At 36.0% G+C, this 69,213-nt stretch overlaps 4 protein-coding genes across 9 annotated transcripts in view; 1 reads left to right on the top strand and 3 right to left on the bottom strand.

Annotated features, from left to right (window-relative positions):
• The window catches only part of LOC107491678 (uncharacterized), a 3,062-nt gene extending 1,154 nt beyond the window's left edge, over nucleotides 1-1,908 (bottom strand). Inside the window, exons 1-2 of one of the 3 annotated variants that reach the window (XM_016112568.3) lie at nucleotides 1,168-1,908; nucleotides 1-382 (exon numbers count right to left, since the gene is read on the bottom strand). The exon at nucleotides 1-382 is cut by the window's left edge and continues 32 nt beyond it. In XM_016112568.3, coding sequence (XP_015968054.1) covers nucleotides 1-310 — 310 coding nt within the window. In that variant the 5' untranslated portion in view covers nucleotides 311-382; nucleotides 1,168-1,908. The remainder of the gene's footprint in view (nucleotides 383-1,167) is intronic. The other 2 variants (XM_016112565.3, XM_016112566.3) reach the window with 2 other exon arrangements.
• Nucleotides 1,909-10,092: 8,184 nt separating this feature from the next.
• Nucleotides 10,093-13,144, bottom strand: LOC107491677 (uncharacterized). Its single transcript, XM_016112564.3, has 2 exons — nucleotides 12,262-13,144; nucleotides 10,093-10,520 (listed from the first exon to the last, which is right to left on the bottom strand). Exons 1-2 carry the CDS (start codon nucleotides 12,927-12,929, stop codon nucleotides 10,514-10,516), a joined length of 675 nt encoding a protein of 224 aa, XP_015968050.1. The 5' UTR covers nucleotides 12,930-13,144; the 3' UTR covers nucleotides 10,093-10,513.
• Nucleotides 13,145-20,102: 6,958 nt separating this feature from the next.
• On the bottom strand, nucleotides 20,103-23,738 carry LOC107491676 (soluble inorganic pyrophosphatase 4). 3 transcript variants are annotated; one of them, XM_016112559.3, is made up of 12 exons: nucleotides 23,635-23,706; nucleotides 23,514-23,527; nucleotides 23,330-23,398; nucleotides 22,779-22,833; nucleotides 22,265-22,415; nucleotides 22,098-22,126; nucleotides 21,715-21,780; nucleotides 21,521-21,628; nucleotides 20,992-21,057; nucleotides 20,783-20,903; nucleotides 20,612-20,693; nucleotides 20,103-20,441 (listed from the first exon to the last, which is right to left on the bottom strand). In XM_016112559.3, exons 4-12 carry the CDS (start codon nucleotides 22,806-22,808, stop codon nucleotides 20,399-20,401), a joined length of 696 nt encoding a protein of 231 aa, XP_015968045.1. In that variant the 5' UTR covers nucleotides 22,809-22,833; nucleotides 23,330-23,398; nucleotides 23,514-23,527; nucleotides 23,635-23,706; the 3' UTR covers nucleotides 20,103-20,398. The 3 variants fall into 3 exon arrangements, with proteins under 3 accessions (XP_015968045.1, XP_015968044.1, XP_015968043.2); XM_016112558.3 differs by lacking the exon at nucleotides 23,514-23,527 and having other exon boundaries at nucleotides 23,635-23,728; XM_016112557.3 differs by lacking the exons at nucleotides 23,330-23,398; nucleotides 23,514-23,527 and having other exon boundaries at nucleotides 23,635-23,738.
• A 27,773-nt stretch (nucleotides 23,739-51,511) lies between these two features.
• Nucleotides 51,512-58,013, top strand: LOC107491675 (phosphatidylinositol N-acetylglucosaminyltransferase subunit A-like). Of its 2 annotated transcripts, XM_016112556.3 has the most exons (9): nucleotides 51,512-51,951; nucleotides 54,950-55,130; nucleotides 55,261-55,833; nucleotides 56,171-56,325; nucleotides 56,525-56,615; nucleotides 56,781-56,897; nucleotides 56,984-57,087; nucleotides 57,471-57,561; nucleotides 57,652-58,013. In XM_016112556.3, exons 2-9 carry the CDS (start codon nucleotides 55,014-55,016, stop codon nucleotides 57,730-57,732), a joined length of 1,329 nt encoding a protein of 442 aa, XP_015968042.1. In that variant the 5' UTR covers nucleotides 51,512-51,951; nucleotides 54,950-55,013; the 3' UTR covers nucleotides 57,733-58,013. The 2 variants fall into 2 exon arrangements, with proteins under 2 accessions (XP_015968042.1, XP_052118652.1); XM_052262692.1 differs by lacking the exon at nucleotides 51,512-51,951 and having other exon boundaries at nucleotides 54,793-55,130.
• The last annotated feature ends 11,200 nt before the right edge of the window (nucleotides 58,014-69,213 follow it).

The raw sequence follows: 69,213 nt of genomic DNA, 5'->3' as shown, positions 1-69,213 counted from the left end.
GCAGAGGAGACTGATCATGTGATGATTCTGGAGATGATACATCAACATCCTCGTCAGAAGAACTTGAAGGCACCAATATCTTAGAAACTGGAAAAGTTGGACTTTTTTTCAAGCACTTGACATCTAGTTTTGTTTCTTTCTGGTTAACACCTTCACATCTGTTTTCCTTTGCCTTATTACAGATATCATTCCCCTCGGATGCATGTTCAGATTTCTGATTGCCTTGAATATGTAATACTTCACTAAACCTACTTTCAAGTTCACTTATGGCGGTGTTGTGCACAGCATTGACAGGAGTGTGTGTGTCCATTGATTATATCTGATGCTACAAAGCAGCTTAAAGAAACAAATACCAGATGAATGATAAATGCCCAATTATCACCTATAAAACACATTGTTAGTGTTGTGTACATATGTGAGTAAGCGGTAGATCTTGTAAGACACATTGATAAAAGCCAATGTTACATGCTAAACTTAAAATTACATTTGTCGACGAAATCTACAGAGGAAACTTTGAATTCGTTTCAGTTTTTTTGGCCAATCATTCAAGATGACAGTGTTTGTGTCAATTCTTCATCGATTGTAATTAATTTGAACAAGACATGCATAAAAAGTGAAATGCTATTATGATTTATCATTAGAGAAAAAAATGGGAAGAATTATTAAAAAAAAGAGATGCTTCCATGCGCTTCTTTTTAGAAGGTGCAATCTCCTGGTAACCCATTTGCAGTGGATCAAATAATACTCCCTCCGATCCAATATATTTGGCACTTTGGAATTTTGATGCACTGAAAGCTCAATGAATTCAGACTGAATTTGTGTCTACATTAAATGAGTGTTCAATGTAACAAAATTCCAAAGTAACAGAGGCAGTATCATATTCCATTTGAAAAAAACTGTATCAATCTAACATTTCTGAAAGTAGATAGCAGCAATCCAATATCGTTCAACACATTTAATGATCATGTACCTTCTAAGCTAATTGATCACAGCAAGAATCAGATCTGATCTCTAAGATACATTTGAATATACACAAAATAAGTCAACCATAGTTACTTACAAGGAAAATAGCAATTGCTTTGTAAATTTTAGATGCTGGAAAACATAGAATTTATATACATAGCACCATCCCAACGCATAAATTTGAACCAGATTATACGAAGATACCTTTAAAAGGTGTGGAATTTAAAGCTGCAAAACTCTCAAATCAGGAGCAATCACAGAAACAGCTAGATCAATCCCTAGATCCCCAAAATTCGTCGACGAAGTAACCCGCAACTCGAACCGAGAAGAAACCAACACCACAACAAACAAAAAGCCACGCGAACGAGAAGAAAGAACGGTAGCAAGAGAGAAAGGGGAGTCAATCAAGAAAAAGAGGGGATAAAAAAGAAGAAAGAAAAACCAAAAAAGCGAATGTTAACTAAGATTACCACGCCGATCACTTTTTTCAAGATGTTTCAGACGATGGGAGGAGGATCCACCATGAAAAATGGTTATGGAAGGAACCAAATGGCGTAGTAGGAGTTCAATAACGGGCACCGAAGGCATTATTCTATGCTCTTCGAAACCCCCTAAATCTTACACACCTAACAAAACCTAGAAATTAAAACACAAGAATTCGTTCAAGATCACAACAGAGCCTTACAGAACGATTAATCGGAAAGAGGATTTTAGAAAAGAAGAAAAAACCTAGACAAAAATTATGTGATAAAAGGATTTAACCCATAACACACAGTAAACTTTTCCGTTTCTGGAAACAATGAATAAGCTGACGGAGATGAAGAATGAAAAAGGGAACCGAGGGAGAAAAAACGCGTCGGGAAGAAGAGGATTAGGTTGTTGAAAGAGCTGAAGGTGTGAAAGAGAAAAATGGGATTTTATATAGTGAGAGAAAAAACCACGGGGAGGTCAAGGATCATGTTGTCCGAGATTGCTGTCCTTTTAACCCAGAATAAATCCGAACGTACACGTTTTACTCATCAAAACCCTCCGTAAGATATTTTTGACCCTGTCTTGTTAAATGCCCATTTCCTTCGTCTTAGGCCCAATAATTTCTGCGAATGCCTGGGTGGGGTCTACAATTACAAATGCTCTCTCGTCTCGTGACAAAGAAAGGAAGAGTGAGACACTTTGATTTCTTTTCTCAAGCAACATGACCTAGGCGAAACTATCACTTATAAAATCAATTAGCAAAGTTTTTGGTCCACCAAACGTAGATGATAATCTTTCAAAATGGATCCTCTCCATTTTGTTGTTATTAGAGAGAATAAAGTATAATCTCCCACTTTTAATTCTATAAATAGGACTAAAAATAAATAAGAGAAAGAATGCAATGAAGGGTGAGATTTTTCACTGGATACTATCTAATTTTTTTCCACTAGAGGAGATTCACTCCTTAATCTTTTTTCAGAAAATGTTTGGTCTCTTAAGTCTAACTAATAGGGCTTTATATTTATTCGTTTTCGAAAAAAACATGAATAACCAATTGAAATTACAAGCAAATTATTACTAAAAGTATAATTTAGCCATATAAAATTGGTGTTTTTGATAAATTAGCACTTAAATCTTAGTATTAGGACACTACCAACAAAAAAATTCATAGACCAACTTTCACAGTTTCACTCCATTTGTGATTGATGAATAAAATTTTGTGTGCAGTTTTTATTTTTTAAATCTTGCTATTGCTAAGGGCACTTATGAAAGCTATTTATAGTAAATTTTAAAATTTTTACTTAATAATGTATTACAAAACATTAAAAGCTTTTAGATTTTTCACTTTTCAATAAAACTTTTTAACTCATGAGCTAATCACCAAAGTGTAGCTTTTTTCCTGAAAAATTACCATATAACATGTTCCACATTAGATTGCTTGATTCTTGTAAAACAAGAAAACAATACCACTACAACTTCCCATTCTTCATTTCTTTTTCCCCCACCATCTTTTAATATATGCATTAAAAATAGTGGCTTTTATTCTTATATTTGAGTATTTGGTATACATTAAAAGTAATATTTCCGTTAATGTCTAAAAAGTAAATTTCAAATTTTTGTTAACACAACATGTATAGAAAATATATATTTTTAAAAAAATAAATTATAATAATATTCTAATATTTTAATATTTTTAAATTTATCTCAAGAATATATACCAAAAATAAAAATGAGCACATCATAGGTAATAATTTGTTTAGGCATATCTAAATATATTTAGAAAATTAATTTTATTTTTATTAAAACAATTTTTTTTTTGGTTGACAGACAGGACCAAGGCCCAAAAGTTACATAGACGAGATTACACGGGGTATGAGTACCCCTATAGCATCATCACCAACAATTTTACATAGTTTCTAGTCAGGTTTATCAACAAAATGAAATCTCTCACTTAAGTTAAGACTCTTCCTAGTGAGAAGGTCCGTTGCTCGATTTCCTTTCCTATAGTTATGCACAAAGCTCAACCTCCAATCTCACTGCTTGAACTGGATGATTCTCCTCACCAGTGTATTTGGGTGCACAGAACTGTTTTGTTTATTCAAAACTGAGAAAATAGCCTTCGAGTCAACTTCCAGCTCAATTCTTCTTAGGCCTAAATCCCAGGCCATTTCCAGGCCCTTTAAACCCCCTCCCCCCACAACTCTGCTCGGAATACTGTACAGTCCCCAATATTTTACATGTAACCTGCTATCCAACATCGTTGTTCATTTCTTAATAGTCCATCATACCCTACATTGCCCGAATTTCCCACGGCAGCTCCATCAGAATTGATTTTTATCCACCCCGAGGGAGGAGGTCTCCATTATATGTGGCATTCATATCTTTTCTGATGACTCTGTAGCAACTTGTCCTTTTTGAATGCTTATTAAATATTTTGTACAAAAAGGATTATGTTATCCTTGGCATGGACTGGCCTCTTGTATGGAAGAGAAAATATTTCTTTATTCCTCCAATTCCACAACTTCCAGCAAGCAACCATGAAAAAAGATATTCATGTTTTATCTTTTGGGTTGCCAATTTTCAATGTAAGATTCCATCTAATCCATAGATCAAAGGGAGCTCTAAAGAAAAAATATAGATATTGGGGATTCACCATACCTACCCACATACTGGATGCAGCACGACAATTCGTTAAAACATGGATGAGAGTTTTTAGTTGTCCATTGCAGTTTGCAGATGTGGCAGCTTGGGCAGCTACCAAAAAGCTTAGCTCTCCAACTAGCAGTTAATAGTCTCTTGTGTAGGACCATCCACATAAAGTATTTAATACGCTGTGGACATTTCCAATTCTATGTAATTTTTCAGGCCATATTCTCCCCTCTCTGATCATTATCAAGCATAACAGTAAAGTTTTCATCACATGTTCCTCTCCAAAAAATTGTCTTCATCCATATCATCATTAGGAGGCAATAATGCCCTTATTTTGTTAATAGAGTCACTGGGGAGAAATTGCCTCAGGATATTTGTGTTCCACTCTCCATTTGGAAGGATGAAATAACGGATTTTGGCTTCCATTATATCATCTGTGAGCTCAGTAGTTATCTTCAGTTTGAGTATGTCTTCACCCTTTACTCAAATATCATTCCAAAATCTCGCTTTTCGTCTGTTACCCATAGCCTATATTAGTTTTCATACTCTCCCATAATTCAGCTAATTGTTTTTAGAAAGGAGAGTCCGAAAGGTGAGCTATGATGTTTTTGAAAAGGTTCTGACCCCTGCCATATTTAGCATAAATCACATTGACCCACAACAATTCTTTCTCTGTCAAGATTCTTCACAAAATTTTTCATGAGGAATGCTCTATTCATCAAACTGAGCTTTTGAATTCCCAATCCTCCTTGAACTTTGGGCTTGCACATTTTCTCCCAGCTAATAACATGCAGTTTTTTATTATTATTCTCTTCTCCCCAAATAAAGCTTCTTTGGAGTTTTTCTATTTCCTTGCAAACCCCAATCAGAATCTTGCTGTGTGCGATATCAAAGTTAAGACAAGGGCTGATGACTGATTGAACTAATGTGATTCTTCCCGCTATAGACAAGTATATTGTTTTCCATCCCTTAAGCTTCCTTTTAACTCTCTCTATGGTTGTCTTGAAGCTGTCTTTTCTTTTTCTTGAGTTTGTGAGCATGGCTCCCAGATAGCGGCCCAGACAAGGAACTTCATTAAAGTTACATACACTGGTAGTGGCATTTTTCTCTTCTGTTGTAACAGTTTTGGAGAAGAGGATAGACGTTTTGGCCATATTTATCCTTAACCACGAGGCTTCACCGAATTCACTAAGAGTGCTTAATAGCATTTCCATTTGCTCCCTTGAGGCTTCGGCAAATAGTAGTAAGTCATCGGCAAAAAGCAAATGGGATATCATAGGTCCGTCTTTTCCAACTCCCATTGGTTTCCAGCAACCTTCAATCGTTCTATCTTCAATCATGTGAGAAAGCTTTTCTATAGCAATGACAAAAAGATACGGAGATAATGGGTCTCCTTGCCTAATGCCACAAGTAGGAGAAAAGGCGTCTATTTTGCACCCGTTCCATAGGACTTTGTAAGAGACCGATGTTTTACAGCTCGTTATAATCTCCACCATCTTTTTGTTTACCCCATTTCTTCTAAGGCCATTTTAATGAAGCTCCAATTTATTCTATCATATGCTTTTTTTCGAAATCAATTTTGATGGGCATGAACTTTTTTCTTCCTTTCATCCTTTTCATATCATGTATCATTTCCTTAGCAATGATTATGTTATCATGGATAATATGACCTGGGACAAAACTGGACTGATAGGGAGAGATTCTGTCGTTCAATAGGGGTTTTAGCTTTTCCACCAGTATTTTTGTGAGCGTTTTGTACACCACATTGCACAGGGATATTGGACAAAACTGATTTATAAATTTTGGTTGGTTGTTTTTGGGAATCAGTGCCAGAAGAGACTGATTTACACTTGCAATTTCACTTGGATTATTTCATAGAAAAGTGATAAACTACACAAAAGATTCACCAAGGGTTTGCCAATTTTATTTGAAAAAAAAGAGCTGGGAATTCGTCCTCACCTAGGGCTTTCAATGAGCCTATGTTGAACAGAAAAGCTTTGATGACTTCATATCCAGGAGCCCTGTTGTCATTATCTTCTTTATACAGCTCTTTGTAAAAGTTCAAAGTTAACTCCATCAATTTTTTACTGTTCTCATACCAGCTGTCGTCTTGTCTTCTCAACTGAATAATACGATTTTTCCTTCTCTTATTGAGTGTTTTTGTATGGTAGTATTTTGTATTTCTATCTCCTTCTACAATCTATTGTTGTCAAGATTTTTGCAACCAAAGAATTTCTTCACGGTTCAAAATGGTCTCCAATTCTTGTTTCAGCTCTTTCTCTAATCCTTGGAGAAACGGATTGTTGCCATAGGATGCTGCTTTTCGAATTCCTTGGAGCCGATTGAGAATTCTTCTTTTCTTCTTTGTTACATGTCCAAACACCTCCACATTCCAAGTTTTTAGGTTGCTTTTAAGTGATTCCAATGCTTTCGGAATAGATAAGTCCTTTCTCCAAGAGTGTTATATGAAGTCTGTAAACTCTGGATGGGTTAGCCACATTTGGTTCAAAACGAAATGGCTTCTCCCCCTTATCAAATCTTCTTGGATCTAAATCTGCTAGCAAAGAGTGGGGGTCAGAGTTCACCCTTGGGAGCACATTAATTGTTGCATCTGGGAAGGCCATTCTCCATTCTGAGTTAGCTAAGGCACGATCGAGCCTTTTGAAGACCCTTTCTCTATCTTCTCTAATTCCACCAATCCAAGTAAACTTAGAACCAATAAAATCCAAATCAATCAAGCAACACTCTTCTACCCAGCCTCTAAAATGATTACAAGCTGTAACATCAATGGGAGCTCCTCCCTTTTTTTCTGTATCTCCCATGATGACATTGAAATCTCTAATCAACATTCACTCATTTCTCATATCTCTGGCTATTTCATTTAGGGCCTCCCACAAGATCCTCCTCTGACGGGGTGAGAATTTGCATATACTGCCGTCAAAAACCACTCTCTGTTCTTCAAATCTTTCACCTCCAAGTGAATAAATTGCTGTTGGAAAATATTAACTCTCAGCCCAATATCATCGTTGTTCCATAAAATCCATATTCTGCCTACAAAACCTATTGCCTCTTTCAAAATGCTCTAAAGCCCATCTCTTTGATTACTCTGCTTGCAGTATCTTAACTACACTTTGTTTCAACCAAAATATAATATCTGGCCTATGTTGGTTAACAATCTCTTCGAGTGTACGAATTGTAGACTTATTCGCACACTTTCTAATATTCTATGACAAAATCTTCATATCATTAGCAAGAGAAAGACGAAACAGAAAAATCCAAGATAAAGCAACCACGTCTCAGAGTACCTGGTTTTATATGGGGCAGAACCCCTTTATTGGCACTACATCTCATCCCCTAAATCAGTGGGGCTGTCCTTGTTCAAGGCTCCATTGTTGCCGTTTTCCTACTCAAAATTTTCCATGACTTCCATAAGAACCTCTGAATCCATTGATTCAAATCCTTAGGACGTTAGATTAGGGGATTTATCCAAATTCATTCCGTCCAGGATTGATTCCACCACCTCTGACGATTGTGGTGAGGTATCACTCTCCATTTTAGTCCAATTTTCTTTGAAGTGGTGAGATTGGGATTCAAGTTGCAAGTTTTGGTTTTGGGTGTTACTATCGATGGGGTGGGTGTGGTGTACAAGAGTTATGGGCTGGTTATTATTGAAGTTTTGGGTCGGGTTCTGGGCAGGCTGTTGTTGTTGGCTGGTTATCATATTTTTGTTTTCTTCTTGGACTTTTTTGGTGACGGACCTAGAAAGGTTAGGTCTTGGTTTGTTTGGCAAGTTGTTTTTATTAGTGGGCTGATTCCGGGTTCTGTGTTTTATAGGTTGAGTTTTGTGTTTGTTTTTCTTTTTGAGTCATTATTCTTTTCTTCCCTTTTTGCTTCACTTTTTTCCCCTTGTAGCCTGGTAGTTTCTGTTTGTCCTTCATTAATTTTGTCCTTTTCCTTAATATGTATGAAACCTTCATTGCCTTCATCCATTTGCAGCGCAACAAACCTGGAGGGAGGTGCTATTGTCTCCACGATCCTCTGCTCTTTGCCTTTTGCAGGAACCCCACTACTTGTACCTTCTCATGCGTTGTTGTTCTTTTTGCCACGTGTTGTACGTTGCACAAGCATCCAGGGGGCCATAGGGATCTTGTGTTTCCACTATTACCCCTTTACCTCTTTCCTTCTCCGATATGCTATTGTCATCGTTGATGACGTTTTCCTCCCTTGTGATCTCTTCTGCTCTCACCTTCTCCACTATGCTTCCTTGGTTTGTCATAGTTTTCTTCACTTTCGGGCGGTCCTTTTTTTCATGTCCACTCTACCACAAACAAAGCACACTTGGTGCAGCCTTTCAAATTCTACAATGTGAGACACCCCATTGATAAGGTATTTGGATACAAGCGGTTTCTGCAGATCGACTTCAGTGCAAATCCTTGCGAATTTACCTCTGAAAATTTGAGATGTGTTGGTGTCAACCTTAAGGGTTCTCCCAACAATATTACCAATTTTCTCCAGTATCATGTGGTTGTAATATTCGATTGCAAGGCCTGGTAGGCGAATCCAGGCTGCAATGGTCTCTGTTTGAGTATTATAAGGATTGAAATCAGGTTTCCATAGCTGAATAACTTGATAATGGTCCAACACCTTCCAGGGTCCTTCCATTAATGCAAAATCAAGATCCTTAGAATTTTAAAAACGAACCAAGAAGAAATCATTACCTATATCTATCACATCAATGCTTCCCACTTTAGCCCACATCACCTCCAATCTCCTTTTTAGCGCAAGCAGAGAGATCTTCTTGCCTAACAACTTGACTATCAAAGAGTTCCATCAGTCTTTCCTTAGCTCGGCTTTGACCTCATTTGTTGAAAAGCCCTTCAGCAGTTTTCTCCACGAAGACTTCCTGCACCTCTTCTTCCTGGTCCTTGTCGCTCCTCTTTTCCTTTTCCATAGTGATCTTCACAGGTCGATTTACATTCTCCTTAGATTTTCCTGCCTTTACTGCTTGGGCAAACAACCATTCCTTGAGGGTCCTCCCTGTTTCGGGTGCTCTTCTACTTCTATTGGCCTTTTCGATAACTACTTCCGTAGTATTTTCATGTGCAGTTTCACCTTCTTCCATCCATTCCTCCATCCTTGGGACTAGAGCTTCCTCTCTTGTAAATTTCTATTCTCCAGAAGACTTTCTGACTTTTTTGCTATTTGGGTGCCCCTTCCACCATTCGTCTTTCCTTCCTGGGTCCATGTGGCTGGCCGCTCCGCCCCTCACAAAGCCACCTCTCATGGCAGCCAACGTTGAAGAAAAGATATGCGATCACTCAAAAGGCGTGAAACGTATTACAAGAAAGAGATGTTATAATTAACACCTTTGATAATACACGTCTGGTCTAAAGGTCTAATGCTTAGTGGAGAAGGGGAAGGGTTCAGCCGATTTTTTACTGGCCACAAGGGTGTTAGCCAATCATAGAGAAGCATACTTGGTTTTGGTTTTGGGTTCAGATATCTTGTCTGGTAATTAAAAACAATTGAATACAAATGACAGGTGTATTGGATGAGTATCAAATGATTATTATATCCAAAATATATTTGACCCGTGAATACGATGACTTAACAAAATATTGTGTACTCAACAAAGTGGCGATGTGTCACTCCATAGGTTAAAATCAAGAGTGAATACCCCCATCATAACAATTACCTCGAAAGGACTACGAGGTCCAAAAAAAAAATACCCAACTCAGCCATTGATCTTTTTTTTTGGACTGATTAGCCTTGTGCAAAAAAAAAACAACATTGATTGTTTTTGGTACAGGGGCTAATTAGTCCCATAAAAATATAGCTTAGGGACCGGATTGGGTTTTTTTTTTGTTAAGAATCTCATTGTCTTTCGAGATAATTGTCAGGCCGTTCAGAGTTTTTTTCCTAAAATAAATACCACGACCCCAAAAAAAAAAATCAATACATAAGGCCCTGTGAACATGTTCAAGGAAATATAACTGGAAGCATAGCATGTTGCTTGAATATAATGCTTGTATCACAAACAACGCATTTGGTATATTTTATTTTCAAACATTTCTGCATTTAAAACTCACTGTCCCAAAATCTGAATGCGAAGAAACAACCATCCAGGAATCTACCGTGAAAACAGCTTAGCTTTAATGAACATATGGAAGTTGACAAAAATTGCTAAAATTAATTAGCTGAGCAAAGATAATAGTATATCGTAAAATACTACGTCTCACATCCTTCACTTCCAATAAATTCCAGTAATAATTTGAAGCTCAAAGAGACACCCAGACGCAGGCTTAATTCTGAGACGTGTGCTGTGTAAAACAGGAAATCAATATTTGAACAAAGGGAATATTGATTCTGGTGCTGGTGTTTGCTTGCAATACATTGAACTTGAACTGTTGTTGAAAGAACAAATCCATATCTAGTACCTGAAATTTCAGCATAGGTGAACATGAGAGCAGTCAAGCATATGAACCACATACAATGTTCAAATCAGTAGCAAAACTTCACTTACCACAAAGAAGACAATAGAAAAACTCTAGCTGCCACCAGAGAACTAAAAAAAAGTAGTGGACATAAAAAATGGGAAAATTTAGCACAAGTTGAGGACACTCCACATACATGGACATCATCATATGGAAGAGTGTGAAAAGGCTACTCCAACGTGGAATTGAGCGAAACAGGTTATCACTACAGTCCACAAATACTGAAAATAATATAGTTACCTGTTTCTTAATTAATGCTGGGACAAACATAACTGAAAGAACTGACACTCAAACCTCTTGATATGCATGTGAATCTAATTAAAGTACCTTAAGTCCTTAACTTCGGGTAAGTAATGATTAGTGATTCCTTAGGCCTAAATTTTGACACTACCACTGATCTTAGAATTCCAAAGAGATATAATATTCAAAGACAACAACAAGAAATTAAAATAATGCAGAAAATGGAATATTCCAATATTTTTTTTAGTTCATTTGAATTCAACATTTGATGCATTAAATATTCATTTTTGAGTAAAAGGAAAAGCCAGAAGACAATAGAACCTAAAAATAAAATGAAAGGAAAGGAAACTATGACAGGCTGTAGGCATGGGTAAATTCAGAACATTGGTCACATTAGAGTAGCACTAAGTTCACAGCAAATCTATAATAAGGCCACAGCAAGTTGGTTACAAATGAGAACATCTCTGTTACTTCCAAATCTTCAAATGAAAGCAAATCAGCCAGACATAGACAACATAAAAGGGGGATGTGTCGACAAGTTTGAATGCAAAGTCAGAGACAGTTAGACACTCTAATCAACAACTGACTTATTAATCACATGAATTTGAAAATTATGGGAATGACACAATGAAAGCCGAAGGAGGAGGATCAAGACCATATTTTGGTGACAAGAGAAGCCTAAGTCAAAAACTGTACTTGCAACTATTTGCAATACCATCTCCTGCATTTATGAACAATATTTTCATATAGCAGACAGAACCTAAAGATCAACGTTTGCAATGTGCATAATCAAGTCAGAGAAAACCTCAATCAGCACTACAATCCAAATTGAGACTCTATCTACTATAAATATGGACAATGGTTATGACATCCTTCTTTTTCAAGAAGACCCTTGCTACGGCCTATGGAACTCGCCATGTATCCCACCCATTCCTGCAATCTCTACTTCGTGATGCCTTCTTGAGAACTACTTAATTAGCTATCTTGCAAGCAAATCAGATGACAGACAGGCTTCTCTTCAAAATAAGTTATAAGTGACTCGGCATAACATAAGGTCATAAGGATACGTTCTGTAACATGGTCTAAACGATCTGCACACAGAGTCCAGGACCAGAATAAAACAATTTTCAATTCTAAAAAGCAAATTAGATACTAGCCCTATAGCATAGTTACATGATGGAATGCAATCTGGTAATTGGTCAATTCATGTAACTATGCCTATAAGACAGTGTCTTATATCTCTTCATCAACATATGAAGATCATTTCCTCAAAACTATTCTAGGGAAAAAAATAAAATAAAAGAATCGGTCTAACTACACAAGCACATTCAGCAGCAACAATATTGATCACAGTTCACAAATATCAATCAATTAAAGAATAGTTTATATAAAACTAGGGAAAAAATGTAACTAATAAGAGAGAGAAACTCTATTGAAAGGAAACCTTGGAGACCCAGCGTTGATGTTCCGATGAAGAATGCGACTGCCACTTGAATCCTTGGAATCATTTGAATCATTAGAATCAATCAATTCCCTGAGCCCTAAATTCCCGGATTTCTCCTCCTCCTTCTCCTCCTTCTCCTCCTCCTCCTCCTCCTCATCCCCCTCCTTCACCGGCGCAACAACACCAGCACCACCAGGACGATTGGTTCTGGGAACCAACCTCTCGAAGTAGTTACCGTAGATGTACTCTGGCGAGTACCCATGCTCCTCATCAAACATCATAATGTGACCGTGCCACTCCCAAACCCTATAATCGGATCCCTTCTCTTCATGAAATCCGACGCAGATGTGGTGGTCGCGAACCGTAACCGCCTGGCCCGAATTCGGCTTAAGGGAATCGGTGGTGCCGCTGAGGATGACCTTGATGATCTCCCTCTCGAGCTTGGACTCCTCTTTCGCGAGCTGAGACCTTGCGTCGTCGTTTTGGCGGCCGAAGATATCGTTTTCGTTTTCTTCTTCGTCGTCATCGTCGTCGTCGAAGAGGAAGTCCTCGAGGGACTGAGAGATTAAGGGGTTGTTGACTGGGGCGCGGAGGTGGAGCCTGTCCATGAGAGTTTGGAGGAGGAGGTTGTCCAAGTTGGGGTTGTTGCTGTTGTTGAAGGAGCTCATGGTGTTTGATGAGAGTTCTCAGCGAAAAATAAAGGGAGGGTAGAAGAAGGGTTTTATTTTTGAAGTGTGAGATTGACCTGAGGGAGAAAAGAAACGGAACGGGAGAAGGGTTTACGAGTTTATCGGTTTGTATTGTATGCGTGCGCCTTTCGGCCCTCACAGTCCCACGAACCACCGCCAGATATTTTTTGCATTTTGATTGGTTATTGGTTGCGTTGCGTGTGAGTGAGTGAGTCAATGTGGAGTGTAGCTATCGGAATTTGTTTTTGGGCTCGCCTATCCTTTGAGCAACTCTGGTTACTACTTGGACCAAGCGAAAAAGATAATATTTGGGGATTTCTTCTAATATAAAATAAAAAAAATTATTTTCACAAAAAAATTATTTAGATTTTGATTATTAGAATATATTTTTTTGAGTTTATGTCGAGTCCGTCGTAGTTCTGGCGAACTTCATTATTTTTATAGAAATTACTGTATTTTCAATGAATTTCAAATTTTATATGAAATTTGTCATATTCCTAGTGAATTTTGAGCAGATTCCTCCATAAATATTTAGACATAGTAAAAACAAAACTCAATATTAGTAGCTATTTCTTCTCTTTGATATCAATCTTTTAATTTATTTTATATAATGTTTAGAATTTCATTACTATCTATTCATTATGATAATGAAATAGTATATGATAAAGATAGTTCTATCATATTTAGGTTTACTCAACCAGTAATTACATACATGACACCTGAAGTCAACAGTCTAATAGCGTTAAAGAATTTAATATTGTATTTCATTGGCCAACAACACACGAAGAGAGTGAAAAAAATTTACTACAAATATCTATCCGAAATAGATAACTCTTTGTTTTACAAAAAGTATATCATAAATTATAGTTGTGATGGTTATTTTTGTATTATTTTTATTAGAGTTTAGGTTTTGAGAATATTTTATGTTTTTTAAATTAGGTATCAGTTATGTGATAACAAAGACATATGTCTTTTAAGGTGTGGCACAACTGTTGGACAAATATTCATCTGTTTGAATTATTTATTTTTCTTGTCGAATTTGGGAGATGAGGATCATCTGTAGATACTGTTGATGATTTTTCTTTAAGTGGAACCGTTAGAAGAAATATTAGAAGGACAATGTTTGACCTAATCTGCTCATGCAGACGTTCCAATAAATTTTTTCTAGTACGCAAGATCAAAAACGCTTGCCAAACAAAATAAATCAATAAAAAAAAGAGTTACACAAATTCAAATTTCAAACATATAAAAAATATGAGCTATAAAGTGTACTACTCGGAGGAGTTTGCGTGCTATGTTGTCAATCTGATTCAGCTTATAAGGATATCTCCATACTTTAACAAGTCTTGCTCCATGAAATTTCATTCTAATAGCATAAATTACAATAAAATAATTTTAAATTAATTAAATTTTTATTAGACATATTCAAACTAAGTCTAAATAATATAATCTATTGGACTTAAACAGTAATCTAAATAAAATAACTTAATTTAAAATTAACTAAATTATTACCAACCACATTTGCCAATAATAAAATAAAAAGAAAAACAGAAGAATAGAATTACCAAAATTAATTATAATTAGTTCAAACGAAACAATAATCAAAAAGATTTTTTTTTCTTAACCAACATTTATTCATTCATAATCACATGATTATTTCACATATTCTAAACTAAAATCACACATGGTCATGTAAACTAAACTAAATATATCATCTAATTATCAAACTAATTAATATTTAATTAATAACTTAATCTAACTAACTAAAGAAACATATTGTATTAACATAATAGACAAAAGTAAATCAAACAGAAAAGAAAAAATAGAAGAACATAATTGCCTGAAACTAACAAACCGAGGAGATAAAAAACTTTAACAATGTCCAAAGAAATATACTTCACAAGAGAATAGAAGATGAGAATGAAGAGAATGAAAGTGAAAATGAGAGTGAGAGTGAAAGTGAAAGTGAAAGTGAAAGTGAAAGTGAGTTGTAAAAGTGAAAAATGAAATGGTCTCCCCTTTGCGTTTTATAGTTGGGTGAATTTGAGGTGAAATTCGTCGGAGATACGACAAACTTTATAAAAATAATAAGATTAGCTAGAGGTGCGACAAACTTGCCGTAAACTCCAGAAAAAAAATTATATTCTAAAAATTAAAGTCCGAATAATTTTTTTCAGGAAATAAATTTGGTGCACTAAAAACAGATATATCCCAGGATATGAAAAAAGAAAAAATCTCTGGTATGAATTGGAGGAACATTCATATATATGAATTCTGAGGTGTCTCTTCTATGCAATGACACATGGCTTTATTCTTCTGTGCTACATAGGAACCTGTGAACCTAAAAGCCTGCAAGCACAGGTTGATGCAGATAGACTTATCATAGTTAGTCGGTTGCTGATCATAGTTTTTTTTTTGGTAAACCAACGGGGCCTAAGCCCAAGAAAAGAAAAATAACTACTTGGAGGGGTTAATGCCCCTATTTACATCATTTATAAGGATATCTTTCATCTCTTCAGGTGGGCTATCAAGAAAATAAAATTCAAATTGTTTTCTTATACTAGCTTTGGCCAAGTGGTCAGCAGAGGTGTTGCCACTTCTATGTGTGTGCATGACTTTGATCTCCCAAGGCTTATCCTTCAGTTTTTGAATTTCTCTAACCAAGGAGTTGTAATTTTGGATTTTCCTTTCTTTACTTATTTCTTTGTAAACTTCCATCGAATCAGTCTCGATAATTATTCTCCTCATCCCCAAGTCCCATGCCATGCTGAGGCCATGAAAGACACCCCATAGTTCTGCTTGGAAGGCATGACAATTTCCCAAATTTGCCATGAATCCTCCTACCCAATCACCTTCATGAGTCTGAATCAATCTACCACAACCCGCCGTCTTCACATTTTCTATTACTGATCCATCTGTATTCAGTTTCACCCATCCAATAAGGGGAGGTTTCCATTCAGTTCTTGTCTCTGCTATCACTTGTCCTCCTTTTTTTATGTTCAATTTCTTGAAAGCTTCCTTTGACTGGTTTATGGCATTTCTAATTATCAACACAGCATTTTGAGGTCTATCAAAAGGTGCGGAGTGAACCTCTTGATTTCTCCATTTCCACAAATACTAACATGTAATAAAAAATTCGTCTTTCCAAGAAAAAAGAGAAGATTTACCAATATTATTCTCCAGGTTTAGCATGATCCAGTTATGGAGATTCGTGCCATAGAAAGTGGCTGCCACTGTCGGATTGATAATCTGTTTCCATATGATTGCTGCCTTAGGACAGTCTCTCATCACATGAATAATGGTTTTTTGCTGGCTCCTGCAGTGATGACAATTGGGATTTGTTCCCATGAATTTTGCTTTTCTACTTGCTGTAAGTAATCGACCATGAGCAAGCTGCCATATGAAAATCTTCACTCGTTCTTGTCCCTTCCGCTTTCATATGTTGCTCCATCTTATGTCATTATGAGTGTTATTGACTGGGAACAAGTTCTTATAGGCCGAGGCAATTGAACATATACCATTAGGTATGATTCCAGCATATCAAATTCGTGTGACCTTCATTGGGAGGAGGGATGGATTTAATTTTATCAATAATTGATGATGGGAGCAAATGACTAAGTTCCTCGAAATTCCAGTTACCATTCTGATTTACATATTTTGAGACAGTTTAATTCTCTTTTTTTCTTGGAATTGGATTGATGGCATCTCTGATTAAGGAATTTTCTTCCTTTACCCACTTGTCATACCAGAACAAGGTGCTTTTGCCGTCTCCAATAATCTTGTGACAACTGTCTTGTAATTTACCCCATAATTTTGTCATCTCTTTCTACAGAGGAGAGTCATTTGTTCTGTAGGATCTTCCAACCTCATCTTTCTTTCCTTTTATATATTTATTGTACATTATCTGTGCCTAGAGAGAGTTCGGTTTAGTCCATAAATTCCAAATCATCTTCATAATGAAAGCATCATTAACAATGTCTAATTTTCTCATTCCAATACCCCTCATCTGTTTTGGCAGACACAAAGTATTCCAGCTCACATGGTACATTTTTTTCTGGCCTTGTACTTCTCCCCAAATGAAACTTCTTTGCATCTTCTCTAATTGTTGACAGACCCCTTTAGGTATTTTTGAATGCTGCATGTCAAAGTTTTGAAGTGGACATAGGACAGTCTTTACAATACTAATTTTTCCCTCTAAGGATAAACATTGAACCTTCCACCCTTTTACGTTGCTCTGCATTCTATCAATCACATTCTTGAACTTTTCTTTGCCTTTTCCTATGGTTTGTTAGCATAGCACCCAAGTACCTTCTCAGACTTTGTTGTTCTTGATAATGGCACAAATCAACGATAGCCTTCCGATTTGCTCTTCCTACATTGTTAGAGAATAAGATATTTGTTTTTGAGACACTTATTTTCATACCAGACATTCGACAAAATTCTGCCATACATTCTAAGATATTTTCCCCCTGTTCCTTGCTAGCTTCCCCAAAAACTAAAAGATCGTCAGCAAATAGGAGGTGTGAAATATGTAGTCCTTCTATGTTTATTCTCATCGGTCTCCATTGTTCCATCTCTATCTTCTCCTCTATCATAGTTAAACTATAATCACATGTTAATACAGTAAGATTTTTGTTTATTTTTTTCAAAAGAGCTTACTAGGCCAGTTGCTAATATTGTAACTTTTTGGTGAGACAGGTGGATATTTGTGTTTTTATGTTATAACGGGTTGGTAGATGTTGAACAAAGTAAAATTGTCATTCGAAGGCAATAGGTGAAAAATAATAAATGCACTAAAAGGTTGAATGGATTTTTGGGAAAAAAAAAAGATTGGGTAAATTCTAAACACCCTTAACAACAATAACAACAACAACAACATAATAATAATAATAATAATAATAATAATAATAATAATAATAATAATAATTACACAAAACATTATAAAGTTTAACACATTCACATAAACTAAAAAAATGTAAAAAATTATATAGGTCTAAACAAAAACATAAATAACTTTTCAGGTTAAAAAAATTAGAATGCATCAACAATTAATAACGTACACTTTAGTTTAAGACAAATCACCAAAATAAAATATTTGGACTTTAAATTTATCGAAATACAACTTTTGTAAATTGCATATGAAAATGCAATTTTTTACAAAACTATATAAACGGTGAGAGGGGTCCCACGGATTCCAAATCAACGTAAACCACTACACCTCTTCAACGATTTATGTTGGGATACGTAATGGCCAAAAATCGCGCTCACAGTTTTTGTTTAAATGCGAAATACGCATAAATCGCGACAGGGGTATATATATATATATATATATATTGCAAGATCTTAATCCACAAATTAAATATTTAACTTACTAATTAAAATATGGTGCTCGCAACTACAAACCTGCATTGGTATAGTCTGGAAACTCTAGTGCATTCATGGCATCGAGTTCCAAAGCGTACATAAAAGAGGCTCTCCGAATAGATGCTCACTTGCTAGTGCATTAGCCATGTCCTCTACATCTGACTCGATGGTGCAGTCCGCTTGATCTCATTTGTGTTGGGATCAATGACTTCATAATTTCCTTCATCATTTTCCTCTTTGCTTTTACTGATATAACCTTCCCAATCAAAATCTAGCTCAAGTTCTTCAACAATATTAGATAATTATTCGAACTCCATATATAGCTCAACGACAGACACTTGTGATTGAGCTTGACAATAGATTGAGAAACATCTCTTGCAAACATACATCATCGGTGATGTACATCATTTGAAATTGGATAAACACACCGAATACTAATATAGGTCGCTTATATGAAATACTCATCACCCTCTTTGGTGTATGAGGATCTATATTTTAGCAAATATAACTCTTAAACTCCTCGAACAATTCTGTAAATGAAATAACAAATATGCATGGATTATTACACATAAATATCACACCTTCAAGTATTTTTGGTAAAATTTAACTATAGTAAACTTATATTAAAATGCTCCAAAAAAATAGCATATAAGTCTAAAGAAGAAAAATAATAATAGAATCAAGAGGGGAGAAGCAAGACGAAAAAGAAAAACAAGAGGGAATAAACAGAGTCGCGAATACTCTTTATACAGAAAAAAAATACACAAATCATTACTAACATTTACCTATTAAAAAAAATTAGTGAAAAGATTTTGTCCTTTCTTAAGAAACAAAAGGAAATAAACAGAGTCAAGAATCCTCTTTACACAAAAAAAAATTACACAAATCGTTACTAACATTCACATATTAAATAAATTAGTGAAAAAATTGTCCTTTCTTAAATTGTTATTCAGGTTTTCAAAAAATTTGTCACTTCTTGAATTTGATAGTGCAATTTGTTGTGACAGTAATCAATCTCATAACGAATTACACTAAATTTACATAATATAGGCATAATACACTCTTAATGTCACAATATCCAAAACATTTTGCCTCCGTATTAAGTACAAAAGTCACAATAAATAAAAGAATAATTTTTCAAAGATGTTAGGAACACCGTAATGAGGCCAACTAAAGATGTGACGAAGTGACCATAGCCCATAGACGATCCATATTTGGAAAATTTTTTTATATAAATAAATTAAATATTTTATTTATCAATAAATATAATTTAGGAGGTACAGAACATTATTTATTTCGTTTATACATAATTATGAGCATATCTCGTCTATTATAACCTTTTGAGTATAAAATTAAATTGTATTAAATATATAATGTAATCATTTTAAGATATTAGTATTAACAACCATGTTAAGATATTAGTAATTATTAAAAAATTAAATTAATTTAAAATAAAAATTAAATTAATATCATTTAAATCATATTTTTTTTATAATGATACATATATCTCGTTTAGTCATGAACCTATCTCGTTTACATTGCAAACGAAATATGTATATTTTTTAAAACTTCACATTTCTCAGTTTGCAAATGAGATAAAGCCAAACAAAAACATCATTTATCTCGTTTACACAATAAATATAAACAAAATAAGTTTATAATTGTTACACTGTAAGCGAAATAAATAATACATAAATTAGTAAATGCCTCCTAAATTACATATATTGGTAAATAAAATATTTAATTTATTTATATAAAAATTTCCATCTATATTTTGACAAATGAGAATCCGCACTTAACATGGGTGGTTTTTCCATTTCAGTAGATTCATTTGAGAGGTAAAGGCCAGACAAACTGACCGAATTTGATATTAAGCAGTACAGACGTCAAAATGTGCTTGAAACTAAACAACTGTCTCTGGAAATAAACTAAGCATGTGATGAGAGACACATCACACATGCAACTAGATTACAAAGGTTTACTTCTTTTCGCCATAATCATCATATTACTATTTAATTATATTCAAAAGTTTTCCGACGGACAGGAGGAGATCGACCAAACAAATCCGGAGCCAGCTTCAACGATTACCGCCTTAAGCTCTCCACTATATAGTCAGCATATAGAGTCCTTCAGAATTGACCAAAAGAACAAAGTTATATCAGCCATCACACACGACTTATTTATTAACGAGAAAGGAGAAATAGTAACCGCAAAACTTTTGAACCAATACAGGTTCCCAATTAGCCAGGACAAAGTAAACAAATCTCAAGTGTCGAAGTGAGATGGAAGTTGCTTACATGGAGTGCTTGATCGCTTCGAATGCAGTTGAAGCAGGCAGAAAGTCATTTACAGCAACTTCCTTGTTCTCATTCTTCTTATCTAATTCATTTGTGAAGGAAAAACTAAAATATATTTCAATGTGCGGCCCTTAATGGACCAGCGTGTTCAATTGTCTTTTGGAAGGATACAGTCTTCGAAGAAACGACGGATCTCAGCCAAACGATGTGGAGGAAGCTCCTTGATGTCATTGTAGTGTCTATACTCCGGATCATCAGCACAGACAGCGATTATTTTGTCATCTTTCTCACCCTGTATTTCGTTGGAATAAACGGCTCTCGATATTCAATGATCAAAGGAGAAGTTCTTCATACCCGGGAAAAGGGGAATGTAAATATACCTGGTCAATCATAGGCATGAGACCAATAGCTTTGGCACGAAGAAAGCACCCTGGAAGAACTGGCTCCTGTCCGAGTATCAGCAAGGCTTAGCCACAGAATAAGTATATACCACAATGACTAAGATACATCTTATTATAAATGAAAATATTTTATTAGTTGTATGACTCAGATGGAAGACTTTAGGGGGGTATTTGGGAGAGGCGATGAGACATGCATGAGAGACAACCACCAAGCCATGGACTCAAATGTGCAAAAGAATTTATTCATCATTAGCTGAATTTGTCAAATAATAGTACATCTGCCGATGTCTTGACATGATTAAACTTTGGATCAGCAGAATATAGTTTAGTAAGAAATCTATGTTAACGATTTTAAAAGTTGGTGGTTAATGTTACTTTGATACTTCATAAGACACATAATATGCAGACAATTGCAGGAGCTTTATACATAATGAAGTTGCAATACTTCCATATGAAGATAAGCATGATGCTTACAGGAAAACGTTGAAATATTGAACAAACAAAGTACCTGCATAATAACCAAGACATCCATGGGATCACCGTCCTCACAGATAGTTCGTGGGATAAAGCCATAGTTGTGGGGATACACAACTGATGAGTAAAGCACACGATCCACCTGTACAAGATCCACTCATATTCAGCAAGAGATCTCACAATCAAGTATATAAGTGAAATAACTGAGCAATCATTATTATAACCTACCTTAATAAGTCCTGACTTCTTGTCAAGTTCATATTTGACTTTGTTTCCTTTCCCAATCTCAACCACCTAGAACACTCAGCCACATTGCATTACAAAATTGATCAAATCTAATCTCAGCAGGGATTAAAATATTATGTTACGTCCATTGAAAAAGTAAAAAAAAATATTCAATTCAGTGAACAACTTCAAAATAAATAAATAATAAAAAGTTAAAAAAATCTGTACTACTATACTGATTATCATCAAATGCCAAATAGAAGAAATGTTCTGCATCTATCTATCTAAGTGCCAATTCTAATATTATATATAGCATATAGCATTTAATGGAAAATGGAGAAACAAAAAAGGAAAGAAAGAATAAAAGATAGTCATGATATGCTTACACAGTTGAAGATCTGTGGAGCTCCTGGTCCTACATTGAGGAGAAATTACTATTAGCTAGGCAAACCAATTAAAAATAATAATACTAACAAAAAAGAAGCAGAGAACATAGTGATTGAATTAATAACATGTCATAATTTTTTCACCATATTGCTGAATGCATGCTTACCAATCTCAAGGTCATGCCAAGGGTGTGCAGCAACAGATCTCCTGGTCATGGATGAAATAATCCTCTCATTAAGAGGTGGATGGGAGGAATAAAGAGGCATGGGAACTTTTTCTGGAATCTCAATTGGGGGAACTGGAACCGTTTCTTCAGCCTGAAATATAAATCATTAATTAACATAGTACTAGCAACTACTTTATTTCTATACAATAAGGGAGCATAATCTCACTTATTATATATATTTTAAAATTATAAAAAAAATCTTTCGAATAATTCCTTTCTACTGTCTAGGATCATCGAAAGCAAACTTATAAGATAAAGTAATATTATATCAATGACATCATAAAAGTCAATCATCACAAGTAACACGATTTGCCGTGTGAATACCGACACTAATTATCCTAATTAAAAATAGATACGATTTGTTTCTTTCCCAATCTAAGATTCCCAATAAAAAGCAGAGTCACAAGCACTGTGTATGGTTATAGTTACGAACTAATTATCACTTATAACTTACATTCGCAGTTTCCGTCACGATTTCAGTCATGGCGTCTTGCAACTTCGGATTCCCACTGACAGTCAAGAAACAAAATAAATCAACTTCAAAGAACAAAAGCGATGATTTACATAACACGAACACATGCAAGGATCCTGCAAAAGTTTCTGCATAGGCAACGTTTTCCATTTCCAAGTCGAAAACGTTTTCTATCGAATAAGGAAATAGAAAGAAAATGGAAAATATCGAAAGAGACTGTAGAAAATATCAAGACCAAAACGAAAACAGATCTGTGAAAATCGAATCAGAAACAATAACCTTCTACTCGACTAACAACCACAAAACCTCAAGAAAATATAACAGAGAGATACTTTGCGGAAAACAAACGCGATTCAAAATGAATCAGGTAAAGATTCAAAAATTAGAAGAAGCAAAACTGATAACAATACATTGAAAGCGATCGGAGTTCGTGAACTAACACAAAACAAAACAAAAAAATCAGCCAAATGAAGAAAGAAGAGTAACACAGGGAAAGCAGCTTAACAGAGCGGGAAAAAGAAAACAAAGCTAACCGGTACAAGATTGAAGTCTCTATTTCAGAAGAAGTGAAGCCAAACAAGCGCAGATCTCAACAAAAGATACTGAGAAAAGAAGAGTGAATAGTTGTGAGTTGTGACTACAAGAAGAAAATATAGAAGACTCTCTTTATAAACGGAGAAGGGGTAAATTAAAAGAAAGAAGGAGAGGTTCACGCACTCTGTTTGCTATTTCTTTGCCATATCGGGAAGCAACATTAACGAAAATGAAAATAAATGATTAATTAATTAACGAACATTAAATAATAAATAAAAAAAATCGGTGTAAGAAAACTCTTTACCTTGGGGAAATGAAAGGAAATGGAGGATGAGGAGAGGAACGTGGAGGTGGAAAGGAAAAGAAAAGAAAGGAATGCGTATATTCTGCAGAGGCGAATAAGTCGTGTCTCCAGCTAAGTTGATGAGTGACCTGTCGTATTCTCATTGGGTGTGTTTGATTTTAGGGATGGACCCTACCGTTGACGGTGACGGCCGTTCCTAACTAACGGTCGTTTGCTTCTACTCCGTTTTTCGGTTAGATTTTGGGCGGTGCCACTGGCCCACACTGCCAAATGCGAAAAAGGAAAGTTGTGGTGGGATCAGGTGTGGCCGCGCACTCAATTGTCCGGCACTGTGTTTCTCTCAAATGGAAAGGCAACCTTCAAATCGAGCCGCCACTTTATCCCAAAATAATAATAATAATAATAATAATAATAATAATAATAAATATTTTAATTATGAAAATAGATAATTTAGAGATTTTTTATCGAAATAAGGCACAAACTCATGTCTACGTATCATGTTTGTACACGTATTATATGAGAAAAAGCAGAATTCACGTATCTCGTTTAAATTGTATACTACAAGAAACAATGTAATTATCGACGTAAAAAATCGACGACCAGATTTCTGTCGATATTTTTCGACGGCTTGTCATCGAAAAATGAAAAAGAAATGATTAGAAATAAAATATTAAAATCGACGATCATGTAGTCTATTATTTTGATAATCTTCTAACGCCCTCCTTTTATCGTCACATTGTCGACAGAATAGTGGGTTGAAAATTTTTTTTAATATCGACAGTTTTCGTCGTCGATAATGTTAAACGATGGAGATCTTTTTTTGAAATTAAATGGATGATATAGGTTTATTATATAAAATAGACGGCTAGATTGTTGATTTTTATTTTAACTAAAATCAACGCATTTACTGTCGATTTTTATCAACAAAAAATTTCCCCGCCTTTACTTCCCGCGTCCCTTGTTTCACTCAATTCCCCGCTTACATTTTACCTCAAAAATTAACTACCCCAATTTGTGCCTTCTCTGTTTCACCTCCACCATTTCACCAACCTTCCCTCTCCGCTGTCGCCGCGCCATCTTCTCTCCGCTGCCACTGCGCCGTCGTGGCTCCACTACCTCTGCGGCGTCGATCGCTCTGTCACACTCGTGCCGTTGTTGTTCCGTCATCGACGGCAAGGCGGTGGCGCAAACTATCAGATCTAAGATCGCAGAGGAAGTGCGCTTCCTCTCAAAAGTACGACAAGGTACTCAATCCCAATCCCAATCCCAATCTAAGCTAATCAAAATTGGGAATTAGAATAATGTAATATGACGGTGTTGTTGCAGGTTCCGAGGCTGGCAGTGGTGATAGTAGGGAACAGGAAGGACTCATAGAGTTGTGTGGGAATGAAGAGAAAGGCATGTGCTGAATTAGGGATTAAATCCTTTGACATTGACCTTCCTGAATAAGTTTTCGAATCCGATTTGATTAAGCAAGTTCACCAACTCAATGTCAAACTCTGATGTTCACGGTATTAGATTTATGTTACTTGTTACCATTCCAAGCTTTTAGTTTTAGCTCATGTTTGAGGCAAAAAATGTATACAATCAAGTATATTAGTTCAGCTTTCATTGCCAAGGCATATAAATGAAGAGAAAGTTCTCAGTGAAATCAGTCTTGATGAAGTTCGTGGACAACCTGCACTTTTCTATCTTGTGCATGTACCTAAGGTAACTTAGTAGTAGTAGGAGTAGTAGTAATTACTATTAAGATTAGATTAGATTAGATTAGATTAGATTAAATTAAATTGGGTGTGTGATTCTTAAATATGCAAATATCTTAATTGACATATTTGACTGGAAATCTGGCCTTGTAGCTGATTACCTGTGCATGCCTTTGACATCCCTATTTATTAAGTTCTCACAGCAAACTATTAAGTTAGTGTAACTTGTTATTTTCATTTTCCTATTAACAAAGTCATGTAGGATATATCACCATACAAATACAACATCTAAGTGCAAAGAACAATGGAATTCAATAAAATATTTTTATAAGAACTAGAGTGACTAGTTACTAAATTAAAGTCTAACACAAAATCTATTTCTTTTCAACAAAGCACATAGGAAAACACACCAAACATCCTTGAGTAATTTATTTCATGATTTTCTTGCTGAAAGCATCTCCAAGAAAATGACCAAAACATTTAAGAAGGCACCATACAACAAAATAAAACCATAGGATTCTCCAATAAGAATTGATCCAAAGAATTGTCACCAACACTAAGAGCACAGTGACATAGGATGCAGAGAAAGTCCAATAAAAGGAAGCTAAATCAAAGAAAGAACCATCGTTCTTCTTTCCATTGTCCAATGGGACTGGAGATGGTAGAAATCGTTTGTTGCTGTTGGTCCAATGGAGAAATGGATTTCCTGAATTATTGATATGGTTAAAGCTAGAATTATTGATCCACTGAAGGTTATTAAAACCGCCTTGGTTGACGGCTTGACGCAGCCACGTGAGAGATGCTGAGAAATCCAACCTGGATATAAATCTGTTTTTGTTTATGATTATTATATAGTTTTGGTTATAAAAACTTGTGTGCAGTGTATCATCTTTGATGACAACAATTGAGGTGGTTGTTTATGAACTCCCAAAGGATGATGAGGCTCCTTTAATGGCTGGTGGCATGGATTATTAGTTTGAGTTTAAATAACTTCAAATGCATGCTTTAAAGTCATTGTGAATGAAATAAATATTTTTCTCTTATTGAAAAGGCTCTGAATATGAAGATGATTATATGATTTAATAGATGATTGTAAAATAGCATTCAAATGATTTTGGTTAGGTAGGGTTCCTAATTTTTGTTGGTCACTTTGCAGGTGAAATCATCTCTGTTTTCGACTGACCAGACTCCCGTCACCGTCGCAAATTTTGGAGTTCAGGCTTTCATCAATTTCGGTATTAACATTATTCCATTTTCATATCTACATTTACATATAGGGTTTAGGGTCTAGGATTTTCTAGGGTTTTCTAGGGTTATCTAGGGTTATATGGGATTTTCTAGCGTTTTCTAGGATTTTTAGGGTTTTAAATGTTTTCTAGGGTTATCTAGGATTTTCTTGGATTTTCTAGGATTTTCTTGGGCTATCTAAGGTTTCTAGGGTTATCTAAGATTTTCTAGAGGTTTTTAGGGTTTTCTAGGATTTTCTAGGATATTCTAGGGTTTTCTTAGGTTTTCTAGTATTTGGTAGGGTTTTGTAGGTTTTTCTAGGATTATCTATAGATTCCTAGGGTCTTCTAGGGTTCTTTAGGGTCTCCTAGAAATTTCTAGGGTTATCTAGGATTTTCTAAGGTTTTTAGGGTTATCTAGGGTTATCTAGGTTTATCTAAGGTTATCTAGGATTTTTAGCATTTTCTAGGATTTTATAGGGCTATCTAGGGTTTTCTAGAGTTATCAAGGGCTATCTAGGGTTTTCTAGGGTTATCTAGGATTTTCTAGGGTTATCTAGGTTTTTCTAAGATTATCTAAGGTTTTCTAAGGTTATCCTGGATTTTCTAGGATTATCTAGTGTTATCTAGAGTTTTCTAGGGTTTTCTAGGGTTTTCTAGGGTTTTTAAAATTTTTTAGGATTTTGTAGGGTTTTCTGGGTTTTTCTAGTATTCTCTAGGGTTTTTTGGGTTTTCTAGTATTTTCTAGGGTTTTTTTGAATTTTTTAGGGTTTTCTAGGATTTTCTAGGGTTCTCTAGGGTTTTTAGGGTTTTCTATGGGTTTAGGGTTTAGGGTTTAGGGTTTGGGGTTTAGGGTTTGGGGTTTAGGGTTTGGGATTTCGGGTTTCGGGTTTGGGGTTTCGGGTTTCGAGTTTCGGGTTTCAGGTTTAGTGTTTAGGGTTTGGGGTTTGGGGTTTAAGGTTTAGGGTTTGGGGTTTAAGGTTTGGGATTTAGGATTTAGGGTTGAGGGTTTTGGGTTTGCGGTTTAGGATTTGGAGTTTAGGGTTTGGGGGGTTAGGGTTTTTGGGTTTAGGGGTTTAGGGTTTAGGGGTTTAGGGCTTAGGGCTTAGGGCTTAGGGTTTAGAACTTAGGGTTTAGGGCTTAGGGTTTATGGCTTAGGGCTTAGGGTTTGGGGTTTGGGATTTGTGGGTTTATGGTTTAGGGTTTAGGGCTTGGGGTTTAGGGTTTAGGGTTGGGGGTTGGAGTTTAGGGCTTAGGCAGGGTTCGTGGTTCAGGGCTTAGGCAGGGTTCGTGGTTTAGTGTTCGGGGTTCAGGGTTTAGGGTTCATGGTTTAGGGTTCGGGGTTCAGGGTTTAGGTTTTAGGATTTAGGGTTAAGGGTTTTAGGGTTTAGGGTTTAGGGTTTGGGGTTAGGGGTTTAGGGTTTTAGAGTTTATGGTTTGGGGTTTAGGAGTTTATGGGTTTATGGGTTTAGGGGTTAGGGGTTAGGGTTTAGGGGTTAGGGTTTAGTGGTTAGTGTTTAGGGGTTAGGGTTTAAGGGTTAGGGGGTCTAGAGTCTAGGGGTCTAGGGGTCTAAGGGTTTGGAGTTTGGGGTTTATGGTTTAGTGTTTATGGTTTACTAGGTTTTTCTTAAGGTTTTCTAAGGTTTTAGGGTTTTCTAAGATTTTCTAGGATTTTCTTAGGGTTTTCTAAGATTTTTAGGGTTTTCTAGGGCTTTTCTACGGTATTTAAGGTTTTTTAGGATTTTCGAGGATTATTCTAGGGTTTTCTAAGATTTTATAGGTTGTTCTAGGATTTTCTAAGATTTTCTTAGGGGTTTCTAGGCTTCTCTAGGGTTTTCTAGGGTTTTGTAAGGTTTTCTTAGGATTTTCTATGATTTTTTTGAGTTTTCTAGGTTTTCTTGGATTTTCGAGGGTTTTCTTAGGATTTTATAAGTGTTTTTAAGATTTTCTAGAGTTTTCTAGCATTTTCTAGGGATTTCTAAGGTTTTCTTAGTATTTTTTAGGGTTTCGAGGGTTTTCAGGCTTTTCTTTAGTTTCAAAGGTTTTTCTAGGGTTTTCTAGAGTTATATAGGTTTTTCTAGGATTTTCTACGGTTTTCTAGGATTTTCTATGGTGTTCTAGCATTTTCTAGGGGTTTTTAGGTTTTACTAGGGTTTTCTAGGGTTTTCATAGGGGTTTCTAGGTTTTTCTAGGATTGTCTAAGGTTTTTTAGGGTTTTCTAGGCTTTTCAAGAGTTTTCTAGGTTTTCTATAGCTTTTGAGGGGTTTCTTAGGGTTTTCTTAGGGTTTTCTAGGTTTTCTATGATTTTCGAGGGATTTCTAGGATTTTCTTGGATTTTTGTAGGGTTTTCTAGGGTTTTTTGAGGGTTTGTTAGGGTTTTTCTTGGGCTTTCTAGAGTTTTCTAGGTTTTTTTAATGTTTTCAAGGGTTTTCTTAGGTTTTTCTTAGTTTTTCTCAGGTTTTTCTAGGGTTTTTATTTTTTTCTAGTGTTTTTTATAGTTTTCTTAGGGTTTTCTAAAGGATTTTAGAGTTTTCTTGGGTTTTCTAAAAATTTCAAGGGTTTTCTAGGATTTTCGAGGATATTTAGTATTTTCTAGTATTTTTTACGGTTTTTCTAGGGTTTTCTTGGGTTTTATAGGGTTTTCTAGAATTTTCTAGTATTTTCTTAGGGTTTTCTAAGGTTTTCTATATTTTTAGGAGTTTTTTTAGAGTTTTCTTAGGGCTTCTAGGCTTTTCTAGGGGTTTCGAGGGTTTTTTAGGCTTTTCTTGGGTTTTCGAGGGTTTTTCTAGGGTTTTCTATGGTTTTCTTTGGGTTTTCGAGGTTTTTTAGGCTTTTCTTGGGTTTTCGAGGGTTTTTCTAGGGTTTTCTATGGTTTTATAGGTTTTTCTAGGATTTTCTAGGGTTTTTTAGGATTTTCTACTGTTTTCCAGGGGTTTTCTAGCGTTTTCTAGGGGTTTTAGGTTTTTTTAGGGTTTTCTTAGAGTTTTCTAGAATTTTCTAGGAGTTTCTTATGGTTTTCTAAGGTTTTTTAGAGTTTTCTAGGTTTTCTAGGGGGCTTTTGAGGATTCTCTTAGGGATTTTTAGGGTTTTCTTGGGTTTTCTTTGGGTTTTCTAGGGGTTTCTACGGTTTTCAAGGGTTTTCTAGGGTTTTTTAGGTTTCTCTAGGATTTTCCTGCATTTTCTAGTATTTCCTAGGTTTTTCTAGGGGTTTTTAGGATTTTTCTAGGGTTTTCTAGAGTTTTCTAGGGGTTTTCTAATGTTTTTCTTGAATTTTCTATAATTTTCTAGGATTTTTTAGAGTTTTCTTTGGGTTTCTAAGGTTTTTTAGAGTTTTTTGGATTTTTTAGAAATTTCAAGGGTTTTTAAAAGTTTTCTTAGAGTTTTCTAGGGTTTTTTATTATTTTTTAGGGTTTTTCTAGGGTTTTCTTGGATTTTTTTTATAGTTTTCTAGGATTTTTATGGGTTTTCTAGGCTTTTCTAGGATTTTTAGTGTTTTCCAGGGTTTTCTAGGGGTTTCCTTGAGTTTTCTAGTATCTTTTAGGGGTTTTCTAGGATTTTCTATAATTTTTCTAAGGTTTTCTAGGATTTTCTTCGAGTTTTCTAGGGTTTTCTAGCATTTTCGAGGGTTCTTTTGGATTTCCTAGGATTTTCGAGCATTTCTAGTATTTTCTACGATTTTATAAGTTTTTTCTGGATTTTTTAGGGTTTTCTTAGGGTTTTCTAGAGTTTTCTAGGATTTCCTAGGGATTTCTTTTATTTTCTAAGATTTTCTAGGGGTTTTCGATTGTTTTTTTTAGGTTTTCTAGGATTTTTTAGGGTTTTCTAGGGGATTTCTAGGGTGTTTTAGGTTTTCCTAGGGTTTTATTAGGATTTTTCTAGGATTTTCTGGGTTTTCTAGGGTTTTCTTAGGGTTTTTTAGTGTTTTCTAAGGTTTTCTAGGTTTTTCTTAAGGTTTTCTAGGATTTTCTAGGATTTTCCAGGGTTTTCTTAGGGTTTTCTAGAATTTTTAGGGTTTTCTAGGGTTTTTCTAGGATATTTAAGGTTTTTTAGGATTTTTGGGGATTTTTCTAGGGTTTTCTAAGGTTTTATAGGTTGTTCTAGGATTTTGTAAGATTTTCATAGGGATTTCTAGGCTTCTCTAGGATTCTCTAAGGTTTTCTAGGGTTTTTCTAAGGTTTTCTTAGAATTTTCTATTATTTTTTTGAGTTTTCTAGGTTTTCTTCGGTTTTCGAGGATTTTCTTAGAATTTTTTAGGTGTTTTTAAGATTTTCTAGTTTTCTAGCATTTTTCTAGGGATTTCTAAGGTTTTCTTAGTGTTTCTTAGGGTTTTCGAGGGTTTTTCTAGCTTTTCTTGAGTTTCGAATGTTTTTCTGGGGGTTTCTAGAGTTTTATAAGTTTTTCTAGAATTTTTTACGGTTTTCTAGGATTTTCTATGGTGTTCTAGCGTTTTCTATGGATTTTTAGGTTTTCTTAAGGTTTTCTAGGGTTTTCATAGGGGTTTCTAGGTTTTTCTAGGATTGTCTAGGATTTTTTAAGATTTTTAAGAGTTTTCTAGGTTTTCAATAGCTTTCGAGGGTTTTCTTAGGGTTTTCTAGGATTTTCTAGGGTTTTTCTACGGATTTCTAGGGTTTCCTAGGGTTTTCTTAGGGTTTTCTAGGTTTTCTAGGATTTATCGAGGGATTTCTAGGGTTTTATAGGTTTTTCTAGGATCTTCTTGGATTTTCGTAGGGTCTTCTAGGGTTTTTTCAAGGGTTTTCTAGGGTTTTTCGAGGGTTTTTTAGAGTTTTTCTTGGGTTTTCTAGGGTTTTAGGATTTTTTTAGTGTTTTATAGGGTTTTCTTGGGTTTTTCTAGGTTTTCCTAGGGTTTTTCTAGGGTTTTCATTTTTTTTAGTGTTTTTTTATAGTTTTCTTAGGGTTTTCTAGAGATTTTTTGTGTTTTCTTGGGTTTTATTGGAATTTCAAGGGTTTTCTAGGGTTTTCGAAGATATTTTAGGATTTTCTAGTGTTTTTGACGATTTTTCTAGGGTTTTCTTGGGTTTTATAGGTTTTTCTAGAATTTTCTAGTGTTTTCTTAGGGTTTTCTAGGATTCTCTATGTTTTCTAGGGTTTTTTTAGAGTTTTTTTAGGGTTTTCTAGGCTTTTCTAGGGTTGTCGAGGATTTTTTAAGGTTTTCTTGTATTTTTGAGGGTTTTTCTAGGGTTTTCTTGGGTTTTATAGGTTTTTCTAGAATTTTCTAGTATTTTCTTAGGATTTTCTAGAGTTTTCTTAGGGTTTTCGAGGGTTTTTTAGGCTTTTCTTTGGTTTTCGAGGGTTTTCCTAGAATTTTCTAGGGTTTCATAGGATTTATAGGGTTTTCTAGGATTTTCTACGGTTTTCTAGGGGTTTTCTAGCATTTTCTAGGGGTTTTAGGTTTTCCTAGGGTTTTATTAGGGTTTTCTAGGATTTTCTAGGGGTTTCTTATAGTTTTCTAAGGTTTTTTAGAGTTTTCTAGGTTTTCTTGGGCTTTCGAGGTTCTCTTAGGGATTTCTAGGGTTTTCTTTAAGTTTTCTAGGGGTTTCTAGGGTTTTCGAGGGATTTCTAGGATTTTTTAGGTTTCTCTAGGATTTCCCTTCATTTTCTAGTATTTTCTAGGTTTTTCTAGGGTTTTTAGGATTTTTCCAGGAATTTCTAGGGTTTTCTAATTTTTTTCTAGGCTTTTTCTAATGTTTTTCTTGGATTTTCTATGTTTTTCTAGGATTTTTTAGAGTTTTCTTAGAGTTTTCTGGGGTTTTTTAGGATTTTTTGAATTTTCTAAAAATTTCAAGTGTTTTTTAGGATTTTCTTAGGGTTTTCTAGGATTTTTTTAGGGTTTTTCTAGGGTTTTCTTAGAGTTTTCTATAGTTTTCTAGAATTTTTATGGGTTTTCTAGGATTTTTCTAGGGTTTTTCTAGGATTTTCTAAGATTTTTTTAGGGTTTTTAGTGTTTTCTAGGGTTTTCTAGGATTTTTAGTGTTTTCTAGGTTTTTCTTAAGGCTTTCTAGGGTTTTTAGAGTTTTCTAGGGTTTTCTTATGGTTTTCTAGGATTCTAGGGTTTTCTAGGGTTTTCTAGCATTTTTCTAGCATTTTCTAGAGTTTTCTAGGTTTTTCTAGGATTTTCTAAGGTTTTGTAGGATTATTAAGGATTTTCTATGGTGTTTCTAAGATTTTCTAGGGTTTTCAAGAATTTTTCTATGGTTTTCCAGGGTTTTTCTAGGATTTTCTAGTATTTCTAGGCTTTTCTAGGATTTTGAGGGTTTTTCTAGGATTTTTTTAGGGTTTTCTAATATTTTCTAGGATTTTCTAGGGTTTTTCTATTGTTTTCTAGGGTTTTTTTAGGATTTTCTATGGTTTTTTTACTCTTTTTTAGAATTTTCTAGGATTTTCTAGAATTTTTTTAGGATTTTCTATGTTTTTCTTTGGTTTTTAGGATTTTCTTTGGATTTTCTATGGTTTTGTAGGGTTTTCTAGGAATTTCTAGGATTTTCTTGGATATTTTTAGGATTTTTTAGGGATTTCGTGGGGTTTTCTAGGGTTTTCTATATATTTTCTAGGATTTTATAGGGTTTTTTTAGGATTTTCTACGGTTTTCTAGGTTTTTCTAAGATTTTCTAGGGTTTTACTAGGATTTTCCAGGATTTTCAAGGATTTTTTTAGTATTTTTTAGGGTTTTCAAGGCATTTTCGAGGAATTTCTTTGATTTTTTAGGATTTTCTATATTTTTCTATGGTTTTTAGGGTTTTCTATGGTTTTTTTAGGGTTTTCTAGCGATTTCTAGAGATTTCTAGGGTTTTCTTTTGGTTTTCTTGGGTTTTCTAGAATTTTTAGGATTTTCAAGGGTTTTTCTACGCTTTTATTGGGTTTTCAAGGATTTTATAGTGTTTTCTTAGGGTTTGTCTTGGACTTTCTAGGGTTTTCTACGATTTTCTAGTGTTTTTAGTGTTTTTCTAGGATTTTCTAGTGATTTCTAGGGATTTTTCAGAATTTTCTAGGGTTTTTTTATTTTTTAGGCATTTTCGATGGTTTTCTTGAATTTTTTTAGGATTTTCTCTGTTTTTCTATTATTTTAAAGGTTTTCTTATGGTTTTCTATGGTTTTTTAGGGTATTCTATGGATTTCTAGGGATTTCTAGGATTTTCTTAGTATTTTCTTGGATTTTTAGGGTTTTCGAGGGTTTTTCTATGGTTTTCCAGGTTTTTCTCGAATTTTCTAGAGATTTTTAGTATTTTTTAGGATTTTCTAGGCTTTTTCTAGGATTTTCAAGGGTTTTCTAAGCTTTTTTAGGATTTTCTATGTTTTTCTAGGGTTTTTAGGATTTTCTACGGTTTTTTAGGGTTCTCTAGGGATTTCTAGGGTTTTCTAGACTTTTTTAGTGTTTTCGAGGATTTTTCAAGGGTTTTTTTATTTTCTTGGGTTTTCTAGGATTTTTTAGGATTTTTATAGGGTATTCTTGGTTCTTCTTGGATTTTCTAGGGTTTTCTTAGGGTTTTATAGTATTTTAATTTCGATAATTTTCTAGGGTTTTTCTAGGGTTTCTCTATGATTTTCCATGATTTTCTTGGGTTTTTTAGTATTATTTAGGATTTTCTATATTTTTTCTAGGCTTTTCTAGGATTTTTTTAGGACTCCCTATGCTTTTTTAGGGTTTTTAGAGTCTTCTTAGGTTTTTCTTAGTGTTTTTTAGGGTTTTCTAGGATTTTCTAAGTTTTTTTAGGGTTTTTTAGGGTTTTTCAAGTATTTTCTAGGGTTTTCTAGGATTTTTTTCTAGAATTTTCTAGGATTTTCTAAGCTTTTCTAGGATTTTTGAGGGTTTTTCTAGGGTTTTCTTGGGTATTTTAGGATTTTCGAAGGTTTTTTCTAGGGTTTTCTAAGATTTTCTAGGGTTTTTTAGGATTTTTTAGGATTTTCTATGATTTTTCTAGCGCATCTTTGGGTTTGTACGATTTTCTAGGGTTTTCAAGGGTTTTTCTAGGGTTTCCTAGGGTTTTTCTAGCATTTTCTAGAGTTTTCTAGGTTTTTGTAGAATTTTCTAGGGTTTTTTACGGTTATCAAGGATTTTTCTATGGTATTCTAGGTTTTTCTACGATTTTCTAGGGTTTTCTTAGGGTTTTCTAGAATTTTCTAGGGTTTTCTAGGATTTTTGAGGGTTTTTCTAGAGTTTTCTAGGTTTTTTAGGATTTTCTAATGTTTTTCTAGGGATTTTTTGGGTTTTCTAGTATTTTCTAAGATTTTCTAAGGTTTTCTAGGGTTATTCTAGTATTTTCTAGGATTTTTTAGGGGTTTTTAATATTTTTTATGGTTTCCTTGGCATTTTCTAGGGTTTTCTAGAATTTTTTTAGGATTTTCTATGTTTTTCTTTGGTCTTTAGTGTTTTCTTAGGATTTTGTATGATTTTTTAGGGTTTTCTAGAATTTTCATGGGTTTTTCTAAGATTTTCTAGAGTTTTCAAGAGTTTATTAGGATTTTTTAGGGTTTTCTATGTTTTTTACGATTTTCTAGGGTTTTTTTAGGGTTTTCAAGAATTTTTCTATGGTTTTCTAGGTTTTTCTACAACTTTATGGGATTTTCTTAGGGTTTTTAGGATTTTCGAGAGTTTTTCTAGGGTTTTCTAGGTTTTTCTAGGATTTTCTAGGATTTTCTTATGATTTTCTAGGATTTTTTAGGGTTTTCTACGGTTTTCAAGGGTTTTTCTAGGGTTTTCTAAGATTTTCTGGGGTTTTTCTAGGATATTCTAGGGTTTTCTAGGGTTTTCTAGGGATTTCTAAGGGTTTTCTAGGATTTTCTAGGATTTTCTAGGGATTTTCTATGATTTTCTAGGATTTTCTAGGGTTTTCTAGGGTTTTCTTAGGGTTTTCTTGGGTTTTCGAGAATTTTTTAGGGTTCTCTATAGTTTTCGAGGGTTTTTATAGGATTTTCTAGGGTTTACTGGGGGTTTTCTTGAGTTTTCTAGGATTTTCTAGGGTTTTCTTTGATTATCTATGGATTTCTAAGGGTTTTCTAAGGTTTTCTAAATTTTTCTAGGGTTTTCTTGGGTTTTCTTGGGTTTTCTAGGATCTTCAAGTGTTTTCAAGGATTTTCTTGGATCTTTTAGGGTTTTCTAGGGATTTCTTAGGGTTTTCTAGGGGTTTCTAGGTTTTTCTAAAAATTTTCTAGGGTTTTCTAGGATTTTCTATGGTTTTCTAGGGTTTTCTAGGATTTTCTAGGATTTTCTAGGGATTTCCAGGGATTTTCTAGGATTTTCTAGGGATTTTCTAAGATTTTCTAAGGTTTTCTAGGGATTTCTAGGGTTTTCTAAGATTTTCTTATAGTTTTCTTTGGTTTTCGAGAATTTTTTTAGGGTTTTCTATGGTTTTTGAGGGTTTTTATTGGATTTTCTAGGATTTACTGGGGTTTTTTTCAGTTTTCTAGGGTTTTCTTGGATTTTCTTGGGATTTCTAAAGGTTTTATAGGGTTTTCTAAATTTTTCTAGGGTTTTCTAGTGTTTTCTTGGGTTTTCTAGGATCTTCAAGTATTTTTGAGGATTTTCTTGGATTTTTAGTGTTTTCTAGAGATTTCTAAGGATTTTCTAGGGGTTTCTAGGTTTTTCTAGAAGTTTTTCTAGGGTTTTCTACGCTTTTCTAGGATTTTCTAGGATTTTCTAGGGTTTTTCTAGGGTTTTCTAAGGTTTTCTACGAATTTATAGGGTTTTCTATGGTTTTCCTCGGGTTTTCTAAGGTTTTCGAGAGTTTTTTTAGGGTTTTCTACGGTTTTTGAGGGTTTTTCTAGAATTTTCTAGGGTTTACTATGGTTTTTCTAGGGTTTTCTTATGTTTTCTAGGATTTTTTAGTGTTTTTCTAAGGTTTTCTAGGTATTTTATGTTTTTCTAGGGTTTTTCTAGTGTTTTCTAAGGATTTCTAGGGGTTTTCTATGGTTTTCTAGGTTTTTATAGGGTTTTATATCGTTTTCGAGGCTTTTTGTAGGATTTTCTACTGTTTTCGATTGTTTTTCTAAGATTTTCTATGGTTTTATGGATTCTCTAAGTTTTTCTAGGTTTTTCTAGGGATTTCTAGAATTTTTTTGGGTTTTCTAGGATTTTTTTTGGGTTTTTCTAGGGTTTTTAGGGATTTCTAAGGTTTTTTAGGATTTTTCTAGGATTTTCTAGTGTTTTCTAAGATTTTTCTAGGGGTTTTAAGGTCTTTTTCAATTTTCTAAGATTTTCTAGGGATTTTCAGGGATTTTCGAATGATTTATAGGGATTTTCTAGGGTTTTCTAGAATTTTCTACGGATTTATAGGATTTTCTAAGGTTTTCTTAGTGTTTTCTAGGGTCTTCGAGGGTTTTTTAGTGTTTTCTACAGTGTTCAATGGTTCTTCTAGGATTTTCTTGGGTTTTCTGGGGTTTTTCTAGGATTTTCTAGGGTTTTCTTGGGTTTTCTATGGTTTTCTAGGAATTTCTAAGGGTTTTCTAGGGTTTCCTAGGATTTTTTAGGGTTTTTTCGGGTTTTCTGGGGTTTTCTAGCATTTTCTCGGATTTTCTAGAATTTTCTAAGTATTTTCTAGGATTTTGTAGGGTTTTCTAGGGAATTCTAGGGTTTTCTAAGATTTTCTTAGGGTTTTCTATGGTTTTCGAGGATTTTTCTAGGATTTTCTAAAGTTTTCTTGGTATTTCTTAGATTTTCTAGGGTTTTCTTAGATTTTCTAGGGTTTTCTAGAGATTTCTAAGTGTTTTCTAGAGTTTTCTAAGTTTTTCTAGGATTTTTCTAGGGTTTTCTTGGGTTTTCTTAAGGTTTTATAGGGTTGTCGAGAGTTTTTTAGGGTTTTCTATTGTTTTCGAGGGTTTTTCTTGGATTTTCTAGGACTTTTAGAGTTTTCTTGGATTTTCTAGGGTTTTCTAGAGTTTTCTAAGGTTTTCGAAGATTTTTTAGGGTTTTCTAAAGTTTTCGAGGGTTTTTCTAGGATTTCTAGGATTTTCTAGGATTTTCTATGGTTTTCTAGGGATTTCTGATGGTTTTCTAGGGATTTCTAGATTTTTTTACGAGTTTTCTTGGGTTTTTTAGGATTTTCTATGATTTTCTACGATTTTCTAGGATTCTCTAGGGTTTTCTATGGATATATTGGGTTTTCTATGGTTTTCTTAGGGATTTCTATGGATTTCGAGGGTTTTTCTAGGATTTTCTAGGATTTTTTGGGGTTTTCTGGGATTTTTCTAGGATTTTCTAGGGTTTTCTAGTGTTTTCTTATATTTTTTAGGTTTTCTAGGAATTTCTAAGGGTTTTCTAGGAATTTCTAGTGTTTTTCTAGGGTTTTCTAGGGTTCTCTAGGATTTTCAAAGGTTTTATAGAATTTTCTTGGGTTTTCTAAGGTTTTCTAGGAATTTCTAAGGGTTTTCTACGTTTTTTAGGAGATTTCTAGGGTTTTCTATGGTTTTCTACTATTTTTTAGGATTTTCTAGGATTTTTCTAGGATTTTCTAGGGTTTTCAATGGATTTGTAGGGTTTTCTATGATTTTTTAAGGTTTTCTAGGGTTTTCGACGGTTTTCAGGGTTTTCTATGGTTTTCAAAATTTTTTTTAGGATTTTCTAAGATTTTCTAGGGTTTTCTGGGGTTTTCTAGGATATTATAGGGTTTTCTTGGGTTTTCTGAGATTTTTAAGGGTTTTCTAGGATTTTTTAGGTTTTTCTAGGGATTTCCAGGGATTTTCTGCGATTTTCTAGGTTTTCTAGGATTTTCTAGGATTTTCTATGGATTTTCTATGGATTTCTAGGGTTTTCTATGATTTTTTAGGGTTTTCTTGGGTTTCTTAGAATTTTTTAGGATTTTCTATGATTTTCGAGGATTTTTATAGGATTTTCTAGGGTTTACTCGGGGTTTTCTAGGGTTTTTTAGGGTTTTCTAGGATTTTCTTGGATTTTCTAGGAATTTCTAAGGGTTTTCTAGGATTTTCTAAGTTTTTTTAGAGTTTTCTTGGATTTTCTAGGATCTTCAAGTGTTTTCGAGGATTTTCTTGGGTTTTTAGGGCTTTCTAAGGATTTCCAAAGGTGTTCTGGGGTTTTCTAGGGATTTTCTAGGGTTTTCTAGGGATTTCTAGCGTTTTCTAAGGTTTTCTTAGGATTTTTTTAGGATTTTCGAGGGTTTTTTAGAGTTTTCTACGGTTTTCAAGGGTTTTTCCATGATTTTCTAGGGTTTTCTGGGGTTTTTCTAGGATTTTCTAGAGTGTTCTTGGGTTTTCTATGATTTTCTTGGTATTTCTAGGGATTTTCAAGGGTTTTCTTGAGTAGTCTAGGGTTTTCTAGGATTTTTTTAAAGATTTTCTAGGAATTTTCTACGATTTTTGTAGTGTTTTCTAAGGATTTCTAGGCTTTTCTAAGATTTTCTTAGGATTTTCTATGGTTTTCTATGGTTTTTGTGGGTTTTTTTAGGTTTTCTAGGGTTTTCTATGGTTTTCTTGGATTTTCTCTGGTTTTCTAGGGATTTCTAAGGGTTTTCTAGGGTTTTTTAAGTTTTTCTAGGATTTTTCTAGAATTTTCTAGGGAGTTCTATAGTTTTCTACGATTTTCTAGGATTTTCTAGGGTTTTTCTAGGGTTTTCTATAGATTTATAGGGTTTTCTTTGGTCTTCTTAAGGTTTTCTAGGGTTTTCGAGAGGTTTTTAGGGCTTTCTTTGGTTTTCAAGGATTTTTCTAGGATTTTCTAGAATTTTGTAGGGTTTTCTAGGTTTTTCTACGGTTTTCTAAGGTTTTCGAGAGTTTTTTAGGGTTTTTCTATGTTTTTCGAGGGTTTTTCTAGGATTTTCTAGGATTTTCTAGGATTTTCTTGAGTTTTCTAGGGTTTTTTAGGGATTTCTGATGGTTTTCTAGGGTTTTCTAGGTTTTTCTAGGAGTTTTCTTGGGTTTTCTAGGGTTTTCTATGATTTTCTAGGATTTTCTAAGGTTTTTCTAGGATTTTCTAGGGTTTTTTATGGTTTTCTTAGAGATTTCTAGGGTTTTCGAGAGCTTTTTAGGGTTCTCTATGGTTTTCGAGGGTTTTTCTAGGATTTTCTAAGGCTTTATAGGGTTTTTCTATGATTTTCTTGGTTTTTCAAGGTAGTTTAGGATTTTTTCTCTTATTTTCTAAGGTTTTCTAGGGTTCTTCTAGGTTTTTGTAGGTTTTCTAGGGTTTTTTTAGGGTTTTCTAGGGTTTTCTAAGGATTTCTAGGGGTTTACTATGGTTTTCTAGGTTTTTGTAGGATTTTCTATGGTTTTCGAGGGTTTTTTCTAGGATTTTCTATGATTTTCTAGTGTTTTCGATTTTTTTTCTAGGTTTTTTTTATTTTCTAAGGTTTTCTAGGTTTTTCTAGGGATTTCGAAGAGTTTGTTGGGTTTTCTAGGGGTTTTCTAGTGTTTGCTATGGTTTTCTAGGGTTTTTTAGGATTTTCTAGGATTCTCTAGGGGTTTTCTGGGATCTTCTAGGGTTTTCTAAGGTTTTCTTAGGGTTTTTTATTATTTTCTAGGGTTTTCTTGCATTTTCTAAAGTTTTCTAGGGATTTCTAGGTTTTTTTTAGGGTTTTTCTAAGTTTTTCTAGGGTTTTCTAGGATTTTCTAGTGTTTTCTAGGGTTTTTCTTGAGTTTTCTTGGATTCTCTAGGGTTTTTAGAGATTTTCTAGGATTTTTAAATTTTTCTAAGGTTTTTAGGTTATTTTTCGGTTTTCTAGGGTTTTCTAAGGTTTTCTTAAGAATTTCTAGGATTTTTTAGGGTTTTCTACGATTTTCAAGGGTTTTCCTAAGATTTTCTAGAATTTTCTAGGGTTTTCTGGAGTTTTTTTAGGATTTTCTAAAATTTTCTAGGGTTTTCTTGGGTTTTCTAGGGATTTCTAAGGATTTTCTAGGTTTTTCTAAGGATTTCCAGGGGTATTCTGGGGTTTTGTAGGGTTTACTATGATTTTCTAGGATTTTCTAGGGTTTCCTAGAGTTTTCTAGGGATTTCTAGGGTTTTGTAAGATTTTCTTAGGATTTTCTAGGATTTTCGAGAGTTTTTTAGGGTTTTCTATGGTTTTCAAGGGTTTTTCTATAATGTTTTAGGGTTTTCTCGGTTTTTCTGTGGTTTTTTTAGGATTTTCTAGGATTTTCTAGCGTTTTTTTTGGGTTTTTTATTATTTTCTAGGGATTTCTAAGGGTTTTTTTAGGGTTTTCTAAGTTTTTCTAGGGTTTTTCTCAGATTTTCTATTATTTTCTAGGGTTTTCGAGGGTTGTTTAGGATTTTTCTAGTATTTTCTAGGGTTTTTTTATGGTTTTTCTAGGATTTTCGAGGGTTTTTTAGGGTTTTCTATGGTTTTCGAGGTTTTTCTAGGATTTTCTTGAGTTTTCTAGGGTTTTTCTAGTATTTTCTAGATTTTGTAAGTTTTTTCTAAGGTTTTCGAGGATTTTTTAGGGTTTTCTATAATTTTTGAGGGTTTTTCTAGGATTTTTTAGGTTTTTCTTAGATTTTCTTGGGTTTTCTAAGGGTTTCTAGGGATTTATGAGGGTATTCTAGGGTTTTTTTATGGTTTTCTATAATTTTTTTGGACTTTCTAGAGTTTTTCTAGGGTTTTCAATGGATTTATAGGGTTTTCTATGGGTTTCTTAAGGTTTTCTAGGGTTTTCGAGGGTTTTTTAGGATTTTCTGTAGTTTTCAAAAATTTTTCTAGAATTTTCTAGGGTTTTCTGGGTTTTTCTAGTATATTCTAGAATTTTCTAGGGTTTTCTTGGGTCTTATAGGGTTTTCTAGGGATTTCTAAGGATTTTCTAGGATTTTTTAGGCTTTCTAGGAATTCTCCAGGGATTTTTTGGGGTTTTCTAGAATTTTCTAGGATTTTCTAGGGATTTTCTAGGATTTTCTAGGGTTTTCTAGAGATTTCTAGGGTTTTCTTGGGTTTTCGAGAATTTTTTAGGGTTTTATATGGTTTTCGATGGTTTTTATAGGATTTTTTAGGGTTTGCTGGGGGTTTTCTTGAGTTTTCTAGGATTTTTTAGGATTTTCTTAGATTTTCTAGGGATTTCTAAGGGTTTTTCTAGGGTTTTCTAAGTTTTTCTAGGGTTTTCTAGTATTTTCTTGGGTTTTCTAGGATCTTCAAGTGCTTTCGAGGATTTTCTTGAGTTTTTAGGATTTTCTAGGGATTTCTAAGGGGTTTCTAGGGGTTTATAGGTTTTTCTAGAAGTTTTCTAGGGTTTTCTATGATTTTCTACTATTTTCTAGGATTTTCTAGGGTTTTTCTAGGGTTTTCTAAGGTTTTCTATGGATTTATAGGGTTTTCTATGGTTTTTCTAGTGTTTTCTAAGATTTTCGAGAGTTTTTGAGGGTTTTTCTAGAATTTTCTAGGGATTTCTATGGTTTTTCTAGGATTTTCTTGGTTTTTCTAGGATTTTTTAGGGTTTTTCTGTGATTTTCTAAGTTTTCTAGTTTTTTCTATATTTTTCTAGGGTTTTTCTAGTGTTTTCTAAGGATTTCTAGGGATTTCCTATGGTTTTCTAGGTTTTTATAAGGTTTTCTATCGTTTTCGAGGGTTTTTGTAGGATTTTCTATGATTTTCTAGTGTTTTTGATTGTTTTTCTAGGATTTTTTATGATTTTTTTATTCTCTAAGGTTTTCTAGGAGTTTTCTGGGGGTTTTCTAGGGGCTTTCTAGTGTTTTCTATGGTTTTCTAGGGTTTTCTTGGGTTTTCTATGATTATTTAGGAATTTCTAGGATTTTTTAGGATTTTCTAGGATTTTCTAGTGTTTTCTAAGGTTTTTCTAGGTTTTTCTAAGATTTTTAAGGTCTTTTTAATTTTCTAGGATTTTCTAGGGATTTTCAGGGGTTTTCGGGGGATTTCTAGGGATTTTCTAGGGTTTTTTAAGATTTTCTAGGGATTTTTAGGGTTTTCTAAGGTTTTCTTAGTGTTTTCTAGAGTCTTCGAGGGTTTTTTAGTATGTTCTACGGTTTTTAAGGGTTTTTCTAGCATTTTCTAAGATTTTCTTAAATTTTCTAGGGTTTTTCTAGGATTTTCTTGGGTTTTCTAGGATTTTTTGTGTTTTCTATGGTTTTTTAGGGATTTTTAAGGGTTTTTTAAGGTTTTCTAGGTTTTTTTAGGGTTTCTAATGGATATAGGGTTTTCTAGAGTTTTCGAGGGTTTTTTTCAGGGTTTTCTACAGTTTTCAAGGGTTTTTCTAAGATTTTTTAGGGTTTTCTGGGTTTTTTCTAGGTTATTCTAGGGTTTTCTATGGTTTTTTTTGTTTTCTTGGGTTTTCTAGGGATTTCTAAGGGCTTTCTAGGATTGTTTCGGTTTTTCTAGGGATTTCCAGGGATTTTCTTGAGTTTTCTAGGGTTTTCTAGGATTTTCTAGGATTTTTTAGGGATTTTCTAGGATTTTCTAGGGTTTTCTAAGGATCTCTAGGGTTTTCTTGGGTTTTCGAGAGTTTTTTAGGTTTTTTATGGTTTTCGAGGGTTTTTATAGGATTTTCTAGGTTACTGGGGGTTTTCTTGAGTTTTCTAGGGTTTTCTAGGGTTTTCTTGGATTTTCTAGGTATTTCTAAGGGTTTTTTAGGGTTTTCTAAGTTTTTCATGGGTTTTCTAGTATTTTCTTGCGTTTTCTAGGATCTTCAAGTGTTTTTGAGGATTTTCTTGAATTTTTAGGGTTTTCTAGGGATTTCTAAGGATTTTTTAGGTTTTTGTAAATGTTTTCTAGGTTTTTTATGATTTTCTATAGCTTTTTACGCTTTTCTAGGATTTTCTAGGGTTTTCTAAGGTTTTCTATTGATTTATAGGGTTTTCTATGGTTTTCCTAGGATTTTCTAAGATTTTCGAGAGTTTTTTAGGATTTTGTATGGTTTTCGAGGGTTTTTCTAGAATTTTCTAAGGTTTTCCATAGTTTTTCTAGGATTTTCTTGGGTTTTCTAGGGTTTTTTAGGGTTTTCTTAGATTTTCTAAGGTTTTCTAGGTTTTTCTATGTTTTTCTAGGCTTTTTCTAGAGTTTTCTAAGAATTTCTAGGGGTTTCTTATGGTTTTCTAGGTTTTTATAGTGTTTTCTATCGTTTTCGAGGATTTTTTTAGAATTTTCTATGATTTTCTAGTGTTTTCGATTGTTTTTCTATGATTTTCTATGGTTTTTTGGATTCTCTAAGCTTTTCTAGGGTTTTCTAGATATTTTTAGGAGTTTTCTAAGGTTTTCTAGGGGTTTTCTAGTGTTTTCTATGATTTTCTAGGATTTTAGAGATTTTTTAGGGTTTTCTAGGGATTTCTAGAGATTTCTAGGATTTTCTAAGATTTTCTTAGGGTTTTCTAAAGTTTTCTTAGGGTTTTCTAGGATTTTCGAGGGTTTTTTTAGGGTTTTCTACGGTTTTAAGGGTTTTTCTAGGATTTTCTAGGGTTTTCTAGAGTTTTCTTGGATTTTCTAGAGTTTTCTAGAGATTTCTATCGGTTTTCTAGGTTTTATAGGGATTTTCAGGAATTTTATTGGGTTTTGTAGGGTTTTCTAGGATTTTCTAGGATTTTCTAGAGATTTTCTAGGGTTTTCTAGAGTTCTCTAGGTATTTCAAGGATTTTCTAAGATTTTCTTAGGATTTTCTAGGGTTTTCGAGAGTTTTTTTGTGTTTTCTATGATTTCGATGATTTTTCTATAATTTTCTAGGGTTTTCTAGGGTTTTTTTGTGGTTTTTCTAGGATTTTCTATGGTTTTCTATGGTGTTCTTGGGTTTTCTAGAGTTTTCTAGGATTTTTTGGGTTTTCTACGATCTTCTAGGGATTTTTAAGGGTTTTCTATGATTTTATAAGTTTTTCTAGGGTTTTTCTAGGATTTTCTAGGGTTTTTCTAGGGTTTTCGAGAGTTTTTTTTAGGGTTTTTCTAGTATTTTGTAGGGTTTTCTAATGTTTTTCTTTGGTTTTCGAGGGTTTTATAGGATTTTCTATAGTTTTTGAGGGTTTTTCTTGGGTTTTCTAGGATTTTCTAGTGATTTCTGAGGGTATTCTAGGGTTTTCTACATTTTTCTAGGAGTTTTTATGGCTTTCTACGATTTTCTAGGATTTTTTAGGGTTTTTCTAGGATTTTCTAGGATTTTCTAGGGGTTTCTGTGGATTTATAGGGTTTTCTTTGGTTTTCTTAGGATTTTCTATGGTTTTTGAGGATTTTTCTACGATTTTCTAAAATTTTCTAGGATTTTCTGAGGTTTTTCTAGGGATTTTTAAGGGTTTTCTAGGAATTTCTAGGTTTTTTCTAGGGTTTTCTAGGATTTTCAATGGTTTTCTAGGATTTTCTTGGGTTTTCTAGGGTTTTCTAAGAATTTCTGAGGATTTTCTGGGTTTTTCTAGGTGTTTTCTAAGGTTTTCTAGGGTTTTTTAGGGGTTTTTATGGTTTTCTACGATTTTCTAGAATTTTCTAGGGTTTTTCTATGAATTTATAGGGTTTTCGAGGGTTTTTTAGGGTTTTCTACAGCTTTCAAGGGTTTTTCTAGAATTTTCTAGGATTTTCTAGGTTTTTCTGGGATTTTTCTAGGATATTCTTTGGTTTTCTAGGGATTTCCACGGATTTTCTAGGGTTTTCTAAGGTTTTCTTGAATTTTCTAGAGATTTTCTAGGATTTTCTAGTGTTTTCTTTGGATTTATAGGGTTTTCTATGATTTTCTTAGGAGTTTTCTAGGGTTTTCTAGGGTTTTCTATGGTTTTCTAGGGTTTTCTATGATTTTCTATTATTTTCTAGGATTTTTCTAGGGTTTTCTAGGATTTTCGAAAGTCTTTTACGGTATTCTATGATTTTCGAGGGTTTTTCTAGGATTTTCCTATGATTTTCTAGGGTTTTCTAGGATTTCTTAGGATTTTCTATGATTTTCTAGGGTTTTCTAGGATTTTCTAGGGTTTTCTAGGATTTACTTGGGTTTTCTAGGGTTTTCTAGGGATTTCTTAGGGTTTTCTAGGATTTTCTAGGTTTTTCTAGGAGTTTTCTAGGGTTTTCTATGGATTTCTGTGGTTTTCTACGATTTTCTAAGATTTTCTAAGGTTTTCTATGGTTTTCTATGGATTTATAGGGTTTTCTAGGGTTTTCGAGAGTTCTTTAGGGTTTTCTATGGTTTTCGAGGGTTTTTCTAGGATTTTCTAGGGTTTTATAGGATTTTTCTAGGGTTTGTTGAGTTTTCTTGAGGTTTTTAGGGTTTTTCTAAGATTTTCTAGGATTTTCTAGGGTTTTTCTAGTGTTTTGTTGAGTTTTCTAGGTTTTCTAAAGTTTTTCTAGGATTTTCTAAGATTTTCTAGGATTTTTCTAGGGTTTTGTTGAGTTTTCTTAGGTTTTTTAGATTTTTTTGAGATTTTCTAAGGTTTTCTAGGGTTTTTCTAGGTTTTTATAGGATTTTTCTAGGATTTTCTAGGGTTTTCTAAGAATTTCTAGGGCTTTACTATGGTTTTCTAGGTTTTTGTAGGTTTTCTATGGTTTTTGTAGGATTTTCTATGATTTTCTAGTGTTTTCGATTGTTTTTCTAGGATTTTCTATGGTGTTTTTTAGATTTTCTAAGGTTTTCTAGGTTTTTCTAGGGATTTCTAGGAGTTTTCTGGGATTTTCTAGGGGTTTTCTAGTATTTTCTATGGTTTTCTAGGATTTTCTAGGATTCTCTAGGGATTTTCTAGGATTTTTTTAGGGTTTTCTAGGATTTTTTTAGGATTTTTTAGTGTTTTCTAGGGTTTTATTGGGTTTTCTAGGGTTTTCTATTGATTTATAGGGTTTTCTATGATTTTTTAGGGTTTTCTAGAGTTTTCGAGAGTTTTTTAGGATTTTCTATAATTTTTTAGGGTTTTTCTAGGATTTTCTAATGTTTTCTAGGGTTTTTCTAGAGTTTTCTTGGGTTTTCTAGGATTTTCAAGGATTTTCGAGGATTTTCTTGGGTTTTTTAGGGTTTTCTAGGAATTTCTAAGGGTTTTCTAGGTTTTTCTAGGAGTTTTCTAGGTTTTTCTAGGGTTTCTATGGTGTTAGAGTGTTTTTCTAGGATTTTCTTGGGTTTTCTAGGATCTTCAAGTGTTTTCTAGGATTTTTTTGGGTTTTCTAGGTGTTTCTAGGGATTTCTGAGGGTTTTCTAGGTTTTTCTTGGAGTTTTCTAGGGTTTTCAATGGTTTTCTACGATTTTTTAGGATTTTCGAGGGTTTTTCTTGGGTTTTCTTTGGATTTACAGGGTTTTCCATGGTTTTCTTAGGGTTTTCTAAGGTTTTCGAGAGTTTTTTAGGGTTTTCTATGGTTTTCGATGGTTTTTCTAGGATTTTCTAGGGTTTTATAGGGTTTTCGAGGATTTTCTTGGGTTTTCGAGGGTTTTTCTAGGTTTTCAAGGGTTTTTTAGGATTCTCTAGTGTTTTCTAGGGTTTTTCTATGGTTTTCGAGTGTTTTTTAGGATTTTTCTAGTATTTTCTAGGGTTTTCGAGGGTTTTTAGAGTTTTCTATAGTTTTCGATGGATTTCTAGGGTTTTCTAGGATTTTCTTGAGTTTTTTAGGGTTTTCTAGGGATTTTTGAGGGTATTCTAGGTTTTCTAGAGTTTTCTATAGTTTTTTACGATTTCCTAAGATTTTTTAGGATTTTTTAGGATTTTCTAGGGTTTTCTATGGATTTATAGGGTTTTCTATGGTTTTCTTAGGGTTTTCTATGGTTTTCAAGAGTTTTTATAAGATTTTCTAGGATTTTCTGGGGTTTTTCTAAGATTTTTTATGGTTTTCTAGTGTTTTTTTGGGTTTTCTAGGGTTTTTTAGGTATTTCTAAGGGTTTTCTAGGGATTTCTAGGGTTTTATAGGGTTTTCTAAGATTTTCAAAGATTTTGTAGGATTTTCTTGAATTTTCTAGGATTTTCTAGGGATTTCTGAGGGTTTTCTAGGAGTTTTCTATGGTTTTCTAGGGTTTTTTTTTATGTTTTTCTATGATTTCCTATGATTTTCTCATGTTTTTCTAGGTTTTTCTAAGGTTTTCTATGGATTTATAGGGTTTTCTATAGTTTTCTTAGGGTTTTCTAGGATTTTCAAGGATTTTTCTAGGATTTTCTAGAGTTTTCTGGGGTATTTCTAGGATATTCTAGGGTTTTCTAGGATTTTTTTTTGTTTTCTTGGGTTTTTTAGGGATTTCTAAGGATTTTCTAGGTTTTTCTAGGTTTTTCTAGGGATTTCCAGGGATTTTCTGAGGGTTTCTAGGGTTTTTTAGGATTTTCTAGAATTTTCTAGGGATTTTTAGAATTTTCTAGGCTTTTCTAGAGATTTCTAGGATTTTCTAATATTTTTTTTGGGTTTTATAGGGTTTTCGAGAGTTTTTTAAGCTTTTCTATGGTTTTTGAGGGTTTTTCTAGTATTTTCTAGAGTTTTCTGGGATTTTCTTGGGTTTAGTTTTCTTAGGTTTCGTAGGGTTTTCTAGGGATTTCTAAGGGTTTCTAAGTTTTTTTAAGGTCTTTCTAGGAATTTTTGAGGATTTTTAGGTTTTTCTAGGAGTTTTGTAGGGTTTTCTATAGTTTTCTACGATTTTCTAGAATTTTCTAGGAGTTTTCTAGGGTTTTCTAAGGTTTTCTCTGGATTTATAGGGTTTTCTATGGTTTTTTTAAGATTTTCTAGGATTTTCGAGAGTTTTTTTTGTTTTCTACGGTTTTCGAGGGTTTTTCTAGGATTTTCTAGGGATTTCTCTAGGGTTTTCTTGGATTTTTTAGGATTTTCAAAGGTTTTCTAGGATTTTTTGGGTTTTTTAGGGATTTCTATGATTTCTAGGATTTCTATGAGTTTTCTAGGGTTTTCTAGGATTTCTAGGGTTTTCTAAGAGTTTTCTAGGATTTTCTAGGGTTTTCTATGATTTTCTACAATTTTCTAGTATTTTTCTAGGGTTTTAGGGTTTTTTGGGGTTTTCTATGATTTTCTTAGGGTTTTCTAGGGTTGTCGAGAGTTTTTTAGTGTTTTTTATAGTTTTTGAGGGTTTTTCTAGGATTTTCTAGGGTTTTCTAGGGTTTTTCTAGTGTTTTTCTTGGGTTTTTTACCCTTTTTTAGAGTTTTTCTATGATTTTCTAAGGTTTTCTAGTGTTTTTCTAGGTTTTTCTAGTGTTTTTCTACGGTTTCCTAGGGTTTTCTCCTTTTTCAACCGTTACTGCACGTTTTCACTGCACCTTCTTCTTCTTCTTGCTGCACGTTCTTCTTCCTCTTCCTCCTCTTCTTCTTCTTTCTTTCTTTTTCTTGCCTTCTCTTTCTCCTTCTTCAACCGTTACTGCACGTTTTCACTGCACCTTCTTCTTCTTCTTGCTGCACGTTCTTTTTTCTCTTCCTCTTCTTCTTCTTCTTCTTCTTCATCTTCTTCTTCTTCTTCTTCTTCTTCTTCTTTTCTTTTGTTTCTTGCCTTCTCTTTTTCCTTCTTCATTTACGTGCTTTTCTCTCTGTTTTTTCTTCGTTATTCTCGATTTCCATTATTTTTTGACATCAAGCTCTGAAATCATTTTTGAAGAAGAAGAAGCAGCAGAAGATGAGGAAGAGAAAGAGAAAGAGTTCTGAATTATGCATGAGGTGTACTTCAACGAATTTTGGGTGTATTTCTTAAATCCTTTGTATGTAGTTTTGTAATCCTTTGGGTGTATTTATGTAATCATTTGGGTGTATTTCTATAATCGTTTGGGTGAATTCCTGTAACCGTTTGGGTGTATTTCTGTAATCTTTTGGGTGTATTTCTATAATCGTTTGAGTGTATTTCTGTAATCGTTTGGGTGTATTTCTGAAGTTCCATTATCTTCAAATTTGGCAAGAAACTCGTTTTCATGGAGAAAGAAGAAGAAGAGTCATTTATAATGCATGGTGAGTAACGCGCTTCGGAAACAGGAAGTGGTTGAATAACGTGCGTTTATTTATTTACTCTTGAATGTAGGAGTGTAATGCGTATTTTTTGTTGGGCTTGTGCCAACTTGTAAGACTTGTAAGCCAAAAAGACTTGTATGTGTAGCAGGCCTCATAAAAAAAACAGCAAGAATTTATCTTATTTAGCATTCATTAATTGTCGCAACAATTAATGAATGCTAAATAATGTAAGTTATGGCTGTTTTTTGCTGATTTTTTTACTACCAAACATTTCCGTTATTAAAAACTGTTTTAGGGTTCATGATCATCCAGAGATCTTACTTATTTATGAATTTTTTTGGTCGGTGAATTGGACAACCTTCAATCCTAGGTACCCCAATGAATTGGACAACCCTCAATTTTAGGTACACAATATACACCCACACACTCTTCACATACTTACCAATTTTTTCTTCTCAGTTGCAGCTGGTAGAACTCGAACCCGAGACCTTTGAGATGGGGAGGGGGCGTAATACCGTGTGAGCTATGGCTCATTGGCGGCAATTTATGAATTTATATAGAACGACAAAAAAAAAACACCGAACATATAAATCTGAGTTCACTATTGAAACCCATCAATAAAAGCCAACATGTCAAATGAAAAGCCCAACAGTTTCAACAAATACAAAAAAAATATATGAAAAATTAAATCAAACAAGACAAAAAGAGAAGTGAAAAAAGGAATAAACCAATGAATCAATCAAAATAGAATGCTCACCAGCCTGAGAAGGCAACTGAGTTTGCTGCTTCTGCTGCTGAGCGGCCGCAGCTGAACCTTTCTTGAGTGGAGACGCCGGTGCCGCTGTGGCAATTTTCTGTGAAGGGTCCTTGGCGTCGTCATCTAACAAATGGAAAGTGTTCGCCGTCGCCATTTTTGGAAAGCCGGCACGACATGAAGTGCGACGAAGCAGACCAGAGAGAGAAAAGGAGCCCTGTGGTTTACCTTTTCTTTTCCTTTTTCTTTCTTCCTAAAATTTGTGAGGCTGACACCTGGATGAAAGTTCCACAGCAAATATACAAGTAGGAGCAATGTTCTGAAAACCGGTTCGAACCGCCCGGTCGAATCGCTTAAACCGTGAACCGGTGAGAATTACGATTCAGTTTTATGCTAAAACTGAAAAAATGAAAACCGTTGTTGAACCGCTAAACCGGCTGATAACCGGTCAGTCGAACCGAACCGGGACCCGGCCGGTTTTTTGCTTGGCCCAAAAACACTCAAAACGCATGTTTAGCTTTCAGTAACCCCCTCCCCAACTCTTGCGTTACCAACCCTAACCCACTCCTTATCTCCAACGGCGCAGTAGCACACGCTCCCTCGTCCTTCCCATCACCCTCGAGCTAGCCATTCCTCTCAACGCCGGCGAGCTCAGTCCCTCCCTTTTGCGCTGCCATGGTCCCGCCGGTGCTAGCTCTATTTCACCGCAGCCACTGTCCCGTTCGAAGGTGCTCCTTCTCTCGGTGTCTCCTTCTTTCGTGTTCTGTTCAAGGCTTCTAGCTTCGAAGGTGCTCTCTTTCGCCGCCGTCGCGCTCACATAGAGGAAGAATCATCGCAAGTGCCACCGTTTTCTCCTCCTCTCATTCAAGCCATCTTCCACTTCTCTGCTGCGCAGCTATCTACTTCTCAATCCTCCTACTCGCCGCGGTCTTTCATCCACTGTCTACTTCTCAATCCACCTCCTTCCCCTGTCCCAAATCCATGCGGCCAGACCTTCTCTTCTAGGCTTTCTAGCTCGGCACGTCGTCCTATCTTCGTCGGTGACTTCGGTGTTCAAGGCTTCCAGCTGCTGCGCTGTCGAGTCGCTGTCGTCGTCCTGCTGTCGGTGGAAGGTTAGTGAATTTGTTTTTGAGTTTGAGCTATCAAACCCAAGGTTCTGAAAACCGAACCGGACCGGCCGGTTCGACCGAATTAACCGAAAATCGGTCATTTGGCCGGTCCGATTAGTCTTTAGAACTGTCCTGCAAAAAACCGATTTAAAAACCGGATGAACCGGTGGTTAATCGACAAACCGAGTAAACTGGCCAGGTTTTTGCAAGTCCCGGTTCGCTGATCCAATAATCAAAACGGCACCGTTTTGATTCCAGAGAAAAAACAAAAACCCAATGCCGAGTTATCCCCCTTTCTTTCTCTAACAAACACACCCTCACCAACCCTAGATTCTCCTAAACGGCGAAACCCCTATCAGAGCCACCATCACCATCTCCCCTTTCATTCTGCTCTTCTCCTCGCGTCGCCAGAAGCTAAGGTCGGTTCGGGGATGTTGTTGGCATCGCCGTTTTTCTGTCCGAGCTCTCTTTGTCGCTGCTTCTTTGCTCTTCATCGTTGGTCGTTGCCGCTTCTCCAATCCTCGATGTGGGTCGTCACTGCTTCTCCCCTCCTTGCCGTGTCGTTTCTTCTTCTCACGTCCTCGTCATTTTTTGCTGTGGCCCCTTCTCGTCTCCCCGCCAGTCTTGTCGTCGCTGCCTCTCTGCTCCGCACCGTGTCTCACTGTCGTCGCTTCTCTGTTTCACGTTAGTAAAATTCCCAATTTGAATTTCTCTATCTCGCTGGCTCTATGCTGTCTTTTCCTCTCCTTCGCTGGCAATCCAGATAACGTAAAACCTCCCCTTTATCCTCTTCAATAATGTTCAATTTGTTGTAATTGTATTACATTGTTTTCTTCTTTATTTTGTTCTGAATATACATATGATATATTATTGATGATTCTGCTGAGTTTTGAGATATTCATTTTCTGAAGTTTTATTTGAATTCAGTCAGTTGATGTTGAATTAATTCTGCTAAGATTGAGTTATAAATTTACTTTTTTTAAGTTTAATTTATTAATTATGCTGAGATTATATTTGCTGAGATTGATATTGAATTAATTCTACTGAGATTGCCAGATTGGGTTATAAATCCAATCTGTTACTTGTTATTTTGGTAAATTGTTATTTTGCTGTCATTGATTCAAAAGAGAAACATTGCTACAATTCTGCATTGGATTTACTATATAGCTTTAAAATAAGGGTTGGATGAAGTTCAAACAAGGAGTAGTTTATTCATAGAAAAAGAGAATGAAGTTAAGAAGTAAAGAACAAAAAGATTACCTAATTTATGCAAATGGAAAATTCAGGAATGGAAACCTAATTTATAAAGGTTATTCATGCTTTTATATTGTGTTTTTTTTTGTTTAGTTAATTTAATTGTTCAGTTTTTGTGTATTCTGAGCTCCTTACTGTGCTGTGGAATTGCTTCTTCTAGTTCAAATTGAAGACTATACTGATTTCTTTTTCTCCCTGCACCATACTAAAATTTGTGGCCTCAAATTTAGGTAGCCTATAATGGATCATTATCTTCTGTTATATCTGGAACTGATATTGTTTGACCAAGCTTAGAAGTTGCTAATGCGTTATATATACATGAAGATTGAGAAACTTAAATGAAAGAACCAAGCTTCGACCAATTTTAATTCATACAATGCTTTAATTGCTCTGCACCTTATCTCACAATATGTGCCACTTTGAATTTTTAATAATTTTATGTTATATTTAACTAAACTGGTTCAACCACGGTTCGACCTCGGTTGAACTATTGAACCAATGAACCAGTTACTTGACTAGTTCATTGACCGGTCCGGTTCTCGCAACCTTGGTCAAACCCAAAAAACCCCTAAGCTGCTTCAGGTTTTTTGGTTGTTTCCAATCCAGCACAGCCTTGGATGAGAGCGAAAGTGACCCTTGGATTTCTTTTTCCCCTGTTTCAATCAGCTTTTCATTTTTTTTTAAATTTGTGTATTAGTCTTTTGTTATTCAGTCTTTTAAGCATTTAGTCAAATATTCAAGTTGTAGCAGCACTTCATTGCTTCAAAGTTCAAACAAAACAAAATTGAGACAATTCAAGAATAAGCTAAAAAGTGTGAAGAAACCGAGTCTTTCTACCAAAAATTACTTAGCTAAAATCAAGAAATTTGTTTTTTATTTTGAGCTGTTTCAGTGTTATGAATTTGATTTTGAATGTCTGATGAGTGATTTGTGATTTTTGAATCTGAAATTAATTAATTTGTGATCAGTGTTTTAAATTTGAAATTTGCGATCAGTGATTTGTTATGCTGCATTGCTGCTGTTGGTATTTAATTTGTTGTTGAAATAGTTACTGATTTGTTGAAATAGTTACTTATTTGTTTAATTTCTGAATGCTCGGTTCTTCTTCTTTCTTTTAATTTCTGAAATTTTTGTTCAAATTTTCTTGTAATATTTTGTAATGTTTTGTATGTTTGTTGCTGTTTTGTAATTGCTGGTTGCTGGGTGCAGGTTTAGTGTCATCACTGATTTGGAATGTTTTATAATGTACAATGTTTGTTGTTGTTTTGTAGTTGCTGTTTTGTAATTGCTGGTTGCAGGTTTAGTGTGATTATTGGTTAATGTTTTGTAATGTTTGGTGCTGAAGGCTGATTGTTGAGTTCAGATATAGTTGTTTATTTTGACTTGGGTAAAGAGACTTATGGTCATTTTTTCCTGCCTTGTACCAATTCAAATGATTATTTTCAGAGGATGAGCACTTATTTATGTATCTTGAGAAACTGTTTCTGTTTGTTATGAGCACTTAGTTTCACCAAGAAAGCTTAGTTTGTTATGAGCACTTATTTCACCAAGAAAGCTTAGTTTCGCCAAATGGTCCTCAAAGCAACTCATCCAAAATGCTGCTGCACAAATCCAAGTCTATTGTCTCTTAAAGCCTGCATGCTCTTTCATTTGGTGAAGTCTTTCTAGCAGTAGTCCACTGCCAACTTTGTTATTAATAATGTTATCAAATTTGTTCATCCAAGTACTATGTTTATTTTTTTTAGTTGGATTTATGATAATTCATTTGATATTCTTCCTATTCTTGTGAGATATTTCTTTTAACATTTTGTGTACTGATGAGGAATTGTACTTGCTTGGTATCATGCTTTCATCTGGCAATTTTGTATTTACTATAAAAAAAAAAGAAATCCTAAAAAAGTAATTTACCACTCCATTGGAAAAATTTCATACTACCCTATACCCTCAACTTAATACTTGCATATTTATAATTTATTTATTATTTTATTCTAAAACGGTTTTTTCGGTTGAACCACTGGTTGAACCAGTTGGACCAATAAACCAGTGAACCAGTGACTAGAGCGGTTTGATGACCGGTCCGGTTCTCAGAACCTTGAGTAGGAGAGGAGATCAAGTTAAACACCCTCATTTGATGACCGCAGCCTCACCATCTTCCTCTGCCTCCAACCGCTGTTTCTCTTCTCTTCTAAGGTTCCCTGCGTCTCTGCCGGTGCCAACCACTAGTTCGCCGCCGTTCATCGACGGTGCGTTCGACTTCGCGTTCTCCGCAAGTCTCGACGAGGCGCTGTTCCCGGCGAGATTCGCTAGAGATGGATCGCCGTGTCAGGTCTGGTGGCTCGTGTGTTTATTCTCTAGCAAGGCCCAAATGAAATAAATTATATCCCCCGTTGGATGAAAAACTCTATGATTGGGTTGGGTCTGGGAGACACTTCACTCACAATCTTATTTCTTATTCATCTTCTCTTCTCTTCACGTGTGTTTTGTTTCTCTAATTCTCCCAATCAAATTTTAGTCTCAGGCGTCTTCTCCAATAATCCCAACGAACGAGTGTCAAGACTGGCCTCGCAGGTTAATCAATGGATAGAAAAAAGCACAGAATCATGATGGTCTCTGATTTTTTCTATCCCAACTTTGGTGGCGTCGAGAACCACATCTATTATCTCTCTCAGTGCTTACTCAAGCTAGGCCACAAGGTCATAATCACATTCTCTGTAATTCAATCAATTTGTTAGTAAATGATTTTCTGCTTATGCTGTTAATTTCTTTTTCGTAATTTCTATGAATTGAAAGAAAAATATATGATACGAGTATTATCGAATTCAGGTAGTGGTTGTAACTCATGCATATGGAAACCGATCTGGGGTTAGATACATGACTTGTGGTTTGAAAGTTTACTATGTTCCGTGGAGGCCTTTTGTTATGCAGAATTCATTCCCAACCCTATTTCCCTCACTCCCCATTATTAGAACCATTCTCATTCGAGAAAGAATCACTGTTGTCCATGGACATCAAGCATTTTCCACTCTCTGTCATGAAGCTCTCATGCATTCTAGAACCATGGGGTACAGGGTTGTATTCACGGATCATTCTCTCTATGGATTTTCGGATGCTGGAAGCATACATATGAACAAGGTCTTGCAGTTTACATTGGCTGATGTGAGTCAGGCCATATGTGTTTCGCATACGAGCAAGGAGAATACAGTGCTGCGGTCGGGGCTGCCCCCGGAGAAGGTTTTTGTTATACCTAATGTTGTGGACACTGCAATGTTCAAGCCAGCGGTGGTGCAGCCGAGCCGCTCGGAGATTGTTATTGTTGTTATTAGCCGGTTGGTTTATCGCAAGGGAGCAGATTTGCTTGTTGAAGTCATTCCAGATGTATGCCGTTTGCATCCCAATGTGAGTAGATGATTGAAAAAAAAAAGGAAAAATATTTTTGGTTTTTCTTGCATGACATATTTCGAGTGTAATTCCATGCTAAGGTCCCTTGTGGGAATGGTTTGACCTTTCTCTGCCGTACTTCAAATTGCAATGTTTTTGTTTGGTTCAATTTCTCTATGGTTCTTGCCCTATTGCTCTGTATAAGTTATATTGCTTTTGTGTAAAAGTCTAAATGCTGCTTTTCAAAGCTGTAGTGGGATGTTAAATATGTGAAGTACCTATAGAACCTCTTTGAGAGGCCACAACATTCCCAAGGAGTTTGCACATTGCTTTCTGATGATAATTGGAATTGTAGGTTCGTTTCATTGTTGGAGGTGATGGACCTAAGCGTGTGTGGTTGGAGGAGATGAGAGAAAAACATTCTCTTCAAGATCGAGTTGAAATGTTGGGAGCCGTGCCACATACACAAGTCCGATCTGTTCTAATATCAGGACACATCTTCTTAAACAGGTTCAGCTTCCTTATATTTTCCTCCTTTTAAGCTTTCCAATGATGATATTAGAATTTGTACATGTCACCATGTTGTCTAATTTTGGAATTCAAGCAATGTTGGAAGCTTATGTTATTTTCATTTTGAGAGCTTCAACATTAAGGTCATTTTACAATCCATATCTATTGTCAATCATTAATAATTTTTGAATTATTTCAGTTCGTTAACTGAAGCTTTCTGTATAGCCATATTAGAGGCTGCTAGTTGTGGATTGTTAACAGTTAGCACACGTGTTGGAGGAGTTCCCGAGGTGGGTGCAACTTTCCTTCTTTTACCTGTTCAGTATATGAGAATAAATGCTCTTTATTCTTTAATTAGTTTAATTTTTCTTACAAAAATCTGTTTCTTTCCAATTCCACAATTTTGGAATGCTGTCTTGCAAGGATTGATATGGATTCACTTCTTTGCTGTATAGGTTTTACCAGATGACATGATCATTTTGGCAGAACCTGATCCTGGTGATATGGTGCTTGCAATTGAAAGGGCAATATCAATGCTGCCAAAAGTTGATCCACAAGTCATGCACCACTGGGTGATTGTTGTTTGAGGGATACGTCCCTGATTCAATTGGTAAAAACTAGTTCTTTTTTAATTTTTTTTCTTTTTTCCTTTTTGTAGATGAGGGAACTCTATAACTGGCATGATGTTGCCAAAAGGACTGAAATTGTATATGATCATGCTTTGAAGTGCCCCAATCAAAATCTACTTGAACGGGTCTCACGGTACGTTCTTAACATTATATGTTGAATTTGATTGTAATGGTATTGTATACTTTTCACTTTAAAGTTGTAAAGGAAAATCTGGTTTTTATTCTTTTTATGTGATTTGTTGATTACTTGTTCTGCTTCTAACATAGTTTAGTTGGGTTGGTAGCTGGCAAAGCAAGGAATCATTAGGTTTTTCATTTAGTATCTACACTATTATATTTATTCTTGCTATGCGGACAGTTTTTTGGATTACTAAATTAAGAAACAGAACATGAAGCTGATTATTATTTCTGGATTTTTCTCTTCCATTCAAAGATTGATGTCAATTGGATATCAAAGCCTACTTAAGGAATGAAGGGGCTAGTTCTAGTAGAAACTGATAGTCTATGTTCTGTCAGATACCTTTATTGCGGAGTGTGGGCAGGCAAGCTGTTCTTCCTGGTTATGATAGTTGATTTTTTGTTTTGGCGGCTATTGGAACTATGGCAGGTAAGCTAGTGGCCTTAGATATGCCTGCCATTTTTAGCTTATTTATGTTTTTAGCCTATAAGCATACTACTTGCATTTCTACTTTATTAGCCTGCAGAGGACATTGAGGAGATGCCAGATTTAACTCTTCCACACATCTCCAACAAAGAGACATTGCAAGAAACCAAATGAAACGCGTATTGTGATACTGAATTTTCATTACCGTCTAGTCTGCAATGCAGGATACAAAGAGGATATTTTATTGTTCAGTTGGCTTCGTTGCATCGCTGGACTAGGCAGCTTCTGCACCAAAAATCAGAGGCATGAAGCATGTGGATTGCCATTTAGATTGTAGTGAGCCAAGGTAGAAGCTTTGTTAGTGACATAGTGTCAATGTGTTAGCATTTACTTTGTTTAGTAATCAAACATGTCAATTTGGTCTTTGGAATTGAAATCACGATTTATTTATTTTTTCTGAGGTGCTTAGAGTTTAGGACTTTAGGTTCTTTCTTCCACGAGAATTTGCGACTTCCAGTTTTTGTTCCTCGGAAATAGTCCCACAAGAAAGATCCTCTCTTCCATGCAATGAAAATTATGTTTGAGATAGTTATATTGATTCTATATGTATGCTTATTGATTGGGCTAGTTTAATTGACTGCCTAAATTGCTTTACAAATTTGGCTTGACCTGTTAACTTACACTTAATGGTTTTGTTTTTTTAATATATTTATTAAAGAAAATTATAAATTTTGATTTGTAGTAATGTTCAGGTGTGCTTTTAGGATACATGGTAGCTGAATCTTATATTAAAAAAGAAAATCTCAATTAGAAATAAGATTAATTGACGAGGAAGATGGATGAAAGGAATAAACAAACCATCCAAGTTGAGACATGACATAGGAAAATCCAAGCACTCCAGCTCCAACTAAAACAATGACATTGTGAAAAGCATTGTACCACCACTTTCCATCCAATTCCTAGAGTTGTCACGAGCCAATTATTGATATCGTTATCTTTATTATTATCTTCCATCTTCTCTTTCTCTCTGCAGCTGTGTTCAATCAAGAAAACTTCAACCAATTAAAGAGTATCGTCGTATAAGATTTTGTAAATCTTTTTTGTTTTTGTTTTAATTTAAATAATACTTTATTTATTCATCTTTTCTTTATATTTATTATTTAAAGCTTAAAACTTAAAAGATTCAAACATCACTCTGATTTTCTTTTGGTCCATTTAAAATTCTAGTTACAGATATCTTTTATTAAAATTTCCTTTCATCTCATACAAAGTAATTAATAACACTATTTTATTTTCTTCTTTTAATAGTCAAATATATCTATCCATGGAGTTTCGTTGGGATAAAATTGGTGTACACAAAATTAAATTTAATTGCCCAAATTATGTTCAGCGGTCTCTACCCAAGTAGCTGTTGATCCACGCAACTAGTTAATCATGCTATCCTTACCTTTTAACTAACCTCTTCGATTTCGCTTATCCTAACAGTGATAGATTAGGCGTAACTATTGAAGCTGGTTATGTAAAGTTAGTTAGGTTGTTCACACAGGCAGTGTGATGTGATTCTCAGGGTATTCACAAGGTAGTTAGTTTGCTCATTATGATAAATCCCATCTAAATTATTACGATTTTAACTTTTTCTGTTTAATTTTAATTGGAGGAGTGATTTGTGTACGATTGTTTTTAATAACCACAATCAGACAAAGCATATGTACCTATTTCATCCACTCATCAAGTCCATTATATCATTGAATTTCAAATTTTCCTCTCCTGCACTCTTCGACACCCAAGCTTGGCTCCTGCACTCTCCTATTTCACGACTTCTGTGTTTAGATTTTTGCTTTGAAACATTTTGCGTTTCTATGCTTCCAAATACACCATGTGCTTGCAAAGAAGTTCGACACCCTACCTCATTGGAAGTGCAGACCCATATTATATAGTACATCGCCCCAACGACTCAATACTACATCAGAACAGAAGAAAAGATGGCATACATTCCCTGGCTCTTTACCACACATTTTGGACATCCATAGAAGCTGCTAAAATCCCGCAAAACATATGACAAGCAACTTCAGAAGCATATTTTAGACTATTTTGACACTTCTATTTATTGCATGAAAGCAACAAACATATCAATGGTGCCCCAAAATTGAATTATATAAAACTTAAATGCATATTTCGAAATTTAAATACTTTTTGGAACTGATATGAGTTCATATTATTATCAAATGATGATGCAAGACTTAGTAAGTAAAAAGGATGAGATTTAAGGGGAGTGGGACAACTAGTAATGCATATAATTGGTTTATTTTGGAAAAAGAGCTAGCCATAAAGGATCTTGACGATCCTTTAGTGTCAAAAGCATATGGTGCAGTATTTACTCATCTATCTCCTACATCCACTCCACTGTGATGAACTTCAGAATATGAAAACCCCAGCCAAAGATAGGTAATTTCAGCATTAATCTTATTTATCATACCCATGGTAGTTCTCATATTGAAATGGGATGAAAAAGTTGAGAAAACTGTGACGCTCGCAGCATGAAATGGAAATTTGAAATTGATCATTCCGGACGAACATAATAAAAACAAAAAAAGCAGAGAAAGAACCAAAGAAAGAATTGTAAGAAAACAGATCAAAATATATGTAGCAACATTTTCCACCAATTTTGACACCTGTACAGAAAGTCTCTGATACGGTTTAGGAGGAGGATCGGGAACCTGCGGGTCGAGGCGGATGTCGGACTGTCCAGGCGGAGCGGAGGGGAGGTACCTGTAAAGACACTCCGACGCTCAAGTCAGATTGGATCTAAGAGGTATAAGGTGCGAGGAATGAATGAATACCTGGAGGGACCTGGGTCCTCTATTTATAGGTGATGGTAGTTATCTTATCTTATCTTGTTTGGCTAAGATAAGGGAGACGTTTGAATTCAAAAGTTGGTTAAGAGCTCTAGAGGGCCAGTTCCGGGCCTTCTAGAAGGGCGAGACGGGTTGGTCCGAGGAGCCGGATTTGGGTTCGGTCTTGGGTCCGGGATCCGTGGGCCGGATCCGTAACAGTTGCCCCTGCAGCGGGAGAGCGAGCGAGGTCGGTTTGTCGCTAGGAGGTGGGACGTTTTTCACTGCGTCTCCAGTCTTTCTCGGGTGTCCGTTCAGTGACGAGGTCGGTCTCTCGATTTCGTTTGGTAAAAGATTTGTTCTGACCATTTTTGGTCTTGACGTGACCTTTCCGTGCCTGCTGCGCCCGTTGCGTCCTTTGAGGCGTGATTTATTAGTTTGTTTTTCCAAGGGGCATTTATTGCGAGAGGGTTTTTTCTCTCTCTTGTCCCTGTGAGTCTTCACTGTGCCTAGGGTTAGTTGTGTCTTTTTGCTTTCTTTTGAAACGGTTTTTGCTTTTGTTTTATTTCCCTCGTCCGTTTTTTCTTCTAAAGAAAAACTCTTCATTTTCTGAAAGGGAACTCTTTCGCGGTTTTTGCTTTCTGGTGCCACTCTGCTTCTTCTGTCTTCCTAGTCTTCTTCAAGCTTTCTTCTGATTTACCAGGTTGGCATGCTTTGCCTTTTTCTTTTTTACTTTGTGCATGCTTGTTCTGTTTTTGCCATGCGTTGTTCTGCCTGTTTTCTTTTTTATTTGCTTGTTTACTGTGCTTGGTGTTTCATTTGTTGAGTTTTGGGGGAGGGGCTGAGCACTGCCGTTTTTACCTTGATTGTAGTGGTGGGTCATCACGTTGGGTTTGGTAGTGGTGTTAGGTTTTTGTCTTGTTACTGCGTAGAGTTGGTAGGTTGATGGTGGTGCTCCTCCCTGTTTTAGGTATGCAGCGTCGGAGAAATGAGGGTGTGGGAGCCCCAGTAGCCCCTTCTCGGGGCGTTCCCAATCGCTATGGTTGGGTGACCAGCGATGTATGGGGTGTTCCGTCGCGGATGACGGAGGGTGATCTCCAGCGGCTCCACGACCAGGGGGCAATTTGCGTTGGTGGTGATGAGGAGGGGCGATATGAGCTCGTGCTCCCTGATGCCGACGAGCGCGTCTGTTATTTGAACCTCCATTCGCCCACCGTGCCGGACTGGATGTGGGTTTATGAGTCCATGTTTACTCGGCTTGGCGTGCGGTTCCCGTTTTCGCCGTTTGTCCAGGGTTTACTTAGTCGGTGTTCCGTAGCGCCATCTCAGCTTCACCCGAATAGCTGGGCAGCCGTGCGATGTTTTGAGCTGGTGTGCCGGTATCTCGATTTTCCGGCTTCAGTTCCTGTTTTTCTCTTTCTTTTCTTGTGCACTCTTCCGACTAAGGAGGGGAAGCATAAGAAAGGATATATGTCTTTTCGTGCTCAACCTCATCGCCGGATTTTTGGGTTGTTTGAGGATTCTTTTCACGGATTTAAATGGGAGTATTTTAAGGTGCGTCCCGTTCAGGGGCACCACCCGTTTTGGCTTACATTGGAGGGTGAGCGCCGGTTTCCGACGTATTGGAATTTTGGTGCCGGCCCGTCGGTTCTGACTAAAATTTCCTATGATGATTTGTCTCGGGAGGATAAGGACATTGCCAGTGTTTTGTGGCATTTGTTTGGCGAGCGTCCGTTGAATCCTCGAGACGTTATGGGGGATCCTGAGGCTTGTCGGACATATATTGGTGTGTTCCCCCCTTTTTTTTTAACTCTTCTCCTGTTTTCTTTCAGTTGAGATGGCTGGCGGGCTGACTTCTTTGGCGAGGCTGAAAGCAGCGCTGGTTCGGGAGGAGGGGTCGTCGTCTCCATCTACTCCTGTTTCGAATCCGGCTGTGGATTCTCAGGCTGCTTCTCAGGGGGTGGTTTCTTCGGGGGCGCCTACTGGTGTTCAGGTTCCTCCCGATTCTGCGAGTTCTCCTGAGGTCGTCGTGGTGACGGCTGCTGAGGCTTCTCGGAAGAGGAGTAGGCCTGAGGAGCCGGGCAGTGAGACCTTTGAGGAGGAGGGTTTGGTACCTAGTGTGATGGACCGATGCTTCGATGCCACAGGTTTTATTGATCAGCACTTGATGCCTGGAACGGAGTCATTTTTTGATGGTTGTGACGTCTCGTTCCAGGCCAAGTCGGTTTACCGTGCCCTTCTTCGCTCTGCCGTGGTTGTTCGGAAGGCCGAGCCCGTGATGGCTCAAGTGGGTTTACTAGAAAAGAAGCTTCGGCAGGCTCAGGCTGAGGTGACTAAGCTGAAGGAGGAGCTTGAGGCCGCCAATGTTGCAAAGGAGAAAGCGGTGAAGTCTTCAGAGGATGCCGGGGCGGAGATTCTCCGACTTGCCGGTGTTGAAACTTCGCTTCTTTCTCAATTGGCGGAGGAGCAGACGCGTGCTTTGGATGCGGGTTCTCAGGATGCCGTGCTTCTCGCCGAGTCGGAAGCTCTAAAGGCTGAGGTTGAAGCTTTGAAAAAGGAGAAGACGGGTCTGTTGGCTGATGCTAAGGATGCTATCGCTGCTACCGAGGAGACGATGAAGGCGCAGGTTCTGGTGTTGGCTCCTGGCGTGGACATGTCCGTGATGGGAGCGTTTAAGGTTGTTCGTGATGGTCGGATTGTCGACCTTGAGTAGTTCTCTGTAATTAGTTTTTTCTTTGAATTTTGCTCGTTTCTGAATATTTCCAGTGGCTAAGGGCCGCAACTTTGTTTTTAATGGTATTTTCGGCCGTTTGGGCCTTTTTGTATGTTCCGTTTTGTGGCCTTTTTTTGGCCGTTCGGGCCTTCTCGTGTGTTTTGAGTTTGTTTGTTTTCTCGTTTTCCTCAACCGTCGTTTGGTCGGTTTTTATGGATATCCGCGTATTCGGCCTAGGGGGTGATCAGTCCTCTAGTGGTGGCCGTGTCTTTTGTTCCGTGTTGAGAAGTGGAAATAACTTGTAATGGAAATGAAGTGGAAATAACTTGTAATGAAAATTTTATTTGAATGGTTGGGCCTCGTTAAAACCCTTCGTTAGCGAGGGAAAAGAGTACCTGGGGTTAAAAGACGAAAAGAAAAATAAAAATGAAAGAAAAACAAAGGGTGACTTATTTAAGTGTAGTATCTTCGTAAGTTGGCTGCGTTCCAAGTTCTTGGGACTTCGCTGCCGTCGAGTCGTTCGAGTTTATATGCTCCTTTTCCAATTACGGCCTTGATTCTGTATGGTCCTTCCCAGTTGGGGGCGAGTTTCCCTTCCCCTGGGGTCGAAGGACCGATATCGTTTCGTCGTAGGACGAGGTCGTCGGTCGCGAACTCCCGTCGGATAACACCGTGATTGTATCTTAGGCTGATTCGTTGTTTGAGTGCTAACTCTTTGATGTGAGCTATGCTTCTCTCTTCGTCAATAAGATCTCGTTCGGCTTCCTCGTCGTTGCTTCCGACTGTTTTCCTGGGGCTGGGTTCCCCGATTTCCACTGGGATGACTGCTTCTACGCCGTATGTTAGTCGGAAAGGCGTTTCCCCCGTGCTCGTTTGGGGTGTCGTTCGATATGACCATAGAACTGACCCCAACTCATCTGCCCATAGTCCTTTGGCTTCGTCGAGCCGTTTCTTGAGTCCTTTAACGATTATTTTATTCGCGGATTCCACCTGTCCGTTTGTTTGGGGATGTTCTACCGAGCTGAAGCGATGGGATATGCGTAATCCTTCTAGGAATTCTCTGAATTTTTTGTCGGTGAACTGGGTTCCGTTGTCTGAGATGATGACCTCGGGGATTCTGAATCGGGTGATGATCTGTCGCCAGACGAATTTTCGACACTGGGTCGCCGTTATGGAGGCCAGAGGTTCGGCCTCGATTCATTTGGTGTAGTAGTCTATGGCGACAACGAGATATCTGAGTTGGCCGGGCGCTGTGGGGAAGGGTCCGACGAGGTCGATTCCCCAACTGCCGAACGGCCGTTCTGCCGATATGGTGCTGAGTTGGTGTGGGGCGGCTTGGTGGATATTGGCGTGTCTTTGGCATTTGTCGCAGCTTTTTGTTAATTGTATGGAATCTCGAATGATTGTGGGCCAGAAGTAGCCAGCCCTGATGATTTTTTGGGCTAGAGTCTTTCCTCCGATGTGGTGACCGCAGCAGCCCTCGTGGATCTCGCGGAGTATGTACTCCGTGTCCCTGGGTTCGATACATTTGAGTAGGGGTTGCGAGAATCCACGTTTGTATAGCTGTCCTGCTATGATGGAGTAGTTGGCGGCTTCTCTTTTTATTCGCCTTCCCTCTTTTGGGTCTGGCGGTAGGGTTCCGTCGAGGAGGTTCTGTAGGATAGGGTATGTCCAGGACTCTCGGTTTGAGGATGCTAGGTGCGCGTTGATTATCGCTGATACGGAAGGCGACCTAACGACCTCCTGAATTAGCGATTTGTTACTGTGTCCCGATTTTGTACTGGCTAGTTTGAAAAGTAGGTCCGCCCTGGCGTTTCGTTCCCTGGGGACGTGTTGTATGGTAATGTTTTCGAATCCTTCCTTCAATTCGTTTACCTTGTTGAGGTATTGTTGGAGTAGGGGATCCCGTGTCTGGTAGCTTCCGTTGATTTAGGAACTGACTACCTGGGAATCGGTATTTACTTCAAGTACCTTTGCTCCGACTTCCCGGGCTAGGGTTAGGCCTGCTAAGAGGGCCTCGTATTCTGCTTGGTTATTTGATACTGGAAATTCGTATCGTATTGATTGTTCGATTGTGATCCCGTTTTGGTTTTCGAGTATAATTTCGGCGCCTCCGTGAGTGGAGTTTGATGAGCCGTCGACATGTAGTCTCCATGGTTCGGGGGTGAGTTTAATCGGAGTCATTTCAGCGATGAAATCGGTCAAGGCCTGCGCTTTGATGGCTTTTCGGGGTTCGAACCTGATCTGGAATTGGGATAACTCGATGGACCATGCTAGCATTCTTCCTGCTAGGTCGGGTTTTTGTAATACCTGTTTGACCGCTTGGTCGGTTCGGACTGTTATGGGGTGAGCTTGGAAGTATTGTCGCAGCCGTCGGGAAGCCGAGAGGAGTGCGAAAGCTAGCTTTTCTAAGCGTGAATAGCGAGCTTCTGTATCCTGTAGGACTTTGCTTATGAAGTATATGGGTTTTTGCTCCTTTTTCTCGTTTTCCCGGACGAGTGCTGCTGCGATTGCTTCTTCTGTTATGGAGAGGTACAGGTAAAGTGTTTACCCTGTTTGGGGTTTGGCGAGGATTGGTGGTTCCGCTAGAACCCTCTTGAAGTGTTGGAACGCTTCTTCGCATTCTGTCTCCCATTTAAAATGGGTTCCTTTTTTCATTAGTTTGAAGAAAGGGATTGCCTTTTGGGCCGATGCCCCGAGAAACCGGGATAGCGCGGTCAGTCGGCCGGTAAGTTTTTGGATGTCTTTGAGGTTTTTGGGACTTGTCATCTCAAGGACGGCACGACATTTCTCTGGGTTTGCCTCAACTCTGCGTTGCGTTATCATGAAGCCGGGGAGCTTTCCTGCTTCCATTCCGAAGGCGCATTTTGCCGGGTTGAGCCGCATTTGGTGTTTTCGTAGGGTGTTCATTATTACCTTGAGGTCGTCGGTTAGTTGCTCACCGGATTCGGTCTTGGCGAGCATATCGTCTATGTAGACTTCTATTTTGTTTTCGGACAGGTTGCGAAATATCTTGTTAACAAGTCGCTGGTAGGTGGCTCCGGCGTTTTTTAAGCCGAAAGGCATTACTGTGTAGCAGTAGGTTCTGTCCAGGGTGATAAATGCTGTTTTTTCTTCGTCTGGTCGGTGCATCAGGATCTGGTTGTAGCCGGAATATGCGTCCATGAAGCTGAGGTATCGGTGGCCGGATGCTGCGTCCACTAGCCCGTCGATGTAGCAACATTTTCCACCAATTTTGACACCTGTACAGAAAGTCTCTGATACGGTTTAGGAGGAGGATCGGGAACCTGCGGGTCGAGGCGGATGTCGGACTGTCCAGGCGGAGCGGAGGGGAGGTACCTGCAAAGACACTCCGACGCTCAAGTCAGAATGGATCTAAGAGGTATAAGGTGCGAGGAATGAATGAATACCTGGAGGGACCTGGGTCCTCTATTTATAGGTGATGGTAGTTATCTTATCTTATCTTGTTTGGCTAAGATAAGGGAGACGTTTGAATTCAAAAGTTGGTTAAGAGCTCTAGAGGGCCGGTTCCGGGCCTTCTAGAAGGGCGAGACGGGTTGGTCCGAGGAGCCGGGTTTGGGTTCGGTCTTGGGTCCGGGATCCGTGGGCCGGATCCGTAACAATAGTATTTTGATTCTCTGAAAAAAAAAACTTATTTAGAAATAACTTTTTAAATTTTGAACCAAATATAAAAATATGATATTCCCATCTTAAAATTTCTAGGAATTATTTATAATTCCTCCAACCACACGCACCCTAAACTTCAAAATGAGAGTCTCCTTTTCTACGTCGTGAATGCCGTCTTTATCCTTTTCTATTAGTACATGATTTATTTTAAAGAATATATAGTCTGAATCACAAGGTATACCTTATTTGACAACTTTTTTGTGATTGATCTATATCTACTACCTCTTATATATAAAACCATTTGCATTCCCCATATCTTCTATATATAATATATTATAAAAAAACTTTTAAGTGTACCAATATATTGATATTTCTGTAATTTTTAACCGTTGATCTTAATTATAAAAAATATATATAATATATAATTATAATCAACTGTTAAAATTTATTGAAATATCAGTATATTTGATATTGTATGTGTTATGTAATAAAGATGTTGAATATAGTCACTGTTTATTTTTTGTTGTGATTTTTTTCGTAAGTATAATGTGCATGGATATCATTTGTTGGAAGATAATAGTTTTGTTTGGATATCTAACCATTTTAAAGTTGGATTGAGATATCAACTACAAAAGAGAAGGGTAAGAGTTGGATGGTGTGTTTTGTGCGATTATCTGAAATATATGGTTGAAAAATAATAGGAGATTTTTTTAGTATAAGGAGCAGAGGTTGAAGAGTTTACCAACATATCATTTCTGAACTACAAGGAGTGGTTAGATATGAATCCCTTCAATTGCAAAAAATGACAAAAAATATCTATTAATGTTCTTTTACTTTGTCTTTTTTTTTGGGTCTTGCTGTTGTCCTTTTATGTTCTGCTTTACGTGTTGAATTTTTAAAAAAAATTAGTGTACTTGATATACTTAAAAGGCTGCATCTCTGGTGGCCGTGGCATAGTGGCTTTTCCCAAGTCTATATTTCTGCAATGACCAGAAAAACAAAGAAAATATGTTGGTAAAAGAAAAGAAGTCCATGATATTTGGAATGAGTGAAAGCAAGAAGAATAAAGGTAAATGCCTGTAAATGACTCTTGAGATGAATTTGCAAATATTGTAGGTATGAAAGTAAACTTACAAAATTTTCAAAAAGAGAGAAGCAGAAAATATATCAGAGGCAGATAAATATATCATAACAATGAAATATTGTAGTGATTTTACAGGACCAAAATTAATTAAGCAGTAATTTCTCATCAAAGAAAAAAAATTGTAGAACAAAAATTTCTCATCAACTTCAGCCATAAGAAAATAGAACAGAGCAAGGAGCCTACCTGTGATGAACCACGACGGTGCAGAGCAGATCAGCACCCAGCCAGGAGCCAAGAAGCTGCCGAGAGCAGAAGGCGATGAGAAAATTGGAAGCGAGAAGACCAAAAATCAGAAGCTTCAAATGCGAGCATCGATGAACAGATGGCGATGCGAGCAGGGACGAACCCAACAGGTGAGGTGCGGTGAGCAGCGACGAACATGATGGAGACGCCAACAGCGACGAACCCAAAATGCAGAGAGAAGTAACCAACACAGTGCGAAGAACAGAGAGAGAGAGAGAGAGAGAGAGAGAGAGAGAGAGAGAGAGAGAGAGATAGGTTTAAGGTCCTTCCATTAAGAAGAAAGCAACAAGATGAGATGAACTGTGTTGAAAATTAAATAGAAATGAATGATGATCATCAGATAAATATGCTTTCTGAGGGTTTTTTAGGTTTTTCGAGTAGTTTTCTTGTGTTTTCTATGGTTTTCTACGATTTTCTAGGATTTTCGAGGGTTTTTCTAGGGTTTTCTAGGGTTTTCTTTGGATTTCTTATGGTTTTCTAGGGTTTTTTAGAGTTTTTTAGGGTTTTCTATGGTTTTCGAGGGTCTTTCTAGGATTTTCTAGGGTTTTCTAGGATTCTCTAGGGTTTTTGCGGGTTTTTCTAGGGTTTTCTAGGATTTTCTAGGATTTTCCTAGGGTTTTCGAGGGTTTTTTAGGGTTTTTCTAGTATTTTTAGGGTTTTCAAGGGTTTTTTAGGGTTTTTTATGGTTTTCGAAGATTTTCTAGGATTTTCTAGGGTTTTCTAGGGTTTTCTAGGATTTTCTAGGGTTTTCGAGGGTTTTTCTAGGGTTTTCTAGGTTTTCCTAGGTTTTTCTAGGGTTTTTCTAGGGTTTTTCTAGGATTTTCTAGGATTTTTGAGAGTTTTTTAGGGTTTTCTATGGTTTTCGAGGGTTTTCTAGGATTTTCTAAGATTTTCTAGGTTTTTCTTGGGTTTTCTAGGATTTTCAAGGATTTTCTATGATTTTCTTGGATTTTTTAGGGATTTCTAGGGATTTCTGAGGGTTTTTAGGGTTTTCTAGGGATTTCTGAGGATTTCTTAAGTTTTTCTAGGAGTTTTCTTGTGTTTTCTATGGTTTTCTACGGCTTTCTAGGATTTTCGAGGGTTTTTCTAGGGTTTTC

This window comes from Arachis duranensis, chromosome 6, assembly GCF_000817695.3.
Source record: "Arachis duranensis cultivar V14167 chromosome 6, aradu.V14167.gnm2.J7QH, whole genome shotgun sequence".
In the NCBI taxonomy this organism is placed as follows: domain Eukaryota; kingdom Viridiplantae; phylum Streptophyta; class Magnoliopsida; order Fabales; family Fabaceae; genus Arachis; species Arachis duranensis.
The sequence above is the reverse complement of the archived record's forward strand: the minus strand, read 5'-3'. Positions and strand labels throughout refer to the sequence as shown.

Bases quoted from the DNA above. Each gene is read 5' to 3' on its own strand.
- LOC107491676 (XM_016112557.3), bottom strand. From the start codon at position 22,808: ATGACTGAAATCGTGACGGAAACTGCGAAT. The intron at 21,629-21,714 runs GTAGGTTATAAT...GATCTTGTACAG, and splicing joins AGAAGTCAGGACTTATTAAG to GTGGATCGTGTGCTTTACTC. The intron at 21,058-21,520 runs GTACTTTGTTTG...ATACTCGGACAG, and splicing joins ATGTCTTGGTTATTATGCAG to GAGCCAGTTCTTCCAGGGTG.
- LOC107491677 (XM_016112564.3), bottom strand. From the start codon at position 12,929: ATGAGCTCCTTCAACAACAGCAACAACCCCAACTTGGACAACCTCCTC.
- LOC107491675 (XM_016112556.3), top strand. From the start codon at position 55,014: ATGGATAGAAAAAAGCACAGAATCATGATGGTCTCTGATTTTTTCTAT. The intron at 56,326-56,524 runs GTTCAGCTTCCT...GAATTATTTCAG, and splicing joins GGACACATCTTCTTAAACAG to TTCGTTAACTGAAGCTTTCT. The intron at 57,088-57,470 runs GTACGTTCTTAA...ATGTTCTGTCAG, and splicing joins CTACTTGAACGGGTCTCACG to ATACCTTTATTGCGGAGTGT.